Source organism: Lepeophtheirus salmonis, chromosome 9 (genome assembly GCF_016086655.4).
Source record: "Lepeophtheirus salmonis chromosome 9, UVic_Lsal_1.4, whole genome shotgun sequence".
In the NCBI taxonomy this organism is placed as follows: Eukaryota; Metazoa; Arthropoda; class Copepoda; order Siphonostomatoida; family Caligidae; genus Lepeophtheirus; species Lepeophtheirus salmonis.
The window spans coordinates 23,410,384-23,474,053 of NC_052139.2; the positions used below are offsets into that span (position 1 = coordinate 23,410,384).

At 31.2% G+C, this 63,670-nt stretch overlaps 3 protein-coding genes across 5 annotated transcripts; all 3 read right to left on the minus strand.

Moving 5' to 3' along the window:
- Window positions 1-13,158: 13,158 nt before the first annotated feature.
- Window positions 13,159-36,005, minus strand: LOC121124287 (innexin inx2). 3 transcript variants are annotated; one of them, XR_005866266.2, is made up of 5 exons: window positions 35,412-35,999; window positions 16,314-16,551; window positions 14,511-14,721; window positions 13,575-14,447; window positions 13,159-13,512 (listed from the first exon to the last, which is right to left on the minus strand). XR_005866266.2 is itself a non-coding variant. In XM_040719444.2 (4 exons), the coding sequence occupies exons 1-4, from the start codon at window positions 35,589-35,591 to the stop codon at window positions 13,664-13,666; spliced, it is 1,413 nt and encodes a 470-aa protein (XP_040575378.1). In that variant the 5' UTR covers window positions 35,592-36,005; the 3' UTR covers window positions 13,159-13,663. The 3 variants fall into 3 exon arrangements, 2 of the variants coding, with proteins under 2 accessions (XP_040575378.1, XP_071747078.1); XM_040719444.2 differs by having other exon boundaries at window positions 13,159-14,447; window positions 35,412-36,005; XM_071890977.1 differs by having other exon boundaries at window positions 13,159-14,447; window positions 35,809-35,938.
- A 4,683-nt stretch (window positions 36,006-40,688) lies between these two features.
- LOC121124630 (uncharacterized) lies at window positions 40,689-49,457 on the minus strand. Its single transcript, XM_071891013.1, has 10 exons — window positions 49,406-49,457; window positions 49,303-49,353; window positions 47,678-47,719; window positions 47,584-47,619; window positions 47,472-47,513; window positions 45,226-45,276; window positions 45,111-45,137; window positions 44,640-44,755; window positions 41,443-41,502; window positions 40,689-41,386 (listed from the first exon to the last, which is right to left on the minus strand). The coding sequence occupies exons 2-10, from the start codon at window positions 49,329-49,331 to the stop codon at window positions 41,277-41,279; spliced, it is 513 nt and encodes a 170-aa protein (XP_071747114.1). The 5' UTR covers window positions 49,332-49,353; window positions 49,406-49,457; the 3' UTR covers window positions 40,689-41,276.
- Window positions 49,458-49,962: 505 nt separating this feature from the next.
- Window positions 49,963-52,195, minus strand: LOC121124852 (uncharacterized). The gene is made up of 4 exons (XM_040720054.2): window positions 52,038-52,195; window positions 51,741-51,955; window positions 50,213-50,233; window positions 49,963-50,136 (listed from the first exon to the last, which is right to left on the minus strand). The coding sequence occupies exons 1-4, from the start codon at window positions 52,092-52,094 to the stop codon at window positions 49,980-49,982; spliced, it is 450 nt and encodes a 149-aa protein (XP_040575988.1). The 5' UTR covers window positions 52,095-52,195; the 3' UTR covers window positions 49,963-49,979.
- Between the last annotated feature and the right edge of the window lie 11,475 nt (window positions 52,196-63,670).

The window sequence follows — 63,670 nt, forward strand, 5'->3', positions numbered from 1 at the left end:
TCCCCAAAAAAACTTCATTGTTACTCATTGTCTTCCATGAGCAATAGCAGAGGTTCCACTCCGTCTCAAGCAACGAAATAGGCAGGAATGACTACAATGTCGATCCTTAATTCCACTCTAAATCCAACTGGGATCTAAACTTATGACTCCCGAGCAGGCACACTACGGCTGTCATTGGCAGATGCACAAAACACACACCGTATCAAGCAATAAGAAGGCAGGAATTTCTCCGAGGTTGATCCTCAATCCCACTCTAAGTTTAACAGGGGCTTACACTTATAACTCTGGAACAACGTGCCATTGTTACTCACCGTTTTTCCTGAGCAAACGTTTAAGTCCATCTCCGTATCAAGTAACGACATAATCAAGAATTTTACAAATGTTGATCCTCCATTCCACTCTGAGTCCAAGAGAGACTGTACTTATAGATATCGAGCTTATCCCCATCGTTACTCTCCGTCTTTCATGAGCACACACACTGGTTAGTTGTTACTTTTTAGTTAGATGTTCTGTTTTCAAAAATTCAAAAAATAATGGTAACCACTTCTAGAAAATGAAAAAAACCATGATAAGTTTGCATACCAAAAATAAATGAATAATAAGAATTAAGTCACTCCCAGATTTATAGACAAAATAAATCCATTACTTTTCCAATAGATGGCTTTAGTAATGAATATATTGATTTGTATGTATACATAGGTGCAATGGGGTTAGACTAGATGGTATTAGAAAAGATGAGATTTAGTACTAGATATTTTTTTGATAGTTTTGTTAGTTTTGCAGCAAAGTTTTTCTTGGATAAATGTGAAAAAGAATGCCAGAAAGCTAAAAATGTGAATAGGGTTTATGGTTATAATACTGTTGCAAACAATCACGTGTAATTTTGTTTTGCTGGATTCCGCTCCAGTAATTTTGATGTTTGAGTTTACTCACTTCTACAGAGAGGATATTATAATCATAGTTATATACATATAAATGATCTGCTAGTATGTTCAAAAAGAAACCGAATATCAATGTGGTCACTCTGATAATTTGAAGAGTCCTAGCAGCTTCGCTGTCATGATTTTTAATTAAATTATCTGCGAGTAGCAAGGACATGAAGGAAATACGACTAAATGTTATTATTTACTCATTTCTATTATGCGAGTTTTGAAAGTTTGAGTCATTTTTTTGCAATGTTCCGATATTGTAGAACACATAATTAGTTGTCGATTACTAAGAAAACTATTGGCATATTCGCTTCTTTGAGCACACTGTAAGATTACAGGATTGTGATTGTAGTACTCCTCCTTGCCTGATTATCCTAAAAGGTCATCTGGAAGCAAACTGATGCCTCGAGGAAGACGATTTATAATGGTTCGATGCGGTTGAAGATCGGGGAGGATCTCAGATACTCTCCCGGAGCAAGTGGGAAACTCCGTGTCTGTCAACCAGATGAAGTTGTCCTTCAAGGAAAAGCCGAACTCCTCAATTGCTTACATGGCCAGGAAGATGAGTTAGTCCACGGTTCTAAAAATCTCTGCGGCGTATTCTGCAGCCTTTATTGACAGAACAGCAGAAAAAAGATATTTTTTGATGAGAAAGCCTTTCCTGTTAAATTAATTTTATTTTTTTTGTAAAAAAAAGTGATTAAATATCCTTCTTCAAAGTGGGAATGTAATGTCCGGTGACAAATTTTACAGGGAATGAAATCACCTAGCACCATGTTTGTTATGGATATTATATAAACCGAATAAAGAATGTAAAAAAAAAGTTTTATAGTATCAAAATATTTAATATTTGATTATATATATATAGCCTATATTATGTACTTACCTCACCGAGGGTAAAAATGTACCGAACCGAACCGCATTACAACCTCGTACCGTACCAGGTTAGCGTTAATGGAACTGATAGTGTAACAGCTAATCATGAGCAATTTTTGACTCGCCAATTCTGTTCTGGTAATCTTGATGTCAAAGATACACCACGCTCTGGAAGGCCAATTGTCGAAAATGTGGATAAAGTAATGAAAATCGTCGGGTTTGACTATGACGTAAGTACTGTTTTTTTGCCAATGAGATAAATATAAATGAAAAAAAAATCCATAAAAAGTAGAAACATTTACATAATGGATAAATTAATTTTTATAATAAATAGTTTCGATGAATTCCAAGTGAAATAAGATATTTATAAATTTGACAGTTGCACCAATTCAAAAATATTCTGTATTGATTTGATTCTAGACTCTACAATTTATATGTATGTAGAATTAATATATATTGAATATGGAAGTTTAATATTTAAAGAAGTGGGATTTTTTTAAACGATATTTTTGAAGTCATGATTTGTCAGTTGAAAAGTTTACATACATATATTTCATGAAATTGTATTTGTGACTTTTATTTAAAAATATATATATTATTATTAGTATATCTGTATATATCACCTTGGCATTTATAATATTGTATTGCACAACGAATAACATAATGCCAATCATACATGCAAAAATAATATACACTGATGAAAATCGTGTGTATTTTGGGCATGATAACGTTTTCATTGCGACATTTCATTTAATATACTGGAAGCAGCTATGAGAAGGATTTAAAAAAAAACCCCATTTTTTATCGCACCCACCATATATTCCAGACCTGATACCAAGGGATTTAATCTTTTCTAGCATTTGCAAAGTTTTCTTGATGGTACAAAACTGGCCTTAGGAGAGGTTTGTGCAAATGAGCTGGTCAAGATTCTTAGCAATAAGGAAGAAGACTTTTTCAATCGCGGAATTATGAAATTGGCTTCAAAATGGACAAAAGTTTTCCAACAAAACGTCCATACATATTTTATCTAAATTGGATAATCATAGCTGTATTAGTTTTATTGTCAAAATAAAGAACGCCCATAACTTTTATCTTTATTTATTATAAATGAGTAAAAAATTGATCAATTTTATCACTATTCTCCAAAGTAATGAGGGTACTCTCGCTGATGCAGTTTGAGCTGTGTCCACTAATGCTTTGTCAATATCTCAGCTTCTGTAGTGGGTAAGAACTTTTTTTTCTGGATTTTTATACTTTTAAGACACATTTTGAAATGTTTAAATCCGTCTTTAGTTCATAAATATTAAGGGAATATTGAATGCATTAAATTGTAAAAGACGTGACTTTTCTATGCATTGGGTCATTTACAGAACCATAAAAATTATTTATCCTTTGAAAACATATTTGGAAAAACACTGGAGGAGAGACACTGGTTTTTTTTTTATAAAATTGAAAAAGAGACATGGGAATATTTTTTCTCTAAATGTAAGCATATTGAAGGTATTAGAAATCCTGTGTCAGAGATGTGATATATTAAAAGAAAATCCTTTTTCTGTTATCTATATATATATATATAGGTATAAAAATAATAAAGTTTGTTTGTGTGGACCTTAGAGGTAAATGAAATGCCACAAAACGATGGATTTTGAAGATGAAATTTAGAACTTTAACAGTAAAGTATAGTATTTTCAATTTCAAGAATATTATATTTGCAATATTTACAAAAATGAAGCTGTTATTAAGTGTTATTTTTACGACAACATTATTCTCTTTAACTATTTTGTTTTGACATACACGACACAAAGCATCGTGAGCTTGTGTTTTTCTTCATAATGCCAATATTTGTGCTAACTACTTTTTATTTTAAGTATTGCAAAATTGTTTTATGCAATTTTCTTCGACTTTCGATTTGGCAATTCTTTTAAAGCAAAGGTAAAGTAAGACTTCTCATCTAGACAACTCTTTTCATATATATATATATGAAGGTATGTTATTTGAAGCTTATAACCTTTTTTTTAAATTGATAATAATACCATACATTTATATTTTATAGTATTATATTGCTAGCCCCAACAAAGGTGTCTAAACATTAAGAAAAAATCACATTGACCATTGTCAATGTAATTTCCCTCTCCCTCTTTGGTCCAAGCAACACCGGGTAACCCTTTGCTAGTATTGTAGAAATAAGAAAACTTGAAGTAGAATAAAGTTATACCAAAAAATATAAATATATATATACTCTATATTTTATTTGCAATTTGCAAATCAATTACATTGTCATATGTCTGAGTATATTCTTCATAAAAGACACATATATTATATGTATATCTAGGTATACACTATTATTGTATATTAGCTAAATGTCTTTACACATGATCCATCACAATTCAATCCCCAAGTCTACATTTATAAACTGCATAAAAGTATTATCTTTATAGCAATCTATACTTGTATCAAACTTTTTGATGAAGGATTCTTGATAATATATAATATGATAATTCCTTGATACTTTTGGTGTATATGATAAATAGAATTGTCAATTCTCAGCACTGTCGGTATGAAAAAATATACAAAAATTTACATAGTGTACACAAACCGATGGAGTAATATTTTGGATGACAGCTGCTTTTCTGTCATGAGGTTTAATTTAATTAGCTGCGAGGAGCCATAACATAGGTAGAAATTACTAGGATCTATGTATCTTCATATCTGCTCTTAGTCCATTAAGGAATTGCACTATAAGTAGAGACTTGAAAGCTGTAATAATCCTCGGTAGTGTAAATAAAAAAGAACAGTATATATTGGCAACTTAGATGGATGACTTATTGGCTGATTTAAAAACTATGGTGTTCCTTGCTCGCTAAGACGCAGAGACTCAAACAATATGAAACGCCGGTATGTTTAAAAAAACGAAATTAACATGGTTATACTAACAATTTAAATAATATTTAGCAGGGGAGCAATTCAACTGTCATTACTTTCTATTAAATAAGCTGCCAGTAGCTATGATATAATGGAAATAAACACAAACTCAACTATCGTATCTGGCAATGATATAGGCAGGAATTTCCGCGTCAATTTTCAAAGTCTAGTCCGAGTCCAATTAGGCCTTACACTTATAACTACCGAAAAAATCATCCGCATTACTCTTCTTGTATCATGTACTATTTATTACTTTATACTTTTTTGTTCTCTCTTCAAGAATTAATGAATAATAATGACAGATTTAGTAAATAAAATATTATTTTCAGATAACAATTACAAAAAGATTATCTTCAAATTATCTATTTTTTTGAATCCCTGCGTATTCGTTCAAATTTTTAAAATAGTAATAAATAATTTTTTAGAAGACTAATAGTTTTGAGATTACCAGTAGTGTATACAATACGTCCTACCGGTTTGTACAAATAAAATGAACCATTTATGGGAGTCTTTTGGGACTAGAGCAGCTTATTTGTCATTAAGTTTTATTAGATCAACTGTAAACAGACGTGAGAGAAAGGAAGAAAGTATGTGATGATTAGTGATGAAAACCACGTGTATATTGGGCATATTAAAACCGAAACCGAAAATCCTTATATTAACCTTGACAATTTGAAGAATCTTTTGTGGGAGAGCGGCTTCTCCTGTCATAAAGTTACATTAGATCTGCTACAATCAGAAATAACGAGGTAAGGGGTTGAACAATTAATAATCAATCTCCTATAGGGTGGAATTAGTCCGATATTGATATTCAATTTCTAACCACGAGTCCAACTAGTTATTACTTTACACCTTGAGGTTCCCTTCTCCGAGGTTAAATAACAATGATAACATATTTGTTCAAAAAAAACCTTTTCAGATTACCAACAAGAAAAAGATGCTTCCACTCTCTGAGATATATTTTATACACCTTTGGGAATTAAGAAAATATACTTTTTTAACGTATGGCCTCAAGGATTGTGACAATTTTCACATTTTCACTTATATGTTGCCAATAAATCCTTAGTGTTACTATCAGTTATTAATGAGCACATGGAAAAGTGATTACTACATTTATAGATGTTCTCTCGACAAGAATTAAAACAAAATGTGATAAAAGTTTTGGAAAATATACACTACACAGATTATGAACTAAAAAACACCCGAGTAAGTGCTGAGGTAACTTTAAGAAAGTACATTGTTTTTTGGTATTTTTTAAATCCACAGTGTAGGAATATTTGTAATATTTATCATGAATAGAATTGGCTTTTAATTATAAATATATACTTTTATGGAGTATTCTTTTTGTATATACTTTAATTAAGCTAAGGAAAAGTCAACCTAAGGATTTCTTTTCAAGTTTTCCTAAGAATAAGAAGCAGAAGTAAAACTTCAAATGAATATGTATGTAAGTAATTTTCTATGTATAAAGTTTTTTGTAGAATTTTTTATTTTCAAAAAGTTTTTCTCTCTTATCTTCCCTATTTTAAAAAAATACAATACAAAGTAAATGTTGGTGATGATACCATTAGATCATGTCACTTTTTCTACGTTTTCTCTGATGTGATCAGAATTAAGAGCTATTTCCCCTTTCCTAGTATAATTACAGGGTGTAACAACGAAAATCGCAGATTAAGGTTTTCGAATTTTTTCACCCTAAATGATGACGAATTTGCATTATGTTTTTGGTTTGGTGAAATAAACATATAATACAGTGTAACCTCGCTAACACAAATATAACCTACGTATTTTGTTGTGAGCTATCGATTCCCTCGTATCACAGGATTTTTAAATCCAAAGATTTTATTTTTTCAAAAATCCATAGCAATTCACAAAAAAATTTCAAAAATCGATAGATAATCATGGATTTCTTTTTTTTTTTTTTTTGAAAAAATAATTGAAATCAAATGTTTAACTCTTTGGAAAAACATTTCAAAAATCAATATAAACTGACAAAAAACTATTATTTCTTTTAATCCAAAGCTATTAACAAAAAATGAAATTTTTGGAAAAAAATAATTAAAAAATTAAAATATTACATTTTTTGTTAATAGCTTTGGATTAAAAGAAATATATATTATCATGAGTGTATCCCCTCAGTTTTTGTATATTGAACCACTCTTATAAGATGACTATTATTTGTTCATTTAATGTTGATGGGTCAAAAGCATCGGATTTTGTTCTTATAGCCTGTATGTACATTTTTCGATGATTAACTAAAAGAAATAATAAAGCACATATCTACCAATCTGTTTTACATCAAATGAAATTAATTTTGGTATTACGAGTATATTGTAGAATATATTTATATCAAGGAAAAAAAAACATTCATTAGTTTCTATTAATTTAATCATCTAATGAGATTTGTTTCTTAGGGTTCTTCATCTGGCTTTGAAGAACATTTTTTTTAATATATCCCATTTGTTATCGTCAATTTTTCAATAACAAACACCATAAAGAAATATTTTCTATCTCTATAAATCACTAAACTTCATTCACTTTATTTTCTACTCTCATTATATAGTTTGCAAGAACAGTTGAATTGTTTTTTAAATCGTAAGCTGTCTACAACTTCCCTACATAATAATTAAAAAAAAATAGAATATGAATAATTATATGTAATACTATCTTCATAATAGAGAATAATTATTTATGTAAATGTGTGTACAAAAATCAAAAATGCTTATTTATTTACATATATATTTAATCATGAAAGTTCAAATTATAACATAACTTGAATAGATTCTTTTAAAATAATACAAGGACTAAAAAAACAGACAAATTTTCTATACCAACCGCACACACATCAATAATTAGGCAAAATGGGGTCAATCTTTGATTATACAACAAAATTCAGGTCATGAAACACCAACCGACAAAGACTTATTCTATTAAATCCATAGAACGCGAAGATTGCACTTAAAACCTAACCAACATAGTTTTGATATTTAGAGTCTAATTTTTTTAAATCACGTTTTTATAACCTAATTTTGATCCAACCCCATATTTCTTTGTGGAAAAACTATATGGATAAAAATAAAAGTTAAAATCAATTGCGCCAAATAAAAGATTGATTAAAATTCTTTAAAAAACATTCCAGAGTTAATACTATTTTCAATTGCTATATATTATAACTGAAATTAAAGAAATTTGTTAGAGTGTATTATAGTCAATCAACCTCCACCAAAATTACTGTGTCTAGTATTCTCGGACGAAATGAGGGATTTTGTAGAACAATGTCTGAGGAAAAAGTAAAATGGTAGGCCGGATCTCGATACGCTCATGGCTCATCTATGGAGCGTTGGAGTTGAAAATGATGGGTTAGACATTATAGATTGGGTTTTACGGATTTCCATGCTTCCTACACATCAGTGATTGATTCTGTCAGACTATATATTGACGTATTACACACATAATAATATTATAATTTTCATCATTTACAAAAAAAAAAACCCCAAACATGGATCAACTCCTCCCATCCTCAAATTATTGTTTCAATATATTATTTATCATCTAGATAGAGGGTGGTTACTTGGGTTGTTTATGTACAAATATATATTTCTGATAATTATTCAATCATTTATTTAATTTTATTCGTCCAATAAAATTTACTCAAATAAAATTATAAACCTACAATTTAGCACAATTTTATTTTTTTTAAAGAAGTAAGGTGTCTTTATGATTAATTAGCATAATTTTGAGTCTATGCCTGAGCCTAATTATGGCGTTCTTCGTCACTATGATATTTTTGGGTGTAGAGGAGAATTTTTTATTTAAAACATTATTTTTGCATAATCTTAAGAAATACATTTTGGATAAATTACTTATGCCATCATTTTAAAAAAGTATTACTAATTTTGACAAAAAAAAAAAAAAAAAAAAAAAGTCATTTTATCAAATAATACGTGTAGAAAAATGAAGTCCATTATTTGTAATGAATATTATTTTAATTTTGGGTTTTTCATGATTGCTTATTTTCTGGGAAATCAAAATAGTGCTCTCATGACGGTCGGACTCGACGAATTCCATTATTATATCACAATTGGCATTCCATAGCGGGCTGCATGATTCACATCAATATTACCGGAACATAATCGATGAAATTAAAATTCCATGTAATTGGCTGTTAAAATATAGGACCAGATTTTCAGCCACATGGCCTGCTTTTCTGCTGATGTACATCTTTGGTGACCGTTCAAACAATACATATTCTAACAATGGAAAATTTGGTTTTTTTAGTAGAAAGCTTATCATTCTAACACCATCCATTATTAATCGATCACACTTGAGATACACATTAATTGGCTAAATAACTTATTTTTTAATAAATTATATTATTTTTTTTTGTATTGACCTTTATTTGGTATTTACAATATAATTATAATAAAACATTATATTCGTTTATTAGAAAAAATAATTTGATAAAACATTTGGACTATGATATAATTATGTTAAAAATATAATAGTTTAAAAAAAAATGATGGAACTTGGAGATTTTGATATTTTCTCGAGTAGGTTAAAATGTAAAAGTTTTGAGAACCACTGCATTAGAGATTCTTACAACGTATAATCTGCATAATGAAATAAAAATATTTAAATATTCATACTATGTATTCACTTCATGCTCAATTACAATGCTAATTATTCAATTAGAACAGTTATATGTTTGTTATTCGGATCAAGAAAGTCTTCTAACAACATGATTGTATCCATAGTGACACATATATACTGGGTGCCCAAGTTATCTATGTTACCACTTTGGTACATTCTCTTCGGCAAATATGTATACGGTTAAGATGTTTTTTGTTGGATAGATAAGTTGTTTAAACTTGCACTAGTTGAGAAAAAATCCAATCAATTGACGAATTTGTTATCGTAAATATTTAAAAAAGACATGGAATCTTCACTGAAATTCGTGAGGGGAGCAATAATATACTAATTATTCAGAAAAAAAAAAAAAAAAAAAAAAAAAAAAAAAAAAAAAAGGCTAGACTTATTGCCTCCAAAATCGCTGGATCTGAATCTGATGGATTTTTTTTGTGTGACACATGATCAAACCAACCGACAGAAAAGACTAACTACTGACTTATCTGTCGGATCAAGAAAGAATTCCAGGATTTGCCAAAGGACCAAGTAGTAAAGGCCAGCTTCTGCATTTCGGCTGGTATAAAAAATGTAATTGAGGCTGTATATGATCAGAATAAATCAAGCTTTTATTTTTTAAATCTGATAACTGTTTTGGGAGAAAATTGCGTTTAAGAAAAAACATTTTTGGGTCACTGCACAGCTTCCACATTCTGTATATATATATATACACTTTCCAAATAATAAATATTCTGTGAAAAATGAGCAAGGGGTTGTTGGAGCAATTTGAATGAATCACTCTGTTCATTTCATCATAAAGATGGTACAGTTAAAAAATAAAATATATATAATAAAAGATTGTCAAGGGAAGAAGGGAAATGAAATATTAGAACGAGGTTTTTTTCTCGTCTCTTCCTTCCATTTTAATTTTCGACATCATTGTTCAAGAAAACTTGATGAGGGAATAAGAGGACCATTTACTTCTTAAAAAGAAGTCAAAATGAAGGAGAGAGTCTTTTCTTAAAATGTTTTTTATTATTTTTCTCATTTATATTTTTAAAGTGTAACCAACAGATGTATGAAGGAACGTGTGTAACTCGTGGCTAACAGGGAATGCCTGACTTATTTGAATATTATAATAAACTGGAGTTCTTTTAACTTTTGCATATTTAATTATTATTGAAATTAGTTAAAAAACACTACACTCAACAAAAATAAGTAAAAAAAAAAAAATCTATTGCTGTTCACAAAAAAATAAATTTTTTTTTTTGGAAAAACATCTCAAAAATTTAAATTTTTAGGAAAAATATTTCAAAAAATTAAATTTTAATTATAATATTTATTGAAATATTTTTTCTAAAATCCACAGCTGTTAGCAACAAAATTAAATTTGTTGTATAAATTTCAAATATTATTTTTTTTTTAAATTAATAAAAAAACAATCAAATATTGAATTTTTAATATGAAAATCCACAATTATTGACAAAAAATTAAACCCCACGTGATCAATTGCTAAAAAATGTCTTTGTACACATAAACTTTTTTCTCCGCTAAAGGTACTCTCAGTCATTATTTTGGAATATAATTAGGAGATCTCTAATATATTTTAGTTTTAAGAAGTTGTTCATTCGAGGTCCGGAAGACTGACTTTGCTTAGATAGAGAAGTTATTTTTCTCATATGGAGCTTTGTTAACCCACTTATTTGTTTATTTGAGTTCAATAATGATAAAATATGAACTAATGTAAAAAAATATTTACGAGTATTTCATAATTGAAGTATGGAGTACAACTCAAGTCTCGACTCCAAGTTCCTACCTCTGACATTAATGCACTATTTAGTCTTAAATAGTGCATTTATTGTTATATTATTAATTATCTTAATTAATAACAATCAATAAACCATAATTGTATTATTCAAAAAACAAAGAATAAAATAATTTGTTCTTTGCCCACAGCAATTTTAAAGTGTGAGGCGTGCTTAATCATAACCATCCTTTTTATAATATCCCAGACTATGTCAGTAAGAAAAATAACAGAATTGACGCCATATGGAAAGCTACACCCTGTCAAAAAGTGTTAAATGGTTAAATACCATTGTATCTCTTCAGTCTAACGGTGTCGTTTTGTTACTTGGTTGGAAGCTTTAGTCTTACCGACACACCCTTGTTATTAAAAATAACTTATCTACCGACTTATTTTACATGAAAATATATATTTTATTAATTGATAAATGATCTTTTCTTGAATCAAAATTTGGATTAAATTTCATTGTTAGCCAATATATATGTAGATTTTTATTGTTCGGTATAACGGTACGATAGTAGTACGGGGGTTCGGATGTGTTTGAAACGATACTATACTAAAGGGGACGTCCTATTAATTACATGGCAATTTCCATGAGCGATAATTTTGATAGTAATTTTTATTCAAAAATTAGGCTAATATTAGGATCATAGCAACATTTAAGTTTCAAAAAAAAGTTATTACAACGTGCCTGTTAGCTTGAAGAGATACTTATTCATGGAGTTATCTTTTTTCCTATGCAAATAAAATTTTTTGGACCGCAGATGACGTCATTTTATGGAGGGAAAATGGATAACACATTAATCAGTCTTTCTTTTTTCAAAAATTAAACCCACGAAACTGGAGTAAAAGTCCATCCATCTCCAACCCACCATATATATTTTTTTTCAACATAACTACATATAGCAAGGATTTTATCTACAAAGATTTTGAGGCATCCTATATATTTTTTCTCAAATTATAGCTTTGTAACTTTCAATCTATTATTGAATATGTAGACAATAGGTGCAAAAGTGCTGTATCAGTCCTTATTTATTCGTTCTAGTCCAGTCTAATCTTAGGACTGGTACTATTTACCCTTGGGAACAGTCTTTAAGGGCGTTGGTTCTTCGGACTGTCAGATCTACAACTGATTAAAGAAAGAAGAACTAAAGTTGAGTGACTTTATCAACACAAAACTTTATTCGTTTTAGGGTTCAAATGCAGGACTGAATTGGACGGGACTGTAGACCTAAATAAGGAAGAAAATAATGCTAGGGAAGAGACAATAAATAGTAAAACGTTTTAGAATACATTTAGGGTAGAATATGTGAAATAAGTTACTGTTCGGGTGTGATGTTGCGATATCAATATTTTTAGTACGGATTCTAAAATCGAAATTAGTATTGCTATTGCTGCTTTTTAATACTTTTCCGAATATAATTATTGAAAAAAAATAAAAAATATTTTGTGAGGGAAGAGGACTGCTAGGATATTGAATGATGTCATAAAAGACAATTCTTTATTCCTTTCATAATGGACAATATTTGATGGATAATAAATTGGCCGGATTATTTCTTCGGTGCGGTCATTATAAAATTGCGTACATCAGTATCCCAGTACCGTTTACGTAACAGTTACACTTTTCCCCCATTAAAGGCATTTAAGTAATGAAGTATTTAAAGGCATTTAAGTAATGAAGTATTTAAAGGCATTTAAGTAATGAAGTATTTAAAGGTATTTAGAAAAGTTAAACACAGTTATAACTCTTTGCAACTGAGCAGGAAAATAATTTATGGATATTGATACCTTGAAAAATATAAGCAAATTACATAACTACTCTTCCCCCGTTGGCTAAAAATGCGTCATTTTTTTTTCACAATTCAAATCGAGGATAATAATTTGTAATAGCTCCGGAACCTCTACGCGACTTATTAAGGATCCTTCAGTTTAGAGTATTGTACAAATTGATCAACTAGTTGAGAAACATAAAAAATATGACGCCATATATAGAACTCCTAAAAATAGGAATGAAGATAAAGAAATACATTTATTTGGAACTGATTTACGGACCACGTTTTAATATAATTATGATTTAAAGTTACAATTATTCGTGATTTATTATTCATTGTGGTCTTATAGCATATAAATCTTTTTTGCAAATGGTGCTATACTCATTTACACACAGAAAAATATTCATGATTAGTTTTTTAATGATAATAAAACTTTTGATGAGTAAATCTTTTTTTTATGGGGTATACAATAAATTATTATGATATGTTGAATAATAAGGTAACTAATTATAGTAATATAGGTTGATTTTGGAATGTGGCTAAGATGTCTTAAACAATTTGTTGACCTTCACAAAGTCATTTGTTACTAAAAAATATAAACAACAAATAAGGAATTGTGATTCGAAAGAATGGAAGAGTTTAAGGTACCGGTTTGAAGGAGTTTTCAATGTATGTGTATGTATGCATTTTATAACAGAATCACAGCCGTAGTTCTTGTAGGAAATGTATAAATGTAACTATCTTCGTTTTAATCTTCTGACTTGTGCATTGGCCACCATGGCTTTATGCTTCGCACTGATGGCCCCTTTACCGTTCTTAATTAACATTCTCTGCTTTCCAGTTAGACAAGAGGCTCCAGAGGCTTCTTCAATATCCCCTTCAACTTTTGCAAAAGGATTAGAGGGTTTCGAACTTTCTTCTTCTTCTTCTTCTGCTCCTTCCTCTTCTTCATCACCATTCTTTGTGTCAGAGTCCTTGGAGACCTCAGTAGAAGAAAAATTTTTAATTCGGAAGATCTCTTCGTCACTAAAAAAAATTTCCGGCTCTTCTGGCGCAATGTTTGGATCCGGGTTGACAATCATGGCTGTAAGAGCTATGAACTCCGCAAAGAATCGCTTGTTCAGATTCTTGCTCATTTGATACAATACAAACCAGTCACCGATTGAGCAGTTGAGCACATAGTGCTGAATATGCCGCATGTGATGATTGTGCTTCCCAAAATATGCGTTCATCTTGATTTTCATAAGAAAGTAGCGAACTTTGGAGGAAGCAATTTGAGAGGTACGACTGATTATTCTTATCACGCCGAGAATGATCAAAAGACAATACCAGTACCAGATAAAGACAAATACTTTATCGTTGATCATGTTAAGACCTAAGACGCATATGCCAAAGCGGTTGTCCATACCACCACCCATTCCATATCGATGGAAATCACATGCAGCGATTTTAGGAAATACTTCACACATTGGATTGACTGTTTCTTGACGGATACGCTCCTCTGGAGGCAAGGAAAAATAACTAAAAGACGTGTGTAAAGAATAATTAAAACTCTCAAAAACAAACAACTAAATTAATTCATACAGATACACATCCAACCCATAGGTAAGGAACTGATTGTTCAAAAACTTGTGCGTAATGAAAATGGCAAATATTACAAGGATCACATTGAGTAGTTCACAGAAAAAGAAGCAAAAGGCATAGGCACTGAATTTGTTATGAATATGGATTTGAAAGTTTCGTAGGAGATTTCCTTTCTTTTCATCCGCGTTTTCAACAACTCGCCCAGTCGTCCCTGAAAAAAAACAACAAATAAGATCGTTTTAGCCCCGCACATATAAAAAAGGCAGTTTGTTTTTCAACTTTTTTCGAATTATGATAATACCCAGTGCGGAAAGCTGTGAAATGGTATAAAAAATACCTATTCTAATATAAATGTTCCTACAAAGTAATTTTTAGGTCGGTCATCTGGATTAAATTATGAAAAAAATACAAAAAAAAAACAAAATAAACACTAAACTTAGTAAATATAGATACTAAGAAGAAACTTCTAATTAAATAGTTTTGATAGACATTTTTTAACCCACAAAAGTCCTCTAAAAGTTATCCTATGGAACAAAAAAAAAAAAAAAAAAGTTGGGAAAAGATGATGATGCGCATATAATGCACATCATTTTTTTATATTAACATTAAAAAAATCAAAATATTATTTCTTTTTACTCCATATCGTAGCTTTAGAAAAAAATACTATATAAATACTGTATTTTAATCTTTTTTGACGAAATAAACAACTTGGGTTATTTTCTTATCATATAATAACTTTTCTGATCTAGTCTTATTTTAGGCTTAATTTTTTGTTGAAATTTGAAAAAGGATGAAAAATAAACCGACCTAATTATCATATTCATAATTAATTTGAAGGAAAGTTAACAAAAGAATAATCATATTTTATACATGAGCCTAAAACACGTCGTTTGGTATAAGTGTTTTATAGCTCATCCAAAATTATTTTTACCGAACAAACATTTTCCTAAGGATCTCTATTCCGAATTGAAAGTTTGTAGAACGGATAATGCCTTAAAAAATATATATATTCTATGATACTATATAATTTTGATTTTCAATCTGTTACTCACATTTTAAATGATAAAATGTGTGTTAAACTATTTACCAAAAAAATTGTATGATTTAGTGTTCATTTTTTAGTTATCGTTTTTGGCTCTATTTTTCTCAAAATAGTATTATTATTGGGCAAGAAACTTTTATTACACAAGTCCCTGTGAAAAGAAAAACAAAAATATTCACCCAAGAAATCCAAACATTGACAGCTGACACAAAATACACAGAAAAGTATATTTTTATGTTAGTCAGAAACTCCATGATTTCATGGGGATGGTCATGATTTTTGTTACATTTGCTCGAATGGGGGATCAAGCCAACTGTTGAATCATCCTCATAATGAAATGACTCAATCAATAATTAATTAATGAACACTTAATGATTTCAATTAAAACATTTTAAATATATATTGAGTAACAAAAATAAAAATCATAATTACATAGTTTTTCAGCATGAATCATCATCAACTATTCTCATTTTATTATCAAAGTGTTCATTCGGCAAGGTGGTCATTTGTAGGAAATTTGCGGCTTGGTCGTTTCCCATGTTCTTAATGTTTATGAACTTTAAAAGCAACTCCGACGTCAGATGAAGTAAAGTATAATGTCTACTTATACTTCATCAGTTCAACTCTATCTGAACAATTTAAAGGAAAATCTAAAAAAAAGTATCTGTTCGGCAAATTGTCTTTGAAAAAACAGGTTTTCTACAAATTGTCCGCACACTGGGTGTGATTAATGAACACATATCTACGTAGTAAAGAGACACCTTTGACTAAATAACCCATGAGTCCTCCTTCCTGCAAGATCCAAATGCATCGAGGAATATAAAATAACATTGCTTGCGCCACGAGGAAAATTGAGACCCATTGGTAGTATGTATTATATAGATGAGTAGAATCGACACGCTTCCTTGCACATGATCCAGTGTATGAGCTCGGCATGTCAAAACTCGAATACATCCAACAAAACGCGTTCAGAACATCATCATCTATACTGTCTTCAGCCTAGAAATAAAGGTAGATGATTAACAAGACTGTATTATATTGATGTTAGATTTCAAGTATTGCTCGAAAATTACTAGAGGCCAACAATTTTTTGTAATTTTTTTTTTCGGAGGCAATTTTGTCTTTACATGAGCTCGAATCAAAATTGTACGTATATTGCTTTATATATCGTTTATAGTAGGTTGACTAGACGTCCTGGTTTGAAAACTTCTCCACTTAAAAATACCGTACTACATTAATAATTGATATTCGTTGTTAGCTCTGTAGTTAAAGTACTTATGAATTTTGAAAACTTGGGCATAGTGTTTATTTTGAATTATTCAAAGGGGACCTAAATGCTTTGAGAAGTGTCAAGAGTGGTTTTCAATCCGGTTGCTGGCCCTACCATTAAACAAATCATTTTTCGGCCAAGGTATACTGACTTTGTTAGTAAATGACAGGAAAATTTCCCAATAGTATTCTTCTACACTCGCAAACTAATATATACACATATATATATGTATTATACACCTCACCTAGAGGACGCATTAAAAAAAAAGTCATTTTAAGTCCCTTAGACTGTCACAATACCTTGCTGATAATATACTACTTAGTTTGTTACAATATTTTTCTTTAATATTTTAAGTTGAAAGGATACCTAAAAGTATCGATATCAATTGCGATACTCGTTTAAAAATATTGCTATCATGACAACAAAAATATATTGTCCTAAGACGTAGACAACTCGACATTCCACTCAGAAACACAAACTCAAACAAACATGAAAACTTTTTACCCAAAAATTCTCAATAAATTTGTGCTCCGTCAACATAAAGGCAAGCTAAATTGATTTTTCTCAAAATTGAATGTGGATTACAGGTAATATTGTGCCGGTCTATTTTTATTCGGTCTTTGGAATTTTTCCTAAAAATGACCATGTTGTATTAAGACAAATAAGATATTTTGCAAAAAAATATTTATTTTTCATTATCATATTACGAATATATTTTATTTTTACTTAGTATTATAATTTATTATTTTATATAACAAATAAAATACCCTTATTGGCCTCATGAGGGAACGATTTTACCTTCTTTACGTACCGACAAGTATAACTGGACTGGATGGGACCATTGTTATAAATAGAAACCGACACAATAATAATTATGAGTTCATTTATATTCTTCGACGAATTATTGGCAATTTATATTAATAAATTAATATTATTAACTCTTTGTAAGTGTGAAAAATTGCACTTAAAGTAGCGAAAATGGATTGTAACGATAAAGTAATAATAAATTGATATGTTTTGTATATTTGAAAGTCCAGATAGGTCTAAAAACACAATTTGGTGTAGTTTGGTCCTAAATAAATTGGATATATTGCCGACCCTCCTGGAATTCGGAGCTCAGAGCTTAGCATAATTTGTGATGGATCAAGTTAAAAGTATATTCATTTGATTCCCTTCAATTTGCCTATAGTTCTAACCCTAGAAGTTTACTTTTCAAGGTTATCCTAGATATTTATGATCAATCTAAGATCTTTGTTTAATAAAATGGAAACATCAATGACAATTGATACAGAAAAAAAAAAAAAAATCTGGCCTATCATTATATATGTGAACGAAAACAAATTCTGTCTACAAAGTGAGTCTGATAAAATCAGTCCACGGTCTGAGACCGTGGTCCTAACCAAATTATCGGTCAAGAAAAAATCACATAGGATCACAATGAAAAAAATTCGGTGCTTCACCGAGTCTCATCACTAGTTGAAAAGACCAAATCGGGGTCAATATAAGTTTCTATGGTCTAATAAAGGTATTAAATTATAGCTAAAATTTGTGACTTTCTTAACTTATCCCACAAATTTGAATAAAACCCCAATAATTGACATAAATTGGTCCATCAACTATTGGTTTATAATGTTAATATATATATAAAAAATAAACTGGTATTTCTTTTGTCTTGACATATATTGTGTACATAAAACAGCGCCTGCAGGGGCTGGACTAGATAGGCTAGATATTTTTTTCCAAAAAGCTTAATCCAAAAAGTAAGCCCCCCTCCTTGCAAAAAAATATATATATAATCCAGCGGATGCCCCTGATATACACATATTATATATCTTTAAAGTGCAAAACGAAGATTGTATTGTTGTTCAAACAGAAGAAATTGTGTTTGTGAGTACATAAATGAATTAATGTATGCACCCTATAATATTCATATATAATTATATATTGGGTATACGTAACATACTTAAAAGCAAATTGCAATAACAATATTTCATAGAATGCAATATAAGAGAAAAAAAAAATTCAAATGTTTACTATAAATATTTATAATCCCCATATAATGGCTCATGTAAAGATTTACACGATGATATCTACTACGATACGTAAATAACATACTGTTTTAAAAATGCAGTCAGAATGGAATTTCAAATAATTTATCTTATTATTTGTGTACATTTAAGCCAATGTAGTAAATCAATATTTCTAAGACGTTGATATTTATTTATTGGGTTGAGAGATTTTAGACATATTTTGTGCAGAATTGTTTGCCTTATTATGTTTTTTTTTATTTACAAAATAACATTTATCCCATAGACTTGAATTTAAATTTTAATAATTGGGCAAGAAATTAATAATATTAATGGTATATCAACACAAAAACAAGTTAGTGTTACTTTATAAAATAAATGAGTGTGTTCTTCAATGAATATTTGTCAATTTCTACAAAGAAATTATTCTTATTAACCCTTTGGGTGTGTCGCTAGTTGCTCACAAACTAGCCAAAGTTTTGTGATTGAAAGTAGTGTTAAAGTTCTAGGTTTTCAGACAAATAAAATTCTTTATAAAAAAAAAAAAAATTTTTTTTGGAAAGTTGATATAGGGGGGGGGGTAGAGCCCCCTTGAAAGACGTCCACGGGCTCGATCTATAAATCCTAGGCCAATCTGAAACCATCATGATTCTTGTGCCACCAAATTTAACCTACGGTTAAAACCTTCATTTGACTCAAAAAACTCAATTTGTGCCGATATGACCTTTTAACCAAATAATCTATCAATTTCTCATCAATTTACTGTCACGATCAATTTCGGTTAATTTAAGTCTAATTTGCGACGTATCCAATGATTAAATAAGTATAATTTTATGATATAAATTGACGTAAATTTGTGTTTGATCGGGAATATATGTGTTGTGGATCTGAAAACTAAGTAAAAAGTTTTACAGCTTGGGTCAAGTCGGATTCGATTTATGACAATATAATAGTTTTTTTTAGTAAAAGTATCCAACAAAAAGCTGGTTAAGGCAATTCAAATGCAGTTAAAGATAATTGGTACGTCGTTACAAAAGGAGGCTTCTAATTTTTTTCCCTCAAAATTGAGGGTGACTTGGATTTGTGTTTTTGGACAAATTATTGTCAATTTCTATCAGTATAATTATTAAACATTTAATTTTTTTTTATTTGCACTTTAGAAATTGATATAATTTATATTTGAAAGTCGTGAATGGTTTATGCCTAGAAACCTGTAGATCGGTCGGAGATCGTTATAATTTTTGACGTGCCAAACTAGTTAGGTCCTTTCAAAAAGTTTAAAGCTTGTTCTGATGGTAAAATTCGTTTTAGATCAGTCTGAAGAAAATTTTTTGCTCAGACAGGTCCAAAGGAAAGCATCGGACAGGATTGGTCAAAAAGAACAATTTGGTCTAGTCCCAAAGAGATTGCTCATATTTAAAATTTGGTACGGACCAATTTTACATATAAATTGTTTATGACGTCATATACGTTTTCAAATTGTGAACACGATACAATAAAGGCTTACAATTTTTAATCAGACATATGTTAGAGTATTTGTCATCCCTCCTGGAATATGGAACTCCAAGTTCAAGCATCCTCTGAGATGGATAGTCAAGTTAATAGTAAAATCCTTTGATTCTCATTATCTTCCTATAGTTCTAACACAGAAGTTCACTTAATTAAATTGTCATGGTTTTCCAGATATTTATAATAATTCTAAAATCTTTGTTTCATATAATACAAATATCAGTGATGGTTGGTTGATATAGAAAAGAAAAGAAATTTAGTATATGAATATATATATGAAGCCGCAAAAAAAAAAAAATCGAAAAATATTGTTCCAACGTGGGAGGCTGAGGTCTGGACAGAGTTATCACTCTAAAAAAAATCAGGTAAGCCTGAATGAAAAAAGATAATTTATTGCGGAACTGATTCTCAAGAATAGTTGAAAGGGGATATATCGGTACTAATATAAGTCTATAAAATCAAATAAGGATTCTTAAATATAGCTAAAATTCTGGACTATCTTAAGTCATGAATGAAAGTTGAATAATTAATTACACATAGCAGCTTTAAATGAAATTTTCGAGAATTTCATTTAAATTGGAACTTGTTCATTACTCATTATATAACATTATTTATGAATTTGAGCACTTTCAGCCTCAATCACCCATTCCACACGCCCCAAGAACGCTTTGCGCACGTTCATAACTAAGTGATTCGAGACTGATAGCCACTCTTTCTCAACCAATTACTATTGGGACTCAATACTGCTTTGATGTTTTCAAAATGCTACCAGTTCCTTTAATCAAGGGGATTCAGGTCGGGGTTCTACAGTGGCCAGAAGTCGTTGGGCTAGAATTTCATTTTTTTGATCCTCATATTCTGTACGATTTTTGCCGTATTTGCAGGAGCTACGCCCAGCTGAAAGCTCTAGTCGGCTTTCTCTGATTACTTTGTCATCTTGCGAACCTAGGGAAGAACTTTTGTTTCCAAAATCATCAAGTAATTCTTGCTTGTCAATCTGTATCCAACGAGGAACCAAATTGACTTCATTTTGGGACTTTAAGATAAAACAATGCTAAAACCTTAATAAGGCCGGATGTTTGGTAGTGGATACTACACGGTATCAATTGTAAATGTCTTCTCTTTCGAGGAGAACAAAATTCGTTTTCTGTGACACGTCAGATAATTGTAAAGCTTTTTGCACTGATCCAATCGTAATTGCTGATGTTGTTGATTGGGCAAAGGTCGTTTAATATGACTGAAAAACTTTCCACCAGCTTTCTTTTACCGCATGGGACACCGTTAAACGGGTCACAGACCACTTCTTCTCCAAGTCCGTCATAGTCATCTTAGGATTTTTCAAAAAAGCTTTTTTTGTTTGCCGTTTCAGACTTTAATTTGATCGGCCTTCCACGTCTATAACTATCATTGATGTTCTAAACATTGTTGACATTAACCTTGTTCCTCCAGTGAGTGAGTCTCTATTCTTTAAGGGTCTTTACAATATCAGAATTGCTAAATCTTGCCCAGACTAAAAAATTTACTTCTTACCTTTTTTGCTCCATTTTTGTTAATATTTATCCTAGATATTTGGTAAATATGGTGTTCTAAAGGTAAACAGTCAGCGGTTGTTTTTGTTAATGCAGCTTTGGCATAAAATTAACCAAAACATCTCCAAACGCAATTAAATTTATTCTCCAATACTTTCTGACGTCCCGGTATATATGAAGTAAATAAATCAATTGGGATTTTCTCTCTCTTTTTTTAATTTTCCACAAGATTGTTTTTATGTTGACAGGCCTCATTTAAATTATATAATAACGCTTAAATGTTGTTTTGATATCTCAAAGTGCCTAAATATTTTACTACAATGCGCTTTGTTAATATCAACAGCCTTGAAGTAGTAATTATTGCAATATTAGCACTTAAATTGACCCAAATTAACGGATAATGAATGTTGTCCTATACATAAAAAGATGTATATTGTGACTGCAAATTAGAAAAGTCGTATGTACATAATAGTAACTTGTTCATATTACATATTTCATACTAATGAATAAATATTTCCCTCAAATGGAATCATGCCACCTTTTTTCATGATGAATAGGGAAATCAAATCCAATGGTAAAGTTTAACTTTAAATCTTTGTACATATTTATACCTTTAAAAAAAAGAGAATAACGTTTGGATCTTGCCTTTCAAATGGATTCCCACGCATTGTTGTGGAAAGTATACCTACACATATTTATGTGTATAAACCATCAATTACCAATAGAATATTTTAATAGCCCTGGTTGTAAAACATCCTACATTCATCCTTCATAAAGAGGCATGACTTGTTGATATTCCATACAGTAAAATGCAAATAGAAGATGGTAACAGGAAGTTTGAATTACGTAACGTATATTAATAAATACGACTCAAGGTAGGTAAAATATTTTTTCTACCTTGTCTCTTTCTCTCTCTATCTTTCTTTATCTCTCGTTTATACTTCTAACTAAGGAAATAACGTCATTACTTTGGAAGTGTACATATTATTAAGTAAAATTTTGAGTAGTGATGGGACGATTAATCGAAATAGCAAATTGGATAATTGGCTGTTTTCTTTGGAATCAGAATAGGGATCGTCATCCAGAAAATAATTTTTAATTAGCGATTCTGATTCTTACTTATAACCAGTATTTAACTATTTATTACTTTTCTAGAATATGAAAAAAAAAAAAAATATACCCTCCTCCCAAATTCAGGATTTAAAAATTTTTTTTTTTTTGTAAACAGTTGTGGATTTTGGAAATTTTTCTCCAAATAATTTAATCTTTTGAAAATAACTATGGGTTTTTTAAAAATTCCCTAAAGATTTTTTTTTTTTTTTTTTGTGAATAATTCTAGATTCTTGAAAAAAATTAATAATATTTAATTGTATATTTGATTTTTTTACAAAACCTTTATATTTGAAGTCTCAACTATTAGATTTTTTTCTTTTTTTTCAAAAAAAAAAAAAAAATATATATATATATATAAAACCTGTGGAATCGCATCAGAAATTTAGAAATTTTTACTAGAATCGGAAGATTTTTTTTTTTTTTGGCGTCCCATCACTAAATTTTGAGAAAAGGAAGGATAAATTTATTTTGAACCTTACCATATGTAGTAGCCGGCACTACTTGGGGCAACTAGGCGTCGACTAAAAGACTAACTTAATAATATACAGGCTGCTCTAGAAACACTAGGGGAATCCAGAAAAACTTTCATACCTATTTTGTTTTTCATATTATGAGAGTTAAACTTCGTACATATAATTTTAATTTATTTCCCTGTATATCCAAACATTTCATTAAAAATGGCCAGCTCCAGCGGTCACAGTTGCCGTCAGAAGCAAGAAAAGTCCTGGACAATGTCTAGAACTACTTCATAACAGATTTGGTCTCACTGCATAACTAGCGAAGCATTATGCTCTCAAGATTCTTGCACATTTCTTTGAAAGCGATGTCTACTTTGCTATCAGTCTCGTCAGTGAAAACAAGGATTGGCAGCGTGTCGGTTTTTATTTTTTTAACAGATAATGAGCTCAATCCTACCTTTTTTTTAAATTGTGACTCAGAAAGTATTTGGTGGCAATGTTTTTTAAAAAATTACCTTCAGGTCCTTCTTTACAAACCCGTGCATCGTAGTTTCCCCATTTTGTAGTAATAAGCCATGACATTTTCCGTTCTTTTTCATCTCAACAGACCCTTAGCGAATTTGCTAGCTTTAATGAGCTTGTAAATGGCTCTTGGGATTTTCCGTCTTAAATTAACTGAATGATCACTTTCAGATGGTACTTAGTCAGTATCATATTGTTGAAATAATGTTTTGATGACTTAAAGATCTATAGCAGCTCCTACAAAAAGTTCAAAACAGAGGTGATGAAACTTTGTGGCCTTTCGTCTCATGAAAGAGAGACTAAGTTAAACCTTGTAAAGACAAGTCTACTTCTGCAACAAAGTTTATGAATATATTGAGTAGACTTCTGGGCCTGTAATTTTCCTAGATCAGGGGATTATGACTTTGGTTCGTTGGCACAGACCTCATACCAACGAGCCAAAGTTCAGTTGTTAAAGCTAAGATCAGAGTCGACGTCTAGAGTTTGGCTAATATCTCTGATGTACTCTGTAAATGAAATTTGTACATCGTGTGTTCATTGAAATAAGTTCTTGTAGTAAAGACTAACTTCAAATTCTTCCTGTGACAAGGGTAGTCTTGGAGCCGATCCCATGACGTGATGTATGGGAGAGAAGTTCTTTCATATATATATATATATATAAATTTAAGAAAAAAATAATTTTTACTTTTTTTATATTTTTCTTAAAATTGTTTTTATGTTGACGCATAAAAATAAATGTACAATTAGCTATATATATAGATTTTTTTTTGTTTCTTTATTAGTTATTTAATACGAGTATTAAATGTTTTCCCCCGGCATCAGCTAGAAAGAAACAAAACAGCTCAAATATAACTTTGAATATTCACGTTCTCCAAATAGTTTTGTATAACAAGGGTATATTATTTAAAGAGTATGTTCATTCTTTAACTCCCAAAACGTTATATATATGAACCGTAGGGTCATAAAATTTTGTATTTATGAGAATATAACGTATTTTTTTCCTGAAAAACATACTGAAACTAAGTCGATCTTGTTGTAAAAAAAATCCTTCTCATTGTAAGAAAAAAATAGATTATTTTTTCTTAGCCTTTAGATATTTATATAAAATAGGCATTTTGAAAATTGTTGGAATGTACATTCTATGGGGAAATATGTACAAACCTTTGTAGTTTGTATTGGAAATGTATTTTTCGTGAATTATTAGATCGCCATTTTTTTTTAAAGTTATGAAACTCTATTGGTTATTTTATTTTTCTTAAGCTGTTGTCATTATCATTTAGTTCCTTAGGATTGCACTTTATTTGCTACTACATAGAAGCTATCATTGATATATACAAAAACAGATGGAACATTTTGGTGCCCCCATAAAAGACTGAAGATTTGTTGTGGAGTTATTATTTTGACTTTTTTGAAAATCACAGGGAGAAGAAGACAATGATTTTTAATATTGGATCACAAGTTTTTATTTTATTTTAAATAATAGTAGGTTGTGCTGTTGTAGACTCCCTAAAGCATTTGGGAATAACATTGACAAATTTAAACATGCAATAATAATCCAACATCAGCTTCACCTAACGGGTAATTGGTGGAATTTATATTTATGCTCGAATATTAGCAGACGGGTGACTGGAAGGGAATTTCAAGTATCAGGAAAGATTTCAGTACATTATAAATTTTTTGTCTCCCACAGAAATTATTGAACATATAGAAGTACGAAGGAGTATGGGGGCTGGGGTTGAAGTTGTCGTCAGAGAACATTATGCCCAATTTTTTGGAAAAAATGCTAGTCAGTATTTTCAAAAAAAAAGTTTCATGGATGACCCATTTAAGAAACACGCCTGATTTTAAGCTACTTCTTTCGGTTTAAAAAATTTACTATCCTTATGAAATTGAAGGACGTTGATATTATATACTTTTGATGGAACTTATGCATGAGTGGAAAGACTGAAAATCTTATCTCCCTATTTTCCTAAGGGTGCAAGCACTGCTGGGAGGTGGAAGAGGCAAAAATGACGTTGGAGCACAGTAAGGGATGTTGTAGAAAAGTAGGTAATTTTGAACAACATCCTGAGCGATCATCACGTGCAGGTCGGACTAAAGGATGAGGGTCCACATAAAAACATTGCATACCAAGTTAATAAATTACTTAATAAGCTAAATATTAATATTAACAGACAAACGAAAACATCTTTTCACCTAAGCTTAGCTCCATCAAAATAAAGAGCTGCATTTCAAATCAAATAAAGATTTTTTTTTTTTTCAAAATTAAGAACTGAGTTTTATCCTGTTTAATAATAAATAAAAAAAATGTATTGTGCCTACTTGAGGCACAAGAGAAGACTTCAAACATTTTTACATCTTTAAAAAGTCTGGGGGTTCATATTAAGACAAAGTTTTTACTTTGCCATTATTTTACCGGAAAATTGTCAGGAGAAAAGTAATGCTCCTTTAAATGTGAAAAACTGGACACACAGTTTTATATTTTAACTGATTGTGTGAAAACAATAGATACTAGAAGATTTAGGACAAAGATTCATTTGAGTTTAAAATTCCTGGAAAGGTTGTCGACTTTTCTTTTTTAGACTCACGGAAGGAAGGAAAACAGACGGTTATGGAAAGAAATATTTTGAGGCAAATTCAATAATTTATTATGGTCTGTAAAATGGATGGACGAATATATGAGATATACTGTTGTCAATAAACTATTTTAATGAATAATTCTTTCTTTTAATGGACACAACAATATTAGAAAGCTTTTACATTTTCACGTAATACCTGGTATAAAAAGTTCAAATGAGGAAGTACAAACCCCATCATGAATGTTGCAGCTATTTTACTTATTTTTATTTATTTTCTTGGTTACATTGGAATGAAATATATATGTTAAAAAAAACTGACACTCCTAAGACCATGTCCCAAGGAGACATAGAAACTATCCTAACACTGGACTAGGTCCAAGTAAATAAAGACTTCCACAACTCTACTCGTACATAACTAGTGATAAAAACGGGTATAGTTTTTAGTTTCCCCGTTTAATTAGAGATGGCAAACTGAGGAGTACATTTTTCTACCATGATCTGTTGTCATAATTATTTTATTCCTTAAAAGTTAACTTCCTTTTCTAGAACATTTAATTAATGCTGTCATCATTATTCTTTTATTTTAAGAGATAAAAATAAGTATAAAATAATTAATTTTAAGAAGGACGGAGGGTAAGTAACCCTGAGGATTTGCTTCGGAGTGATCATTATAAGTCTTAGTTGGACACAAAGTAGAATTGAGAATCGAGATCAGAATAATTTTTGCTATGACCTTACTTATTTCCTTCTCCCCATCCCCTCGTCACAGCTGATTGTTGCTGATCTAATGAAATTGCATGAAAGCTAAGATACTCCTAAAGATTTTTCAAATTGTATTAATGAACACATTAATTAAGCTTAAGGTTTCTCTTATTTTTACATATCCAAGTGACATATTGTATGTATTAACTGTAATCTCCAAGGTATTAATGCTCTTATAATTATTTTTTCCTATTTTGAAAGTTCAATTGTATAAACAAGCAAGGATCACAATAGTTTTTTAAAGTGACCCCTCTCAGCAGATATGTAGTCTTTCAAAGTTACAAATACATACTTTTCTTTTTGAGTTACATTTACGAGGATTGAGATAATGCTCACATCTCTACTTATAAACGTAACTCCTTGTTGGAGTAGAACGGAGGATCGTCATCGGAGTGATTATTGGCTATGTCCTTGCACTTCGTCAAAGCTGATTGTAGCTAGTCTAATGAAACGATATTACTAAAATATTCTACAAACTGCCATGTTGATTTCGGTGTTTTACTTTAACATTCCCAAAGAGCTCCCAATTCGGATCCCTGATTATGGTAATATAAACTGCAGAATTATGAGGTTAAACTAAACTAACAAAAAACTTAATTTGTGTTAGTAAATTCAAAAATACTCAACTCTAAAAATATTATTTGAAGTTATTTACATATTATGTACACCATGAAAAATTGTCTATTATATCAAATTGTAGTCAATTTGACATTAGTTGACTATATTGTAATAAATTGGACCTCTCTTCATATTTAGGTATTTATCACCCTAAAAATATTTTAACACATTTTTCATGAATTTTTTTAAATACAAATATCTCTCTATTTGTTGTTTTACTTAAAGCTTTAAAGCAAAGTTGCGTAACGAATTCGACGTGATCAATGTTTGTAAAAAAATTGTTGTAATCATGGGAATTAGGGAATTTACTTTTATGATTATGAGATATAATTAAAGCTTTCAGTTAGTTGACACAATATGACTGAAGGGAGTAAAATATCTGTAATTTTTCAATAAATCTTGCTAATTATCGTAAAATATCTCTAAAAGTTACACTAATTCAACTTAAGAGCCAATTAGTGAATAAAAAATAACATATGAATCTTGGGATGATTAAAAACATCCATGAACATATTTTTTATCGAAGAATTAACAATTCAGATATATTGATAAAATTTAGCAGGATTTTGGGATGTAGCATCGAGAGTATGTACTGTATATAGTTCTCCCTGAAGTATAAAATATTCATATTTTTTATATAAGAAATAGTACATCCATAGTTCAAACATGTACATCAATCAAAGCCTTAGAATCTAGGCTATTAAAAAATTATCGGAACTTTAATATTTTTATCAACAACACCTATTTTGAACTGTATTTTTAGAAGGTTTCATTATTTTTTCTACACCGGTATAAAAGGAGTCCAAGCTTATCTCAGTTTTTTTTAGATGGAAAATCCGCGTTATATAAATTCTCGTTGTACAGGGACTTTTTGAGTACTAAAACTCGTAGAATGGGAGGAATTATTTTTCAGAGTAAATTTATGCTATTCTTTTTTATTTTTGAAGAATGGTTAGGATTTTTAAGAACATTGTATTATCCATAAATGGTTTTAAATAATGTATGCCAGACATGATCATTGTAAAATTTAATCTGAATTGTGTATTTACTTGATTTTAAATCGGTTGCTTCAATACTGTAAAATTAAAAATAATCGGAACTCAACTATATTTATTTTCTTTTTTAAATCCGTTTAGTAGTGACAGTCCAAAGAACTGCTCCCAAAGACTGATAGGACCCATTTTAAGACTTGGCAGGACCAGTTAAATATGGACTCACACACCACTATCTATGTCCATGAATAATAATTTATTTAATTATTTTTTTAAAGCCATTTTCTAAAAATAACCATTGACAAACAAATGGTCTAGTTCTTTTGTTTCCCCATTTTTCTATAACTTAAGGATCATTTGATAAAATAGGATATAAGCTATTGTGATTCATTTAGAAAAGGAAATTGAATACAAATGTATATATCATGTCAAATTTCGTATGTTTAAGTTACTGACTCTACAAACGCTTGTAAAGTAATACGTATATGTCAAATTTAAACCCTTATTGTGCTTTTAAAATAGAGTCCACTTATGTTTTTTTTCGCTATGGAATGTTAAAAACGCGTGACGTCAAAATGTAACAAAGAAAATTAGTTTGGTCAATTTCTAAGAATAAAGCCAATACTCGCTTTTATGGATATAACTATCTTTAAAAAAATGTATGTACATATATTCAGTACACTTGTTCTGAGGTTGTAAGCGACTAATTTTTATAATTCTAGTGATATTGTAAACCAATGCTTTCAAACCTTTCAGATTCAACAACTCATTTGAGAATAAACAATGAGAAAACCACACCAATTATTAAAATATACTATATATAGACTCATTTTTTTGTGCAAGCACCTGTCATATATTCGATTATGAATTATAGATTGTTTATTCGTAAAGTAATAATAAATTTCGTTAATTCTTTATCAAAGAAGAAAATCATCCGCCCACCATGATGCTTGAGGTCCTTTTAAGAACAGTGGCGCGACTAACATAAAACAGAAGCAAAACAAGTTCAGTATTACTTACTCAAACGTTGAGATTAGTTACTTAGAGATCAGTTACATTTAGTTCCATAGTTGAATTTTTATAACTGCATTAATATGTTGTTAACTATGTTTGATAAAATATGGACATGCGGCTCAAAATCCATTAACGTCCCCTGAACATTGGTCTCACGACTAGGGCTGTAGAGTCAGTACATAAAATGCCCCACTCTGATTATACTATTCTGAATGTTACCGACTCAGATTTCACGACCCACTCCAACACATAGTTTTTAAAAATATATTTTGTATACTATATAAGTACTATTGAATCATTTGATTCTAGACATTATAAATAGAGATTTAACTTTTACGGATTAATTAGTTATAATTAGTAAATATTTGTGTCAGGTATAAAGAAATTATTTGAGATTTAAGTTTCTGAAAATAATTTATGGACTCGTAACTCACTTATAAAACGCGAGATACACATCACTGAAATCCCATCTATTTGAAAAAAAAAATTAATGTGTTTTTACTACAACTGTATTATAAGACATTCAAGAACAATATGCAAATTGTGAACATTTCTAGTTTACACCCAGTATCTGCCTAAGAATCTTTGCCTATTTATTCATTTTTTTCCCCTGATCAATGAACAATAAACATACATAATATGTATATGTTTAGTCTTTCCTTCTACGATATGCATTGTTGACTTACATGCATTTCAGCGGTCAATATTTGGGGTTGAGTAGTTAGAATGGATTATAACGTTTCTTTTATTTTGTAAATTTTTTTATCTCAAAATGAAAATACATTTTGGCCAAAAAATAAATATTATTATACTAACTACGGGCTTAGTAGTTGCTTCATAATCTTGCTTTCCCCTATAAATTTGAAAATGTATTAATACTTATGATTAGTGATGTATCGGTCCTTATTTAGAAAAAGGACTGCATTCTGATCCAGTTTAGTCCCATCTCAAACTCCAATTATTCCTTATTTGGCTTAATAAATCATCGATCATTTTATGAAAAAATAAAAGAATCGACAAATAAGAACCTGCCCTAAGGACTGAACTAAATAAATAAGGCCCAGCACAACACCACTTCTGATATATCCTAATAAATGATTAAGTGTATATGTTGTGTACAAGATGCAACTTGTATAAACACTGATTCAAGTTGCAATAAAAAAATGAAGAATTTTGAGTAGTTTTGTAATGAGGACAATTTAACATTTTATATTAATATTATTATGTTGACTTTTTATATGAAAAAGACTACTTGGTCATTAAAAATTCCATGGCACATTTTCTTAATTCATAATAAATAAATCATTTTTAAAAATGACAGCACAATACGTGACAATCAGCATGTAGAAGTAGTCGCAGGTTGGGTTAAATTCTAAAGTTATCCTGGAAGTAAGGTCAGTTGCTATCATACATTGTAATAGTAAGGAACGTGGGTTTACTGTCGAAAAAAATACTGCTAAAAAAGGGTTTGACATTATAGGGTATAAATTTTCACTAATTGCAATTTAGCTCTTGCCTTTTAAAAAAATAAGTTAATTGCTTCAATTTCTAATATACAAAAAAGGCTTTCTTTTTCAACTCATTTTCATTATTTGAAATTTGAAAAATAATTTGAATACAAATAACTCCACTGATAACTGTGTTGGAGAACCAAAGTTGGTGTCATCAGATTTGAGAGTTATTCAATAATTTTTAATGGGTAGAAGTTGTTCCAATCGGATTATTGGAAAGGGGTTTATTCTGGAAAAACTCAAATTTAACTTTTGTATAAATACTGTACTGTATAAATGAGATATATTGCCAAATATATATATATATTTTAAATAATAAAAAGTAGTTTTTGGGAAAAGGAGGTTATATTGGCCTATTGAAAATAGGTTACAAATTGTGTTAGAACATTTTGGCGAAAAAAAAAAAATTGATTATGATTCATGCTGAAATATAATGTAATAATGATTCTCATTATTGTAACTCCAATTTTGAAACATAAAATGAGTAATCATTTGCCACAAATTGCAATAATTAAGTTTTCATTAATTAATCATAATTGATCATTTCAATATGAGGATGAATTAGAACTGTTGTTACTAAAATCCGACAAGTGGCCAATAAATTAATACATAAAAACAGACAAATTGCTCAAGGAATAGAATGGGTTATTAACAAAATATATAGTGTACTACGGAATGAATCATCATAAATATTATCCATTTTTTTTTTTTGGCAAAAGGTTTTTGACAAAGTTTCCGCGCACGATCATAAATATTTACAGCTACATTACCTTTATATATTTACTAGTGTTAAGACTCGGTCAAAGATCGACTTGGTTTGCCATTTGGTCTTAAGTGATTATTTATAGACCAATATGTTGGACCAGCCCGCGATCTTATATGATTTATTTAATACATTTAACTTAACATGACGTTATTGCTCCGATGTTCACCATTCAACGGCTGAAAACGTTATCAACCACAAATTACTATATTAAATTATAAAATGAGACCCAAACATGACCCATTTGGGACCGGTATAGACGGATTTTTGGATTTTTTTATATATGACTGATCCAGCTTCATCTTTTTTAAAGGACCAAGAAAGTTCGATACATAAAAAATCGAAACTGTCTAGAGCTTGTATTTTCAGACTGTTCCACAACACAAACATTTACATACAGTCGATGCACAATTGTCAAGGGCAAATACGGGCAAAAAACATACAAACTCAAAGTAAGAGTTATTTGTAAGGGTCTACAAAGTATTTCAAGTTTATTCATTCATTAGTCAATGTTAAATGTAACACGTTGTTAATTCTCATCAATCAGATAACTTATATCCCATGAAATTATAATCAATTTTCCCTGACATATAAGTATCCTATTTTTGATGTACTTTGCAAAATATTAATGAAGTCGAACCTCATATTTAAGAGAGAGAGAGAAAAACAGAAGAAGTTAAAATCATACTTTATAAAATTGAGATACAAAAGTAGATTTTTAAAGAAAAATCAGATATTTTTTCTTCTTTTTTTTTAGCTCAAACTCTGATGCAATCCTTAATACGCAAATGGTCATCGATCCAAAAATAAATAGTTTAACATGATAAAGGTAGAATGTAAATATTTAAAAGTAATTTACCCTAAAATGTAGTAAACTTGACATGTGAAAAACAGTGGACATCAAAGATTGTGTCAATATATCAAACAAAACATATAAAAGATTGATATATTCCCAACTTCATGTGATAAAAAGGAATAATTATGATTACATGTTCAAGGAAAATGGCAAAATTAAGCCCTAAAATGTAGGTATAATTTATTTTTATAATATACTAACGGTAGAACCCGTTATTGCTCGGAGCTATTAAAGCGTCGTCGTATAGACAAACTTTCCCTAAAAAATAACTCCCCAATAAATTTTTAGTCTTACTCACAGTTATTCATGAGCGTACTCACAGTAATTTATTCAATACATGTGTAGATCATAGATACTCTCTCCTCCAGAATGAACAAAAAATAACAATATGAAATTATGCCTGATAAGCTAAGGAGTACTTCAGTCACTAGCAGGATGCCTAGATTAGCTTTAGCTACAAACGCTCGATGTTGCATACACACCGATCAGATTTAATTGACATTACTATTTCTTATATCAAAAATATGTATGTTATATACATCAGGGAGCACTATACACAGTACATCCTGTACATACGCTCGATAAAAACAACCTTAAGGACAAATCTAAGAGTCGAAGACCCACTAAAGTGAATCCTGAAGACATCATGGACACCTTTAAGTTCAACTCAACAATGGAAATGTCAAAGTACGCCAAGAAGAAGAATCGGTCTACTGTGGGCAAGGCCATCCGAAGGGCTATATGAATGTCGGTTAGAAGAACTGAGACGCAACTCCTGTCCCAACGTCAAAAGGAGCCGCGTCTTCAGCGATGTCTCCAACTCTTGAGTAATCTGAAGTACAACAGCAACTGGGTAATTTTTTTCTCTGATGAAATGACATTACTGTTGACTCCGTCTACAACAAGCAAAGCATACCAACCAATCATTTTGCTTGTTGTTGACTCCGTCAAATGATTGGTTGTTATGCTTTGACAAAGCTGACAACAGCATCTGGACAGTCATCGGATGATGTTGGGGGCTGTTACATCAACTGTAGAAAAAATGCCTCCAATTAGTTTTCCTCCTGGTTAAGGGTTACCTACATACAACTACTTGATGGTATTGAAGGAAAATGTTGTCCATAGATCACCAAGACCATGATAAAGTCCAACAAGGTAATATACGTATTTCAGCAGAACGGGTTACGGCTCATACTGCTAATATTCTGAAAGAGTGGATGGGTAGCAACCTGAACTTCTAGTCCAAGAACCTTTGGCGCCCTCAGAGCCCAGATCTAAATCCACTGGGCTACTCCATTTGGTGGTAGATTGAAAAGAACACCTGCAATGTCCACCACCCAAATATTGATGACCTGAAGACCTTCGTTAACCAGCAGTGGAGGATTATGAAAAGGGGTTCTGGAGGTAGTGGAGGGTGTCATCGATACTGATGGTGACTAGATTCATAATCAATGTGCATTGATATAGAGTAGAAAATATTATAAAATTATTTTTCTTATTTACAACAACATCCTGATCAATTATGAGTATATTAATGACTACTAAGAGGCAGGTCTCAGTACTTTTTCTACAGCTGATAAATATATCTATTGAACATTTTATTATTTCTATGAAGAAATCTTGAGTATCATTTAACGATAATGATTCAACAATAAATTGCTGTCCATTGAAATTAGAGAGTTAACCTTATAAACACTAGATGTAATTGGAATTTTTTTTGAGATTATACAATCCTTTATTGCATAACGGTATTAAGCAACCTATGGAATATTCAAATATGTAGTATTAATATTTCTATTTAAATTATACGTCAACCGTTTCACTCACATTAATTTCTACGAAGAATGTTAATAGACTTAATTATATGCTTCAAAATAAGATGCCCATATTTGAAATTTATTAGTGTATTTGAGGGCATGTCCAAGGTCTTTGATAAAGAGAAGTGAGAACGAGGATGGATTCATGTGAGTTATAGATATCTAAAACGTAATCATAGTTAATATTTTATCATATTGCTATCATTAATTCTGACTTTAATCTTTTGCTATTTATCTAATCCAGAAAGTCATTTGTTCGATTGATAAATGAGCAAAGGCAAGGCAAATGTAAAAAATAATTATAGAAACATCCAAATTGGCCTGTGAGACCTTCATTGACACTTTTCCTACAAACATACATATTATTCACATACAAATGTCAATTATACATATTTCTCTCTATGTGCGTCTATGTTGTATAAGTGATAATATGAAACTTGTGAACAGAAAAAAGATATTTGGAATGACTTCACCTATAGTAAGCATCTAATACATACATATAATTCAAAAGCATAGTACCGTTTCGCATTGAATAGGCTCTCCGAAGAACTGGGAGGTGGAGACAAGAACAGAGGAAACGATGAACATGGTCACAGTCCATTTGTAATAGAGCTTAAATGTGAAATTATCAATGGAGACCTCTCCAACTCCGAGGAAAATCTCTGTGGCTGTTTTGGCGATACCTATGGCAGCTGCCATGTTGATGTACTATTTACTTTTTGAATGATGACGATGTTGATCTTAAAGGGACAATGCGGCCTTTGAGTCTTAGGCCAAAGGACGATGATTCATGTCTTATTATTGATGTTTTATATTATACCACTGACGAACCACTTGATTTGTGTCATTTGAGCCACATAATAGGGGTTTTTTGATCAAATCACTCACTATAATGCTCCCTTGTTCACTCACTCACTTTACATACTAAATGTGCTCTTGTTTTCTTTCTTGCTTCTAAGGGATAAACTCTAGGACTATTGTTTGTTTATTTATTTCTATTTTTTAGGCAATGATATTTTCCCCTCATGTCACAAGGATAGTTTTCCCCTACCGTACACTCACATATATATGTACACTTTCCATATGTGACTCTGTCCAACGTGTGTTAAAGATAAAAAAAAAAAAAAAAACAGGAGAAAGAAAAGACACTTGTCCGGCAAACTTGATGGGTTTGAAAGCAAGGGCTTGGATGTAAGGGGTAGAACAAACATGACACCAATGCAACAACACAAAATAAAATATAAGAGATAAACACTTGAACATGGATACACCTTTTTAAACATAAATTTGATGAGCAAAGAGTCTTGAGTCACGCTGATGAGATGTGACAGTCTCAACGCTCATAACGTAATGAATGAAAGCTCATTTCGTCATTAATTTAATGACTTATTACGAGTATACAGGGTGTGCAAGGTGTCTGTGCCATGAAAATGATTTTTTAAAGCACAATTTTCTCTTCAACCAGTTATCAGATTTAAAAAAAAGCTGCATACATTATGATATATTTTATTTAATGGAATCCTCTCATGCCTCAATTACAGTATCATGTGAGGCCTAAAGTGTAAATAGCTCTTTATCACTTGGTCCCTTGGCAAATCCTGAAATTCCTTCTTGATCCGACTGATAAATACATCTTTGGTGCTGCAAGGGGTTCATTTGGTTTTTCATGAGATCCCACCCCACTCAAACATATCCGGCGAGATGAAGTCGCCAAAGTTGTTTTGAAGCCATTTTAGCTTTTTTTTATTTATTTAGGTGTGGAAGGGAGCCGAGTCCTGCTGTTACATTTAAGGCCTCCCATTGACAACTATGTCAATCAACAACGTATCAATGTTGACCTGAGGACTTGGGGGAACAAATGAGGAGGCATGACGTGGCCTTCACAGTTAACCATTCCAAACACCATAACGTGGATCGGAAACTTGGTCTGTATAACGATGGGCATATCCTTGCTGACAAAAGTGTAAGCCATTGATATGCTGTCACTCCCTGCATGAATTCTAAGGAGGGTTCCGTTATTTGGGACAACGAAATGGTCCATCGTCTCCATTTTTTCCCCATATACATAGGTTTTAACAAGCTATATAAAAAAATAGGTGCCTAAGTCCCTGTATTTCCCCAAGAGAGTGTATCAAAGTGGAGGCATTGATAGTTTGTGCTCCTTATATATATATATTTAAGTGAAATCTCCCCCCCCCTCTTTTGTAAGTTACATAACATTAGTTTTGTATGACTTTTTTTGTAGATTCATATTCATAGTTCACCTATATTTCAAGTCTTTTCTTTAAGAAAAAGAAATGAGAAAGCTGTCTACAAGTATTTCTTAGAGTTTTCTCAATTTAACCATGTGTATGCTTGTTTCGACTTCTTCTTATGTGTCTCTTCATTTAAAGAATGTGTTATTGTGGATTTAAGCCCTCAACAGCTTTTAATTCATTATTAAGGACTCATGATAACTATAGTCCCATTACTTTAGATACTCGAATATTTAATGCCTTAAATATGAAGGGTATTATGGGGGACATGCCCACCTAAAACAATATTTGCTCATCATGCACGTAAATATAAATATGTACAGGGTGGGGATTTAAAATCCAGAACTAGTTTAGGTTTATATCTCTTGGTAACCTTGAAATCTATGTTTATATTTAAAAAAAAATCGTTCAAGAAAAGATACTAAATTCTGAAAGGAATTCAAACGCCGTAGGGACATTATTGTGCATTTCCATGCTGGCTGCACGCCACAGGACGCAAATAGCTCCAAAGAGAATTATAGAGCCTAAATTAATGTTAACAGATTCGAGAAAATGTTAAAATAATTTAAAATTGGTATGTTTTGTCCAAATTAGGGGTTTGGAACTGGATTGATTGCAGAAAAGCTCATATTTTTAAGAGCTTTACGTTTTGGGCAAAATATATGTTTCGTTCTAGCCACCCAGATCTGAAACCCTTGGACTACTATGTGTGGAGCATCTTAGAGAGAGAGTCCAATAAGCATATTTATAAGATTATTCACTCCTTGCAGGTTTCTATTTTCGAGGAATTGCCCAACATGGACAAGGAGTCTGTGGTTGAAGCTGGAGGAGGTCGGTTTGAGTGATTGACTTCACAATGGAGCCCGTCATTGTATATAAATAGATTTGTGAATTTATTTTGGGAATTAAATTGTACTATATACTATCCTTAAATTTTCTGGGCTTAAAATCTCCATTCTCTTCATAATTTCAACTGTCCTTTACTATATTTTAAACTTAATAAATATCAAACAATAACTTACAGTAGATTCTTACAGATTTAATATTATCCTACAACTATTGACCAATACCTGTTTCTATCTGTTTACAATTGTTTTAAATAACTTGGAGGAGACGTCTCGTCACTGACATTCAGCTAGTATGTAAAACGACTTCTACAGTAGGTATTACATTAGGAAGCTCTTGCTTAGCCTATCATCTGTAATAGCCTCCCGATTAATCATACCCTACATTACAATGTCAAAGGGATTTAGGTCAGATGAAGAGGTTTGGCATGTTTGTAATGAAAATAACTACCTTTAAAAATTTGAAAAGGTTAAACGGTAGTTTCGTGTACTCTTTTTAGTGTACATTACTTAATAGGACGTTGGTGTGAGAATTAGTGAGTGAGCTGAAGGGAGAATTATCGTCTATTTTTGGTATAAATTGTTTTAAAAACATGATACAAAATTTAATTGCAATATATTCCCTGCACTAATGCAATTTTAAATGTAAAAGGCTTTTTATAGCTTTAATTCATTTTCCTTTCCTAAAATAATACAAAGTTTAGCTGATGTTAATAAAACTCTTAATTCATATGTACTATATGTTTCGCTCCCGGACTGCGGACCCCAGTACTAAAATTGTAAACTCCCTATGTTATTTTATCTTATATTTAGCCATTTTTTGCGATAAACATGGAAATATTTTCGAAAATTTTTACACTTAGCTCAATTTCTTATTTTAAAATGATTTTTCTAACACTAATTTGAAAGGCAGAATATTATTTTACATATTTTTTTTTTAGAAATTTATAAATAAAAACGTAAAAATCCCCAAATAAGTAATTATTTTTATTATCGATTTATTTATTAAAAACATTATTTTTCAAACAATAAAATCATCATCGCCTATTACATTTTACAGCTTGAAGGAGATACTATCTCTGCTTGAAATTTTTAAATATTATGTTCGCATAGTCATTTTTATTCCTCTGTTATGTATATATTTTTTTGCTTTCATATAGTCTGACCATGATGCAACAGACTGGTGAAGCCAATCTGATCCCATATTCAGTATGGCTAAAAAAATGCAATTCTGGACCAAGAATATTATTTAATTTAGTTTTTTCAGCTATAATCTGTAATATAGTTTTACTTCTTTTAAACTGTCCGATTTTTTAGTATAATATAATTTCAGGCCTTTATTCCTCTTTTGATTATCATCTAAAACATTGCTGATTAGAACGAACATAACCAATTCCTGTGTCAAATACCACAAATTATGTAGCTTCTTGATGACGACCTCTTCTGCTAAATTGTTTTCAATTTTTCTAAACAGTAACATGAATGGGAAAATTTAAAAGCATTTACAAGAACATCTGGTGCAAATGCAGAAGTCATCCACATTGGTCTATAAAACGAAGTTAGGAATTTGTTTATCCACTCCAGCTCTTTCATTGTTCCTTTTACATATTAGTTTTCTTGTATGAATAGAAACATTTTTTGGGACTATATATTTATAACCATCCATTGTGCTTGATGAATTGCTCCTGGTTTCTTCCAGTAAGTATCTAGAGGAGAAGTGAAATTATAGTGAGTTCTGCCATTTTTTGATAATGAGCTCTTGGAGATGGATCTGACTTCAAAATTTTATACTCTCCTTTAACAGTTTACTCTTTTTTCTAGGAGGCTTTTTGTATGTTCTTTATTCCAATTACTCCATTTTCCTTGTAGTGTTTAAACCAGGGATTTTCTAGAGACTGAACCAAAAACCTTTTCCCAAACTGGGCCTACAGCTGCATTCAGTATATGATGTCTACTTACTTGATAAAATATCACGATGTCTAATTGGTTTTATATAAGCTTAGCGTCTCCTTTATGAATTCCACTATTCCTGGAGGTAGTGTCATTCGCAGTGTAAATCACTTTTGCCAAGTCATTACATTACTCTTAATTCATTAATAAAAGCAAACAAGTTGCTAAAATGGTGTAGTAATTATTTATTGTCGTAATTTTACGTTTTTAGTTATAGAAGTCTAAGAAAATATGTAAAATAATATAATAGGTATATCATACTGATTTTTAAATTGGTATAGAAAAATTATCGGATAACAATTTTTTGAAGGAACTACACATATTATGTCATTCATTTATTTATTTTATCCCTCAAAAATGGTTCTTTCCTCTTCAAAAAAGGCTAATAATTATTTAAACACAGAAACTATACTGCGTATAGCCCGTACCTTTCACCCTTTTATAGCAACCTAATATTTGAATATGTAAAAAATAAATAAACAAATATTACTTTAACTTAAAATTCTTCCAGGATCAATCCTTGTAAGTCAAAAAAAAAAAAGAAGAAAAAAAGATCTTCTGTTACAAATATCATCAATTGGCAAAAAGTACAATTTAAAGTACTGTTTTAAAAGAAAACTGTTTAAAAAACAGTAATTTGAAGTCAATCGGTCAAGAATCTCCCAAGAATGGAGATAACAAGTAGGAAAAGTCTTATATATTAATAAAAATTTTACATAAATGAGTTTATATTCTTATTGAAACAATACCTTTTTTCATTTATTATTTCACTAATTCGAAAATTATAATAAAATTAATATAAAAAAATGATGTGTTTTTTTTGGAGAAGAGAAAAAAATTTGTGTGTCTAGTCAAATCACTTAAGACCAAATACGTATGTTACTTCACTACCACCTTTAATTCAAACCATTTTTGATGTAGTCTCTCGATGTTTCTGTTTGTTCCCCGGAATTTGTAATCTAAGCGTTGACTGGTTGAATTCGAATATGCTCAGTTGAAGCTGTTAATAAGTCTTAACAATGGTTGCATAATAATTCCATAGTTGGGAAGAATTGGCTAACTATGAACAGATTGTGTGTCTTTGTTGTTGTTGTTTTTTTCGTAGAAAAAGTTGCCTGAGACAAGGTGGTGGGTAAAGTCCAGGTAAATCTCAGAATTAAAGTATTATATGAAGTTTTCTGTATAAGGTAACTATTTTCTTCAGAAGGATTATGTGATTTTATAAGACATTATGAATCTCAAATTTATTATTGTTTATTTCTTTGGGACACAATTCGTTTTGTTAATATATTTATAGCAATTTATCTCGTTTAATGAATGATTGAGGGCAGTAGCTACTTTTTTTTACTGGTAAAGTACGGCATCATTCCAGAACTCTTAGAATTTAATTTTCGTTCAATGACTGGTGGACGCATTTTTTCTTTTTTTACTCCATCATTATTACCTGGAAGTGTAACTACAATTTAAGAAAAAATATGTTTGCAGAATTCAATATATTACTGGGTTTTTTTAATGGAGGTTGTACGGAACTGGATTTTGCTTCTCCCGAGGAATTTTCATCTAAAAATAGAAACAAAGATTTATATTTCAATTCTTAGTTGGTAAAAATTTTCGGAGACCCCATGGAACTCTAAATATTTTTCCTATTCCCATATGAATTAATTTACATCTTATGTGTTGAATAAGGTCTGAATATACTATATTTAAAATCTGAATTTACAAATTTTAGAGCCTTCTTAACTTATTTTTAATGAAAAATTAATTTTAGAATTCTAAACAAAAATCTCCATTCATAGATATCATTGAATGTTTTATTTCCAAATATTTATTTAGGAGAAAAGGTGTCCTTTATGCACTAAGCATTGTTAAAATGGGTTAGTACATCAATTATAGGTGTACAAGCAATTTATTTCTAAGAACTAAAAAAACAACTCAAAAACTCTCCCTGTCAAATACAGGGTGCGTGGACAAAATCTACCGCCTTGTAAAGATAACATTACTCCACCAGCTGATGTTTGATCCGTCTGTTCTTGTTGTTAAAAATTTTCTTGGGTCATAGGCTTCAGTTATTGTTTACCACTTGTAGCGATAGCATCATTTCAAGTGCCCAAGAAAAGTCATTATGTTCAATGAGTGAGATCGTAGGTGTGCTGCTATTCAGATTATGCTTAGTGACCACATGAAATTAAGCAATCTTGACTTTTCTGGCCTTCTGTCAATGCCAGTTAGAACTGTCAGAAGTCTCAGGAAGCAGCTGGAGGAGTCATCAGACCCGATGGACGTTGTTGACATGAAGGAAAAGGAGGAGAAGAACACCAAGATTGTCAGGGGCATCATCTTCATCAACAAGGTCAGGGACATCATCGATGAGGACCCCCCAGCGTTCCATAAGAGCCATGGCGAGGGACCTGGGCATGGCCGAGTGGAGTGTGAGGGCTTGTGTGAAAGAGGACGTAAGGTGTAAGTCCTACAGGCGTCAGACAGCCCAACTTCTGACTGAAAAGACTCAAGGGTTGCGGCCGCTCAAAAAATTCAGGCTGCTGAACATCTTGAAGGACCTATAGTCGCCGAACATGGTCTGGTTCTTCTCTGATGAGAAGAATTTTGTTCAAGATCAAATCCACAACTCCCAGAACCATCGCTGGATTGCCGTAAATAACAGAGACGTCCCCAGGGAAATGAAAACCAAGTTTCCTGCCATTGTCATGGTCTTTGGGGTCGTGTCAAGTGAGGGTAATGTCATGCCGCCCACATCTTCGAGACAGGCCTCAGGTAGAAGTACTCGGCTCTGGCCCACAAAGCTAAGCGGACGCAAGAATGGTTGAAAAGCAATGCTTTTGCGTTCGTACACTTCTCCTCTTGGCCTCCCTCATCACCGGATTTGAACCCGTTGGACTACTTTGTCTGGTCCTACATGACCAACAGCTCCTCCCATAACACCAAGCAGTCTCTCAACAAGTGCATCAAGGAGAAATTCAGTGAGATAGAAACAGTGCAGATCCAAGATGCCTGTTCTCGGTTTCGTAGCCACATTGAGCGGGCTTTGGCCGCAGACAGCGGCTACATTGAATAGATAGCTGCTTTATATCCTAATAAAGATTTTTTTTATTTTACCAATAAATATTATAAAATAACCTTGTAGTTTTTTTTTTTAAAGCGGCAGATTTGTCCACGCACCCTATAAAAAGGATCTGTTAAGTTGAACGGAGGTAATATTTTTGCCCTTTTTGTTTGTTAATTTAGGGGCATCTGCAGGGGGTGGCAAGAATGTTTTCTTTTTTACTGGAAAGTTTAACATTTGATTTTTTTTTTCCTAAAATATTTGAAATTAAATTTAGATTTTTTTCCAAAATATTTAATATTGAAAACTTTTTTTCGAAAAATTTAATTTTCAAAACAAAGCCCTTCCCCCCCAAAAAAAAAAAATATATATATATGTACAGGGTGTGGTTTTACAATTAAGAATTTTCGAGACCAGAACTTAAACTTTTTTACTTTTTTTAATTAGTAAAAATATTTGCAAATCCATTGATATACAAACATAGGGACCCTCCATAAACCTAATCGTTCAATCCACCACCCTCAGGCGTAACCACGGCCTCCAACCTGGCACTAAATATTCTGCAAGCAATGATCAGGTGATTTTTATTCATATTGTTCACAGCCTTAATAATAGAAGCCAAATTGTTGTGAGCAAGCTTGTTGGACTCCCTCTCCAAGACACCCCACACAAAAAAGTCCAAAGGATTGCAGTCCGTTGAGCTAGGGGGCCACATTTCCTTAGACCCCAACATCTCTAAATTATCCAAAATCTAATTTTGTACCAGATGGCTGGTACGAGCTGATGTGCCGTATTGCTGAAAGAGATATGGTCTTCCGGCTGCAACTTGCAAATCTCTTTTACAACTTTGTACAGGGTATCAGAGGACAACTTGAGAAAGTCGATGATATCTTTGTGCGTACGGCCTGCACGGAGGGTATCAATAATTGCTGTACGACGGTGGTACTCGGAGGACATTTTCAACGCGTTGTAAATATAACTTATACAAAATTGTCAGCTGAATCTGATAAATTGGGGTTTAAAGCTGCACAGCTAAGGATTCCCAAGAAAAATCAGGTTAAAAAAATAATTGTATATATATAAATAATCCTATCATCGTTAGTTTTGGTTCGTTAGTGACCAGGATTACTGCAAAAGCTACGATCGATTTCAATCAAACTTGGTATGAGGATTGTAATATCTCAAAGTAAGAGGCCATTACATTTTGAAAAGTAGAGATCAAATTTCAAGGTCAAGGTAATAAAAAACGTAAAACATGCATAAACGAACATAACTTTTAGAAATTTGATATTAAGGGGAGGTTTTGCTCATTCTAGTTAAAAAAATTCTTGTGAGTAAGAGAGAAAATGACATGTTGGTCATTTTTTGGTTCCAATGTTATATTTACCAAGATATTAAGAAATTTACAAACACATTTTAAATCAACAAACCTTTTCATTTTGTTTGGGTGAGTTCTGGAGGTTTGAAGATTATATTAACTAAAGTTATTGGAAATGATTTTTTTTTACATGTATACGCATGATAGATGCGGTAACTCACCTTTAGTGTATAATAGAATACTTATCTATTACTCAAGTAGAAAAAAAAAGGAAAAGAAAAAATACGTACATAGAATTCCACGGGTAAACAAACCAACCTTCTAACGGTAAATGTTTCAAACCCTTCCACTTTTTCAAAATCGATTCGCCTTCACAAACGTCAACACAATTGACTACACAATGAATAGGACGACATTTTTCTTGGACGCACGTTCTTTTTTTTTTTTTTTTTTTTGCAATTAGCAAAGAAATAATTAATTACCGAATCAAAAATAAATTACTTGGATCTGGGCCGTTCTTAGCGCGAGTGTGCCCTGGGCAAATATAAATGTACAGGGCCCTTTTTATAAAATAATGCTTTTTTTCGTTGTTTTTTTTTTCATTTTCAGGTGACAAGCCTTTTTATGGCGATTATTATTATAAATTGTGACAATTTTTTTTCCATAAAAATAATTTTCTTACTGTTTCTCAAAATAAACTTTTTTTGAGGGTAGGAGCCCAATCAAGAACAGAGACTGGGAAAATTACTCCCCTTCTAAAACCGGCCCTGACATGGATCCATATCTTACTTGCATTCACTGGAGAGAAGCTCTTCACTGAAAAAAAAAACGAAACAAATAATTAAGTTTCTAAAAAAGTCAAAATATATTGTTTCCAGGGTATAATTTTTTTTCTTTCAATTACCTTGGTCCAGGAGGGTCAGAGTTCTCCATTACATCGCTCATTTTTTCAATACTTGAAACACATAAGGTAGAGTGTACATTATGTATGTGTAATAGAACTCGACTGATATTAATTTTTGAAATTCCACTAATCATTTTTTTTAAAGTGAAACCAAATATTCAAAAAAACTTCATTCAATGAAACATTTATTATTGAAAAAAAGTATTAAAAAAAAAGAAGGAAGTTTTTATGTTAATACACATATTTGAGCAAAATATAAGTTGCTCCCCAAAAAATTTATGATCTTCCTTGTTTACGTGTCTAAGTTCTTTTATAAATCTAGATGCCAGCGGGAGCTCTGCCGTTGCTTAGAGTTATTACAGATTGAGTACCCAAAACTTGCTTGGGGACTTAATTAATTATTGGTAATTACGAGGGGTCCTTACACAGCCATAGGACGGCTGAAACAAATATAAACGTTTTGTTTCCATCCTATGTCTCTAATTGTAAAGTCGGTGTCAGTGCCGAGAAGACCTTAGAGATTGCCGGTATTTCCATCCAGACTAATTGGAACATCAAGAAGTACATTACAACCCCATACTGGCAAGAAGAACAAAAAATTCTGGAGTAAGAATATGGCTGACTTCTGGCCTTGATTCCTCCTACAGCCCTGATCTTCCTCAACTCCCCATATATATTTTACAGTTTAGGGTGCTTATGAGAGGAATGACGACCGCACCTCTCATAACAAATTTGAATTTTCTCAGAGCTGGCATCATAGCAATTTGGTACGCCATGGACGGCTCTTTTATCGTCAATAGCTGTCAATTGCTTCTTCAGTGTATACAGACTGTTTTGCTAGTGAAGAAGGGCATATTGAATCAATCATATAGCAAAATATAGTATTTAAACATATCTCAAATTGGTTGTGAGCTTTATTTGCTTTATTTCATAAAAATGACGTTTTTCGTAACTTAGTCATAATACTGCAAGTTTATGGTACCCACACTGTAGTCGACAATGATTAATTAATATAAATTTTATAAAATAATAGTTTTCTTTGTTTAATAGACCATGCTTAGCTTTGGTGCACAGCTTTTGTTTTGATACATTTTATGCTTATTCTTTTAAAATAGATCTAAAATGAAAGTATGATAAATAAAATAGTGTCTTTCATAGCTTAATTATAGGAATTATATAGTCTTATTCAGTGATTTGCTGCTTCTTTTTAGTTAAGTAAAATCATTGATATATTTTTTCTCACAAAATAATGAATATAAGCTATAGTTTCAGTATTTTGTGTATGTACAGGATTGATCCGTATTTTCTGTCAATTTTGATGACCAAATTGCGTTATGTTTTTTTTTTTTCTTAGTAGTCAAAATACCAGAATGGAGTCAATATTATAAAATACGCGTACGCAGGGTGGGCTGGATACCTCAGAAATTAAGAAGTTTTTGCTTTTTATTGAAAAAGCTAATATTTTTAAAGAATTTCAAAAAGTTTAGTAAATATTTACATAATCATTCATATTTTTTTCACAAATTTAATTTTTTGAAAATAGTTATGGCTTTTTGAATTTTTTTTCCATAAAACTTCAACTTTTAGATCTTTTTTCCAAGAAATTCTAAAAATCAAGCCCCTCCTCCCCACCAAAAAAAAAAATCCATATTGAATTCTATAGACGTCCTTGGAATGATTGTAGTGGTCGTTCAGTATAAATTATTATTAATAAAAATGACAACTTCATTTTTATTATTTAAGGTAAATAAACCAATAGGGGCAGATTTTGTCGATATACCCTCTATAAAATAATGATTTGCTAATATATTTACATGTAAAAGAATGCATTACAAAGGAAATAGTTGACAAAGTTAAAATTTCATGATTTTGCTACAAACTTTAACACGTCATTAGCTTATTGAAACAAGTTATCTTTCCACTGAAAAAAAAAAAAAAAAAAGCCAAAGCATTAGCCAAATCTTTGCAACTATACAATTTTTATTCCATAATGAATGGGTATTGTTTACTCCTTAAAAGGAGCTAAATCAACCAATCGACACTATTTACAAGAAAAAAAAGCAGAAATATACTCAGCTGACAACTAAATAAAGCGATTAATTTGTGTTTGTATTACAAAAAAAATATACTTTCTGAATTATAATCAAAGGAATTATTGTCGATCCATTCAATCGACTCATCAATATATCATTCAGGTACTACCATACATAAAATAATACCTATTTTCATTCAAAATAGCCACTTACCTCCGATACTTATTGACCTTTGGTTTAATTGCTTTTGCGATTCTATTTGTAAGAAGTACAAAATTTATTTATTGATACTTAATGCTAAGCTATTTACTCAAAATGATCTTACAATATTATAATTTTCACTATTAATTTGAATAAATTGCTGCAATAAAAGAGATTTGATGCGTCATTTCAGTCGTCATTTTTAAGTAAACACTTACGGTATCCATTCTATTGCTTTATTCGTAATTGGCAATGCGGGACTAACAAAATATATAAAGACAATTAACATTATAATTGTGCTTTTCATTTTGGTCAGTTGATATGCCACGAGCAAATTTCATCAATCTGGGCTCGAGTTGTATAAAGTAAACAAAAAATGACATCGAAAACTTGACTCGTGTACCGAGTAAATACCAATATTTACTCGGTACTCGTCCAAACTTGGGAAATTAAATTAATTTATTAACAAGTACATAGTATAAGTTTTCTGACAAGTCATAATTTTCCCTTTCTATCTATAAATTAGAGACAGCAACAGCTGATAGTTGAAATTTAATTATTTCAAACCCTTCATAATAAGAAGATAACGGGTCAAAACGAAGATTATATTATTGGGAGAGGGGGACCTCGACTTTTTCGAGTAATCGGAGGACCATGAAAGTAAATGGAAGGTCTCATTATGTGGAGGTGGTTATGATTTTTGTCTATTATGAAGTATTCTTATTTGAGGAGAGGGGACTCAGCGTGGGTCTATGGAATGAGGGATGAGGCGGGAGGAGATGACATCTCAATCAATATAATATTACGACTTTTTCTTGTATCTGCCATGAGCCATCATAGTATAATTACAGGATAAACGTATCCGGTATTATAGATAATAACTTATATGTAATTGAATCCATTAACTCTTCAAACATAAATTCACTGTTAACATATATAAAAAGAAACTACAACGTACACATTTCTATGATTATCTAATCCTACATGGAAATATCAGTTGTCATCGAATGAGTCCTACTCCAATAATATAATCTTCGTTTTGCAAAGTATTTTCCTTATTGTTAAAAGGTTGCGATAATTGAATTTCAACTATCCTGCTAGCGTTGTCCCCAATTTTGAGATAGAAAGAGAAAATATGACTGGCGGGCAAACTTTTACAATGAATTTTTCTTTTCTTTATGAGTGAAAATATAAAAAATAAATGTTAACCGTTTAAAATTGTCATTTATCTAAAATCATTAATAGTAATTGTTGTGTCAATTTATTCGATTCAGCCCAGGCTTAGTACCGCTCCTATTAGCCCTTTAGACAGGTCCTTAAGACCGCCAGTCCCTCAAACTGTCAGTATTAGAACTAATTTAAAAAAAGAAGGACATGCAGTTGAGTGATGTCATTAAGGAAGGAACTTCATAAACTAAACCGAACCAAGACTGAGATGTACAAGACTGCAGTTTTCAGTCCTTTCATAGCAATCAGTGGCACGAAAAATATATTGTTTATAACCTGACTACATTAAAATGCTGACGTGTCGATTATATAAATTGTTGAATTAAGTATATGACCTCGATTCAAATGAGTTATGCTAAGTTTTAAGTTACACTGTAAATTAGAAAGAAAAAAAAATGGCTGGTTTCCAATTATTCTTTTGAAAAGATGATTTTTGACTGACAAGTATTGAACACAGGAAGTGTTTGGGCGAGGGACGGATGTTCAGGCGAGTTATAACCATTGCTCCTAATTTCTCAAGTGATTTTTTTTTTTTGAAACTCAAAAATACTCCAAAAGCGCAATTCAACTCGCGGCACATCATTAAATTTAATAGTACATTTTTGATCGAGCATACATTGTCCTCTTTGACTGAAATTGTACCATACATCTTTTTTTGGCTGAGGGGCTTTTAAAAATGGAACTTAGGATTATTTTAATTTGTAACAAAATTGACTTACTGTTTTATTTCAGAACATGGAGCTTGTTTTTTTTTTCTACGAGAAATAAAAATAAAAAGATGAATCGGTCTCCCTTTAGTTTAATTATTCTATGTATTATCTTCCAATCAAGCAAAATTGCTCATTTTTTAATTGAAACAAGCCATTATACTTCTTTTTTTTGGGCAACTAATTTTGCATTAAGCTATATTGCCTAAAGACATTTGCTTGAAAACCCTTTTGCTGAAATTATATTTCGCCTAAATATATAAATAAATGATATTTATACGGCGTTTTTGTTATTTTTGGTTAAAATGGATGTTTCTTTAGATTTTTTTAAATCAAAATATGTATTGTGTGTTACTATAAAACACATTAAAAGCTTGTTTTCTGTTGGATAAATGATGGAATAATGCTCCAAAATTTCAATGTAGACTCTAATCAAATCTCACTTTGTAATGAATGCGAACCAGAGACAAAGTAGTTAATTAAATTAAAATAATAAGAAAAACAAAATAAAATTAGCATTATAATTTATAAGAGACCCTATGACCCATAAAGGGTTAATTCCAGCAAAAAGAAAAGGAAATGTAACTCACGTTATTTTTTCATCGTGTGGACTATTAAAAATATCTCTGTAATCCCAGTCAGTGGATGATCGGTATGAAGCATGAGGTTCTTCATTTTTATCCTCTTTCTTTCTACAAACTTTTTTGCAAAACCAATTATCTGAGCAGTTCTCAATATTCTCACTTATATTAAAAAAAAAAATCAACATTTATTGCTAAACATATATTCTGAGTAATAAGTAATAAGTTTTATACTCACGAGCAATATAATTCTATACGCCTATAAGAACCAAAAATATATATAGTATATTCACATACACAGACAGGAATAAGTTCGTGAATATATGTTATAGTTAATATATCCAATATAAATTAATAAATTAGCATAACCTTTCGTGAAAATGATCAAATTGTAATACAAATAAATTAAAAAAAACTTTAGTTCGAAATAGTCACTATTTACCGGAATATATGGGGAAGACAAAGAGGCACATGGGTGGAGGCAGTACGGACATTTTTTTCAGAGATATTGTACCATTCTTGCTTCAGAGTGTCTTTGATGGAGTGGTGCTTGGTGAAAGACCTGACCTTAAAGATGGATTACCTAGAAAACCCCATGGGATTCAGGTCAGAGCTGCGAGAAAGACGCATATTGTTTTCCCACAAGCCCTTAAAATTAGCTTTCCACTAGTCCCTGCACACTTTTTGCAGTGAGAGAGGGTACCCCATGTTGGCTAAAGATGTTAGGGGCATCATCATATTTTTCATGAACTCGGGAAATGACCATGTCGACCAACATGGCAATGTAGATTTGTTGATTGATTTTCACACTCTTCTCAATGAATTTAAGTGGAATTTTCTTCCCGCCTGACATAATACCAGGCTCGACCATGACACTGGGTGGCTTCTGGTACTTTTCAATAATGCAAAGGTACACTATATTAGTTTGCTCGTACGTCATACTTTCTTTTTCTATCTCAAAATTGGAGATAGCGACAACGTAAAGATGAAATTCAATCATCAAATCTTTCAATAATAAAGAAATAACTTTGATAAATGAAGCGAAGTAAAAATAATTGCTTCATTTGAGTAGGAGGAAGGGATTACGAGTCGATTCGTGGAGTGAGGATGAGACTAGAGGAGATCACATCTCATTATTTAAAGTACTACGATGTGATATCCTCCGGCATGTCTCCTCAGTGTATGGATTGTCTACAAGTCCCTCCCCTCCCCCGTATACTCCAAAACAGAAAAACTCATAACCTTCTCCACATAATGAGACCTTCCATCTACTTTCATCATCCTCCAAAGTGCTAATTGTCAAAATATCTCTAAAAACTCGAGATCCTTCTTCTCCTAATCCAATGGTATTCTTGTATTCTTCGTTGTGAAAAGAAGTTATTTCTTTAATATTTATAGGTTGCGATATTTGAATTTCAACTTTCCGCTGTCGCTGCCTTCAATTTCGAGATAGAAAGAGAAAGTATGACGTACGGGCTAACTGATACAGTGTATACTAATGCAGTGCTCCTAAGGGATGCTGTCTATGGTCTTGTCTAAAACAAGGACATTTAGAGAATTGATGACAGCCTCAACTGTAATAAGTTTGTCCGTGCTGCCTCTACCCAATATTTATCTATATTACAGTTGAGTCATTTTCACATAAGTTTATGCTAATTAAAAAAATTATATTGTATTCATAAAGTAAAACATATCTTCCCAAACTTATGCATCACCCTCTAGTTATGAAAGAAATCTAGGTAAATATTTTAATGCTCAACTCTTACTTTTTTAACTCAATTTCCAAATCCCTAGAAGGCCCTTGGAACTCTGCGTCTTCTCCCATTAAGTTAGAAGGCCCTTGTAATCCTTCACCTTGTCTCATTGAATTAGAAGAATCTGAGAGCGCTTCGTCTTCTTCCATTAAATTTGCAAACTCTTCCAACCATCCATCTTCTTCCGTTAAACGGGGATCACCTGGGCGTTTAGGTGGACGACAGGCCTAGATTTAATTACAATTGATGAAAATATATCCTGTAGAGTTACTTATATATACATGAATCTCTCTCTCAAGGCTATCTTACCTCGTAGCCAGAAATACTACCTAATATAAGGATGAACGAAAGAGACTTTGAAAGCATTTCTTTCAATTGGATCTGTCAACTAATTCTCTATCTATATCACTTTTGTTTAAGGAACTTTATGATGAAAAGGATGTTTATAAACATTTTCTTTGTTTTATATACTACATATATAACAATTGTCTTGTCTCATATTATTAAATCGCTGGATATTTAGGAGATAATTGATGGGAATGACACTCTTACTTTCTTATCGACTGTGATTGAATTTAAGTAAATTCCAATATTATGTATAGATTAAACATAGCTTATACATTCAGCTCATTTTTCACATTTGGGCAGAAATATCCTGGGCCTAATAAAGGATATACGTTATTTTTTGTTCAAGATTGGCCTTTTTTAATCTATTCTAATTTTTATTATTTTTAACTTTATGGAGTAGAGTCCCCATTAAACTTTCCAAGCCGTTGCTTAACTCGAACGGTATTTCTTCTCATCAAGAAGCAGTGTAAAATTATAAATTAAAGTTGTTTTTGATCCATTGTTTTGGAAATATCAAAAGTAGTGTCACAATTAGTAGGATAACTCCAAAAATATAGAACCACTTGTCAAGAAAATTGGTATGCTGTCTTTTGAAGGCTGGTGTTAACTGAAAATCACATGAAAAAGTATTGCCATATATGTGTGTGAAGCCCAGAACTTTTCATCCTATGTGTTATGTTGTCTTAAGCCTATTTTGCTCTAGTTTCTTTACAAATGTGTAATTTATTGCCTGCATATTCATTTTATTGGGATGATGTTTAATTTAAGAATTAATTATGGAGGTTGTGAAACATACTTTTAATCCAACTTTTAATAGAGTTGACTTCATGAAAGAGAGATAATTATTTTTTATAGATAACCCTAGTGCAAATTTTAATTTTATTTATTATAGAAAATATCACTTGTTACTCCAAACGCGTGGAACACCTATGTAGAAGGTGCATTGATGTTACTCGGAAATTTGGACTGTCTCTTGGTTGGGAACTGTCCATATAGGAAGCCTTTCATTTTCTGGAAGTGCAAACCGTTCCCGTCTAATTGCCGTGGATATTGATTGGTCAACCTAACTATTTGATAAAATCTTTTAAATCATGGTTTAGTCATTTTTAGGATGTTCAAAGGCCCTTGGTGTCTTTCAGGATGAAAACCTCGTCAGTTTCTACCTCGGAAATTTAAAGGTATTTCAAAACACGCAATATGGGTCCTTTTAGTGATTATTTGAGAAGAAGAAATATCAACTATATACCCAGGACTACTGGCCCCCTCAGAGCCCAGATCTGAACCCAATAGACTTCTCTATCTAGGCGCACGTGGAGACCAAGGCCTGCAAAAAACGACACAAGAATATAAATGCCTTAAAGGCTGCTGTCAACAAGGCCTGGGCCTTCATGGACGCCGATTACATCCAGCAAGTCTGTGGCAGCTTCAGACGTCGCCTGACCAGTGTCATTGAGTCAAATGGGGGCTACATTGATTAAATTTGATCACAAACTATTTTACTATTTCTAAAAATGTATGAATAAATTGTTTCTCAAGTCATTCGAAATGTCATTATTGTCCACGATATGCTCTGAACAAAAATCGGTAAATAATTCTGCACGGTCCGGTAATTTTATAATTAGCATATTAATAGGAAATACACAAAAGCAAGATATTATGATTTTTCTCAAATTAGGGGCAGATTGCATTCATCGTCAATTTTTATAAACAAATTATTCTTTATTATCCTTTGGATACGTTTTCAATGGTTTGTACTTGAAGCAGCCAAAATTGATTACTACAATAAAATAATAAAAATAAAAATAAACTTCAGCTGTAATATCAGGATCAATGTAAGTCCCTTAAATTAAACAAAGGTTTGAATTTATAGCAATATTGTTTGGGTATGGTAGCTCACCCCATAAATTTGAATACAAGCGTATGATAGACTAAAATTTATAAATCTATGGAATATTGTCTCAATGTAGATTGAAGTAAAAAGATGAGGTTGGATTTTCTCCTATTCAAATCAATCTATTAATTAAATGTGAATATTTCAGTGGGTGGTGTGTTTGTCCTTCAATCACGGCCACACCCAAAAATTGATTTTCTTGACTTGAGCTGTACAACCTGAGGGCCAGGGTGTATTTTGGATATGAAAAGGGTTCTATCATACTCAAGGAGGTGGCGTTGGAGGAATTTAACCTACTTTAGGGACCAGCAGCTCATATTCACAACCAGAGGACGAGGTTGTATTCTAGTATATTAGAATCGAATTCTTGGTGCTTATAAATGTTGCGGGGGTGCAGATTAAACTGCCCTGAGCCTTAATACTTCACCATTACAACCTGAGTGCCGGTTTAAAAAAATATATATATTAGGAGGATTTCTTCATGTGGAGGAATAATTTAACGTATCTCGAAACTAGCAGTTCACTTGCAGCACCCGTGGGCTGGGGCGCATTAGACCATATTAGAAGAGTTCCTTGGTACTTAGAAACTCGGCAGCGGTAGAGTTTAGACTGTATTTTGGCGAGTACTTCACCTGTACAACTTGTAAACTGGGCTGTATTTTGGGATATTAGGAGGTTTCTATGATGCTCAAGGAAGCAGCTACGAGATTATGAGTTCGGTGTCTGAATAAAGCCATTACTTCCGCATCGTTTGAAACAAGAGTGACAATATATTATTATACTTATAAGACTGACATGAGAATAGTTCTTAAAATTTAACGGTCTTCATTTTTTGTTTTACTTTAAGCAAAACAGTATTAATTAATTTTAAATAATTAATGTCCCGGTAACGCCAGCTAAACCTACTCTTGAATAATTAAATATTAGGTAGAAAAAAAAAATTATCTTTTTATAAAATATTAAAATATAATCACAACATTCGTCCATTAAAGTAGAAATATATCGAGGGGACTAACACCATATTTTTCTTATTTGTTTAGACCAGAAGGTTTGGTAAGTCCTTTGTTTACAAATGTTGAAACGTCGTTCCATCATTTGAGAAGCAGTAGAATTACTTTATTCTTCTCAAAACCAGACTCTCAAGCCCATCCCGAATATGTTTGCTTTTAATTTATCCTGTGTATGACTCTCTGTTTCCCCTTAATAATAGATTCGATTTGAAAGGTGTATTTGAGCAAATACGAAGTTGATACTAGACAATCTGAAGGTTCAAGAGTGTCTTTATGATTTTCTAAGAGAAAACCTTCAACCATTCTTATTAGTGGTACTATCTTACCACATGTCTCTAACTTCGTATTAAAAGTGGAATTATCTACCTTCTGCTTGGATTCGAGAATTGTTTGTAAAAATGGAAGACGTCACTAATCTGTATCTGAACCATTTGTCTCGTAGATTAGAGAATGGATTTCTGAAAATAACCATTGGTTCCATTTGAACTTTGTTTGGAAATATACTAGTCTCATTAGTCTTCCTTCAATAATGATCAAAGGGTATTGATCCTTTGGCTACGTTGTATATTAAGTCCGATATTTTTATTTTCAAGAATACTTCAGGCAATAAAAAAGGAGACTAGGGCTCAATAAACTTTTCAACAAATTTTGGCTGTTTACAGGCCTAAAAAAAATGCTTATATGTAAGAAGTTTTTCTCAAATGAAGCGTTTATCGCTGATCGCTATTTTGACAAAAAAAAATATAGCTATTCGTAATTTTTGTTCAAGATTGTTTTTATATTGACGAACCAAATATAAAAATTCCGAATCTTTAATTGCTTTGAGTTATCTTTTTCTAAAATATGTGTTATTTTCAAATCATGATAAGATAAGGTCAAGATATGCAGCGTAAGTTGCTACATAATTTATTTTTTGCTTGTGACTTTAGGAAAAAAATTTAAATAAAACAACTTTTTTCATCATTTTTCATTTGTATAAAACTAAATCTTACTTGTCCATAGATGTAATTATAACTTTCACAATATAAATTTCAAATTGATATAAGACATCTAACAATATAAATGATTTTAACGAATATTTAGTTGATAAAATTCAAAACTAGATAATCATTGTTTTAGAGAAAATCTTAATTGGACAAGTATTTCAATGTATATCATTAAAATAACGTATTGACACTGAAATTTATGGGATTTTTTTTCGTAGCATTACTTCTTCGATACAATATTTTATAAACAATATTTAGTCAGTTTATTTAGATTTCAGTTGTAGCTCGATTTTGATTTTTTATATTTTCGACATCAAACAAATGAAATATGATTACTTTTGTATTTTTTTCAATATAACCCAAATATTTTTACTATGTAAATACATTTTTGTGAATCACTCTGGAAATGCAAATAAATGAATAGTTACATTAAAACGTCTCGCATAAATGACTTTTTAAATATAGAATTTAAAAATTTAGAGTTGTTTTATGTCAAACGCTTAAGGATCTCCATTTTTTGGATTAATGATAATTATTTTCCTTCAGTTTTTGTTTTATTAAGTGCATAAGGAGCTATGGGAAGAAAAAAAGCAGAGAAACAGCATATTATATATAATTATTATCCTTTATATAAACAATTAAATCTCATTTGTAGACTCAGCATTTGTGACCGATCGCTCAAAAATTGCTAAATTGGATATTTGGGAAAAATGGCTCATTTATCCTTTTTTATGTAAAAATTAATCATTTTTCTAAACAAGTATAAAATTTTGGATTCTAATTAGATTAAACAACAGCTTTAGATGATTCTGTGATGATTTTTTTCTAGGAAAAATTCGCCTGCAAAAACTCTCTTTTTGGTGGTAATAATATGCTTATGATGCAATCTGGTATATGACTACATTATCTGATATGAGCAGAAGTTGGATTCTGAGAACAGCCTAAAATTGACTGTTGAATAATCCCCCTTGAATCTTACAACAAAGAATAAATACTTTAGAACCAAATTGGGAAATCCAGCTCTTCCGTTTGTGTAAAATGTTGGAATTACAATCAGTGTTAGTGATGATGAGATACCTTCATTTCTATAGATCTTGCGAGCTACATATTTGCTTCACCTACTAAAATGGACGTCTTTTAGTATCTTTAAACTACCAACACTAATCAAAGGTAAAAATTAACAGAAGATAATATTTATAAAATCTGGATTTGTGGATATAATATTGCAAAATTTATCAAAAAATTTCGATGAACATTAATTACTTAAAATTTTTCTTATAAAACTGTATTTTTTCTTTAAATAATTAATTTATTCTCTTAGATCGTAATTTACATTAATATAAGTTGTTTAAAATGTAAATGTTGTAATTCATGTATATATGACGCACTGATTTTTTACTACACACGCTCGTTGGAAAAATATTACCAAGAGTCAAATCATTATTTTATATATATACTCCTCTTTTCTTTTTTAATATGACGCGCTCAGATACACACGCTCGTTACTAAAAGAAAATCAAAGATATAAACACACAGACTACCTTTGTTTTATATCCCATACAAAGTAGATACAATTATAATGAAGAAAACAATTTTACGAAATGAAAATTTATATATGGAATTGATATCGTCCTGATATAAATTTATACGAATTCAAAATAATGGCGTTTTTTTGCTTTATAAATTCGTAGTACTTCTTGCTTTAAATAAAACAATATACAACTCATCAAGGGGTCTGCAGAATTATATTTTGGGGAAGGCGCTTGGTTTTTTTAATTTAAAAAATTAATTTTTGTAAACAAAATTTTATAAATACATAGCTGTTCACAAAAAATTAATTAAAAAAGAAGTTTAAAGTGATATTTTTACTTCAAAAAAGACTCAAAATCACTTGTCAGTAGTAGTTATTTTATTTTTCCTGACTATGTAATTTTAAAAATTCAACAATTATTGTAAATAATTAACAGCTTAATAAAAGCTAGTTCGAAATATCCACCCATCATCAACGTTTAGAACACGGATAAGTGGAAAAGGAAAACAGGTTAAAAAATCAGTCATATAATCTGGTGAAAGCGAAATAATGCTGTTTTAAATTTATTAAAGTATAATTATTTATAATTTATTGGAGATACATTAAAAAATGAGATTTCAAATATCAAATTTTTGAAGAAAAAAATCAAATACTCAATTTTTTAGTTTGCTGAATAATTTGCCCAAATGACGAAAAAAAAATTCTGATAAGATGCAAAAAGTCCTTAATTTGGAGAGGTTTCAGTCCCTACAGATCACCTCCTGCACATAAAAACAGCTGGAAGGAAGATAAATGCATCGTTCCATTGGAGTTGTGAAGGTTATGAGTGGAACTTGTTTTCCTGGGGTTTGATACACCACCTATAAGAATTTCCTGAGAAATCCTCCATTGAAAAATTTCAAAATATAATTATAAGATTTATTTAATTATATGTCATTCATGAAATTAAATGTTGAATACACTTTAAATGAAGAGTCACTCAGTTTAAAGTTTCTACTATTTATGCTTTATAAATGATTAATTATATATTAATCGTCGTAATACATTTTGTCTAACAAATCAATATAATATTTTCAATAGTGAAATTTGAAAACCAGAAGAATATTTTACGTTCCCAGACTCTTTTTTTATCCCATACATATGTACAGTAAAATATATATATTGATAAAAGTATACAAGTGCATCATATAATATAATTTTTGATACTAATAAAAATATAATATGAAGTTAGGAATCAACCCAGAACCCTGATATTATTTATGTCTGATGTGAATTATTTGTAAACTGATCCATAACTGTACTGAATGACGACGCTTCTTAAAATTCTATCATATGGATGGATAATAGAAATACAAGGTTAGACCATCATTTCTATTAACCTCGATTATATTTATCTTTGCATATATTAAATACAAGTGTAGGTCTGCATGTATGCGGGTGTGTTTGTATGGTAATAACGTGGAAAGAATGACTAGATTTTGTTGAATTTTTTTAACAAAAAAGATGGCTAAGCGACAGTTCCACCTGAATTTATTTCTTCTCCAAGCCTTAAAATCTTCTTTAAAAAAGTGTGCAAAGTTAAATAAATACAATCAGCGAGACTAATTCTTTATTTTTTCTTTGATATAAAGCAGATAAGTTAAGAAATAAGTTTTAATTTCTGAATGTCCGGGAAGTAGACCTACTCTATTCTCTTTAAAAAACAATTAACAACATGGAGGGATAATAATTTTCCATTTTTTCTTTCATATGAACCAGAAAAATTCAGAATTACATTTTAATTTTTTAATGTCCGGGCAATGAGGGGAAAACCTACTCTAGTAGATATATATTAGGGTGTCCCAAGATATATAAGATAATTTTTTTTTCTCAAAAATTTGAAATTCATACCCTTTTTTCTATTTGATCTCAGCTACCTAAATATGAAAAAAAAAAAAATCTCTAAGACAACGATAGAAGGTGCCGACAAAAGCTTAAAGTCAATTCAATGACTTGATTGTAGGGTGGACTGATACATTTACATTCAAATGGAGATTACACCAAAAGTACAAATCATAAATGTAGTTGAACTCGTTTGACTATTTGTACATAGATGTATGTCTGTTTTGTAAAAATTTGATCTGTCTAATTTGAAGTATCTCCAATTAATTTAGTAAGACGTGTTTCAACTTTCTTCGGTACCCCCTACTTTATTTAATGTGATGATATTGAGTTTATCTTTTTGATTTTTTCCCCTTAGTTCTTTAGTTTTATAATATAAAACAATTGAAAAAACTATGCAAAAATATTAGCTTCGAAATTAGACCCTTCATTTGACAGGATTTGTGTATGATTCGACCCATTTTGTAAGAACTCCATTCAAGATAACTTAAGAAATGTTTTATGTTTTGAATGTTGGATTTTTTTTAATCAGTTTTGTTTTACTTAAATTTTTATCTATATAGTTATTTCATATTAAAATATGGTTCTTAATCGAAATTAAAATCTACAAATGTGATCTAAAAAAAGGCTTTAAATGCCAAAACTTCTAAATTTTAAAAATCATTTTCGTTTTTTATGTCTTAAATAACAATAACTAATGTGGATTTTAGCCAGTGAAATGAGTAACCCTAGTTGATCTAAATTTTCCACACGTCGTTAATTGTATTGTATCTCGCAACTTTTACTTCAAAAATGACTCAAAAAAGACCCAAAATCACTTGGTTAAACTGAACAGGAACGAGACTGAACTAGGCATGACTGGAGTCTTCGGTCCTAAATAAGGACAAAACAACAGTATGTATAATTTATATATCTTCCTATGAATAGATTATGAGTATTTATCCTATTCGTCTTGATATTGGAATTTTAAAAATTTAATCATTTTTGTTAATAGTTAACAGCACCCTAAAAGCTAATTCGAATTATTTAACTATCAACGTTCAGAACACGGATAAGTGGAAACTGAAAACAGGTAAAAAAATCAGTAATATATATTTGTGATAATAGCGAAATAACGCCGTTTCCAATTGATTAAAGTATATTCCCCCAACAATTTATGTATTGTCACGGTGAAATTCTTATTTATTTCTCTCTCTGTGAAGAAGAATAAATTTGATATTTTCTAAGGGAATTTAAAGTGTATGTGGAGTATAGGGCATCCTTCACGAGATCTTACTTTTGATATTTAATGGTACTTTGTTAAGACCGTAGATTCAGTACAGATCTGTCATCCTCAATCCAAATTATTAATTTAGGAGTTACGTAGTTAGTGATGTAAAAAATACAAGAGGATATTATTCTGAACAAGGCTGAGTCACTTTTTAAGAGGAAAATCAGCATGATTTGATTTAGGAAAATTGCCCAACGAACAATATGTAGAAGGTGAATAAAAAAATATTCACGAGCCATATGTAAATGAATGTGAAAGAACATTCATGAACCAAATGCAATTACAAGTAAAGATATTACTTATTCAAAAATGATCAGAAGACGCAAAAAATTCAGATTGACCTAATGTGAAATAAAGTATGCATTGACCGGTCAGACAAAGAAAATTAAAAGTTATAAGGTTTTTACCCAAATGTGAAATATTTTAAGAAAGTTTTCGAATTACTGTTGCTTAAACATGGAGAGATAAGGCGGATTAGCATCTGCAAAAGGGAAGCTGGATTTGTAATACTCTCTTTTTAAAAACCCAACAACGTAATAAATAGATTCGAGAATATATAAGGATGGCTAGAAATCGATGAGATGATTTTCCTGAACATAACAGGATTGGAAAATCTTAGAATAGCGCAAAGTCCGGTGGAAGTAAAAGTTAAAAATGGCTCTGAAACAGGCGGCGTCTCTAAGGGAAGTTATCACAGAGTTTAGTGAGATTAACAGCAAGGTTGAAGAGATTGTATACTCCCTAACCCCAGAAAATGAGAAAGAGTTGGAGTTCTTCAAAAACATTCAATCAAATAAGTTCTGGAATATTAAAATTTTATTTAAAATCAAAAAAGAGATTGCCGTCGGTAATTTCTGTCAAAGTTGGACTACAAATGTTTTCCTCAAAAAAGAACCTTTTATATGGTTCTCGAAAAATATTTTTCAAATGAGCTAGGTCTGCCTGAGAGAAGTGAAGGTGATGTGGAAGGAAGTGCTATTTGACAAGCTACTATCTTAGAGGAACAGAAGAGTATTAGTGAAATCAATAATGGTACACATTCAACAGGTCCCCGTGTATGGAACTCAAATTTTATCTCTATCACCATGTACAGATAATAAGATTGACACCATTACACCTCATAACATTTCAATCTGAGAAGATTAAAAATTATTTTAAGAAAAAACCGGGTGTTCCTACCAAGAAACTACAATTAAGTAAAACGCAAAGAGGGTATTTTCATTCCCAAAGGAGAACTATTTAGAAAAAACATCCCATAAAAATAATCAAGAACAAATTCTAACCTATCCGGGGGTAGACGAAAAGAAAAATGTTGAAAAATTGACCTGTCAGAAGCGAAGGTCTACCTACACCTGAGGGGTATGTGGTATTACATTGTTATCACAAAAAGTCAATAAAAATCATTTTCATTGCGACTTCAATACTTACATATAACGTCAACTCATTTGGATCTTAAGGAAGGGCTTCTTGTTTTTTTAAATATTTAAATATAACTCGATTCCTGGATGTGCTTGCTAATCTTGACAATCGTCGCAAGGATACTAAGGCTATACGTCACCTTTTTCCTCAAACCCACACTTATTTTTTGTCTGCGGCTGTTTCAAATTCATCTCACCTCTCCATAGGAGTTATTTGGCTTCTATGAAAGTGTCTTACTCCGCTGCTAATTAATACTGACAAAAGGGTCTCTGTGGATATCAATGTCACTAGAAATAAGGGCAGAGACTTCATTAACTATAGTGGCTCATAAAACTCTACAAACCTTCTGGGCCTCAAAAATATAATATGCAAGCTCTGTCTTGTAGATACGAGTATCTTTGAACGGCTAAATAACCTAGGAATGACTTTCTCAAAGAAAAACCCTTCGAAAGGGACAATCAGGAGTGGACTGGACAATATTTTTGTTTCTCCCAAACTTGGTAAGCCCCTGGTTTATTTTAAGACTCTCCCGTCTCATATCACTCTCCAATCCTTGCCAAGTTCAAAATAGAAAAGATCAAGTTTTGCTCACATAGGAAATTAAATATTATAGTCCCAGCCATTCAAAACTTGAACGGTGAATATAAGGCTCTACTGGATAGTAACTTTTCATCTCCGTGTGACGTATTAATGAGAATATAGAGTTTATCGAAAAATATATTTAGTGAAAAGGGTATTAGTGTGGCAGAACAGAGGGAAGGGGTGGCTAATCTTTAGAGACACAAAAACCTCCAGGATAACGGCACTGCCATTAAAGAATAATTATAATAGATTCTACCATATGAAGTTACAGGAACAGCTATTAGATCCAAATCGGAGCTTATAGAGAATAATATAAAGTATTCTCTAACCCTTTCTGCCTTGGAAAAAAATTAACAAAGCTCCAGAAAATTATTTGCATTAAGATTAAAGAAGTGTACATTTATTAAAAATCATTCATGAATTTCGAGATTTTTTTACTCGAAGTAGTACAAATGTAAAAACCATAATGAGCAGAGTGCATGCCATTTCTGCCTAGAATAGAGAACAGACGAAAAAACGCTCACTGAGGTTGACTTGGACCATGATGCTCTCCTCAAGGTCAATGGAGTAGCTTTGACCTCCGGGTTGCTACAAGAGCGAATGGGGCTCCAATGTAATGGAACAAGTGGATGGTAATATCTCTTCCCAGTCATAAAAACCACTTTAAACGACAAGAAGTTTTAATTAAAGTTGTGCTAGTCCTCTACGCGGACAGGTATTGGAATTTCCTAATTACCTATGGGGCTGAATAAACTTCTTTGGGAAGCCCATCTCCATTTTAGACGTTTTTAGGGAAGACGGCTCTCGCTGAGTTCGTATAAAGCATACCAACAGAACAGGGAATACTCTATACCAGAGAGATTCGAGATGCCTCTTCTTTGTTACTATTGTATTAAATAAATGAACAAGATTCCTGCGTCGTGACTTCAACAGGGAGTTGATCAATACTACGTCATATCTATAGTATATGCTTACTACATATATATTGGAGAAAAGGAAAAGAGTGAGCCAGGACTCTAGAGAG

What these genes read in the sequence shown, in the direction of transcription:
- LOC121124852 (XM_040720054.2), bottom strand. Translation starts at nt 52,094, where the DNA reads ATGCTTTCAAAGTCTCTTTCGTTCATCCTTATATTAGGTAGTATTTCT. An exon ending in GTAGTATTTCTGGCTACGAG is followed by an intron (nt 51,956 to 52,037) that starts GTAAGATAGCCT and finishes AATTAAATCTAG; the next exon opens with GCCTGTCGTCCACCTAAACG. An exon ending in CGTATAGAATTATATTGCTC is followed by an intron (nt 50,137 to 50,212) that starts GTGAGTATAAAA and finishes TTTTAATATAAG; the next exon opens with TGAGAATATTGAGAACTGCT.
- LOC121124630 (XM_071891013.1), bottom strand. Translation starts at nt 49,331, where the DNA reads ATGGTACAATTTCAGTCAAAGAGGACAAT. An exon ending in AAAGCAATAGAATGGATACC is followed by an intron (nt 47,620 to 47,677) that starts GTAAGTGTTTAC and finishes CTTTTATTGCAG; the next exon opens with CAATTTATTCAAATTAATAG. An exon ending in CTTCTCTCCAGTGAATGCAA is followed by an intron (nt 44,756 to 45,110) that starts GTAAGATATGGA and finishes AAAAAAAAAAAG; the next exon opens with AACGTGCGTCCAAGAAAAAT.
- LOC121124287 (XM_040719444.2), bottom strand. Translation starts at nt 35,591, where the DNA reads ATGGCAGCTGCCATAGGTATCGCCAAAACAGCCACAGAGATTTTCCTC. An exon ending in AGCCTATTCAATGCGAAACG is followed by an intron (nt 16,552 to 35,411) that starts GTACTATGCTTT and finishes CTTTATTTCTAG; the next exon opens with GCTGAAGACAGTATAGATGA. An exon ending in CATGGGTTATTTAGTCAAAG is followed by an intron (nt 14,722 to 16,313) that starts GTGTCTCTTTAC and finishes GTTTTTTTTCAG; the next exon opens with GGACGACTGGGCGAGTTGTT.